The sequence below is a fragment of the Pleurodeles waltl genome, chromosome 7, assembly GCF_031143425.1.
Source record: "Pleurodeles waltl isolate 20211129_DDA chromosome 7, aPleWal1.hap1.20221129, whole genome shotgun sequence".
Lineage (NCBI taxonomy): Eukaryota > Metazoa > Chordata > Amphibia > Caudata > Salamandridae > Pleurodeles > Pleurodeles waltl.
The window spans coordinates 178,836,753-178,908,841 of NC_090446.1; the positions used below are offsets into that span (position 1 = coordinate 178,836,753).

The following is a 72,089-nucleotide window of genomic DNA, read 5'->3' on the forward strand; positions in this document are numbered from 1 at the left end:
CCAGAAGACGACAACTGCCTTGGCTCCAGAAACTCACCGGCCTGTCTCCTGCCTTCCAAAGATCCTGCTCCAGCGACGCCTTCCGAAGGGACCAGCGACCTCGACATCCTCTGAGGACTGCCCCTGCTTCGAAAAGACAAGAAACTCCCGAGGACAGCGGACCTGCTCCAAGAAAAGCTGCAACTTTGTTTCCAGCAGCTTTAAAGAACCCTGCAAGCTCCCCGCAAGAAGCGTGAGACTTGCAACACTGCACCCGGCGACCCCGACTCGGCTGGTGGAGATCCGACAACTCAGGAGGGACCCCAGGACTACTCTGATACCGTGAGTACCAAAACCTGTCCCCCCTGAGCCCCCACAGCGCCGCCTGCAGAGGGAATCCCGAGGCTTCCCCTGACCGCGACTCTTTGAATCTAAAGTCCCGACGCCTGGGAGAGACCCTGCACCCGCAGCCCCCAGGACCTGAAGGACCGGACTTTCACTGGAGAAGCGACCCCCAGGAGTCCCTCTCCCTTGCCCAAGTGGAGGTTTCCCCGAGGAACCCCCCCCTTGCCTGCCTGCAGCGCTGAAGAGATCCCGAGATCTCTCATAGACTAACATTGCGAACCCGACGCTTGTTTCTACACTGCACCCGGCCGCCCCCGCGCCGCTGAGGGTGAAATTTCTGTGTGGACTTGTGTTCCCCCCGGTGCCCTACAAAACCCCCCTGGTCTGCCCTCCGAAGACGCGGGTACTTACCTGCAAGCAGACCGGAACCGGGGCACCCCCTTCTCTCCATTCTAGCCTATGTGTTTTGGGCACCACTTTGAACTCTGCACCTGACCGGCCCTGAGCTGCTGGTGTGGTGACTTTGGGGTTGCTCTGAACCCCCAACGGTGGGCTACCTTGGACCAAGAACTGAACCCTGTAAGTGTCCTACTTACCTGGTAAAACTAACAAAAACTTACCTCCCCCAGGAACTGTGAAAATTGCACTAAGTGTCCACTTTTAAAACAGCTATTTGTCAATAACTTGAAAAGTATACATGCAATTTTGATGATTTGAAGTTCCTAAAGTACTTACCTGCAATACCTTTCGAATGAGATATTACATGTAGAATTTGAACCTGTGGTTCTTAAAATAAACTAAGAAAAGATATTTTTCTATATAAAAACCTATTGGCTGGATTTGTCTCTGAGTGTGTGTACCTCATTTATTGTCTTGTGTATGTACAACAAATGCTTAACACTACTCCTTGGATAAGCCTACTGCTCGACCACACTACCACAAAATAGAGCATTGGTATTATCTATTTTTACCACTATTTTACCTCTAAGGGGAACCCTTGGACTCTGTGCATGCTATTCCTTACTTTGAAATAGCACATACAGAGCCAACTTCCTACAATATCTATCTCACGGATGATGAATTGCTGCAACATTTAAGATGGGTAGCCTGCATTGTTGTGGGATTTGCTGAATTTGGCTACAAATTCAACTTTAAAAAAAACAAAAATAGCCTTCCTCAGCGTCTTGTTTCTGGGATATGAGCTATCGAGTGAAGGAAAGAGTCTAGCGCCACCATTCATAGAAAAATGCGCGCAATTACAACCTCCAAACACGATTAAAAAACTCCAATATCTATTGGGTTTTCCAAATTTTGGCAGAACTTATATTCCCGATTATGCAACACGCATAAGACCTTTATAACTTAATACGTCCTGATTTTTCAAGTAAGTTTTGGACAGTCGAACATTCATGCATTCTCAGAGACCTGCAGACAGACATGCTTGCAGCACAACGATTATCTACAAGGGACAACAAACACATTTGGTCATCAGAGTAATTGCTGGTGCCTTTGGTTTCACCTATGTAACCTTTAACAAGGGTGAGACCGTCCTGATTGCATACAAATCACCCTTGTACTCAGCAGCAGAACAATGCTTTGCTCCCACTGAGAAAATTCTCAATGCTGTACAGATGGCGGTCATTAAAGAAAAACCTCTAGCTCAGGGCAAATGCATTATTGTCGTCTCTCCAGTTCCAGCCCTTGAGGCTGTCACTAAAGCCAGCATTCCAAACGTTAAAGCATTATATCCACGTTGGATACATGGGCCACGTCTTTGACAGCCACTGTTGTAGACTACATTTTTGACCCAAAATTACACATACTTCTCTGAGGACATAGATTGCCTGAAGTCTTTCTCTTACTGGCATCATCAGATCGCTTCCTGCCCGCCCCTCCCCCCAATCCCTTATGTTAACTCCAGAAAGTGGCCCACCTGTTATGAATCCAGACATTTGATATGACTGGCTTGTATAACACCTGCACTGAAACTACTCTAATTACAGCCACCAATCTCCCAGCTAAGCAATACCTGCCTGGCACCCCACAACCACAGTGAGAATCCCCAACCCCATCGACTTTGTGCCACTGCATACCTCTCAGGCTGTGCTTCCTGGAATAACAAGGAGTCAAATATCTACCCCCCCCCAACCTATCCATGGCAGCGTCCACTTTGTAACTACCATTAAAAAGAGTTCCAAGACTCCTTGTCGCAGTGTCCACAGTATCTACACTATTAATAAAGAGAATACCATTCCCTGCTCAAGCTGGTGTGTTCCAACAGTACACCACTGCTGCATGCTTTCTTGCTCCGTGCACAAGGCATAGAAAGCAGATCGTGCATGTGTAGTGATTTCAAGCTCCTGTGGTTCAAGTGAAAAGACATTGGGGGTTATTACAACTTTGGAGGAGGTGTTAATCCGTCCCAAAAGTGACGGTAAAGTGACGGATATACCACCAGGCGTATTACGAGTTCCATAGGATATAATGGACTCGTAATACGGCTGGTGGTATATCCGTCACTTTACCGTCACTTTTGGGACGGATTAACACCTCCTCCAAAGTTGTAATAACCCCCATTATCCGTTACACGGTTTGCCTGTCATTGAGCCCCTAGAAAACTGGCCTGACTGCTTGCCAAGTAGTCAAGATGCTACGTTTAGTCTGCACTGCAATAACTGTGCAAAGTGATGCGTGCTGGTCAAGGGTCTGCAGACCCAGCAATTACTGTTCTTTAGTCACTGAGGGCATTAGTTCCAGCCATAACAGTACTTAAAGACTAGCAAGCCAGCTGGAGCACCTAGCTAACAAGGTAGATCTCAACTAGCAGCTGCATCTAAAGCACAGTTACATGGCAGTCTGAGATGTACACAAACGTCTGCCCTCAGGTCGTAAAAGCCAATTCACAAGACCTAACAGTCTTAACATAGAAACCTTTAGCAAAACCTCAGAACCCACATCTTTAACTGCACAACTATCTGCCACACAAGCAGCACCAAGGAAGACCTTGTGAACCATCTACTTCAAGCATCAATCTGGTGCACAAAACGATCCTTCACTTGGAATTTAGCACTCACCAGTCAGAACTAAGAAGTCTCCAGAAGGGCCTCAAAACCCACCAATGGGACGTAAGGAAAAACATAAGGGTCTTGGGACCTTTGCAGAAAGAACTTTGACCCAGGAAACTACTCTCTGGCTTTGCAGCTGCAAAGTATACAAAAAACATTTTGTGAACTGCACAAAACAGCTTTTGTGACCAAATTAGACACAGATATGAGGTTGTGTAACATCAACACCCTTCTTTTTAGGTGTGATTTGCAGTGTTGTGTATCATTGGTTTGTGACTGTATAGAGGACCACATACCGTTGAATGGTTAGAGAAGCCAGAGGTGGGGTCTGGGGAGGTAATCAATTTACAAAGTGGAATTTGTCAGAGTGGACTTAAGTGTGGATTCCTGGGGAGAAACCCGTGGTCTGAAGGACCACTACATGCTCCCACCAATGTCAAACTTTATATGTAACCATTTTCTTTAATGGCACAGGGTCTGGTTTATGTCAATAACATGCATGCAGTGAGAAAGAACTGCTGTCTTTTGTAGGACTACAGCCCAGTATCCATTTGGGGCTGCAAAATAACTCCTGCCTCATGAATAATATTGGGGCAGTGTGTTTTACGACCAATGAATGTACATTTTGCAGTGTATTGCAAAATTAAGTCCATGTCATAAATGTGCAAAAAATACAAACTTTTTTGTGACCTCAGCTTATCATATCTTGCCTCAAATATAGGGCCCGATTGACGGTGGTGAAAGAACGCTGCAGTCCTGGTGGTGCCACCAGGCAGCGCAGACCACCGCTGTGGTGAGATAGGCCAATGAGGTTGTCAGAGCCAGTGTTTCCACTGGACAGATTATGATACTGCCTTCCGCCAGTGTGACATCCCAGCTGGCGGAAACCAAGACATTAAAGGAAGGACCTCACCTACAGGCAGCATCACACGTCCTGTGCTGCCGTGGAGCTGATCACACACGTCCTGCCGCTGCTCAAAGATGGAGGACAAAATCCACGCAAAACACCTACCTGTGTTCTGAAACTCAACAACAAATCAACGCGCCACCATTCACCTGATATGTGGGTTATGCTCTGTAGACCAAGTACATATTTTTGTGTCCCGGGTCAAAGTTTTACACAAAGAATGACACATACACAGTTACACGACCCCCCGTTTGTGAAGGTCACTGACACTACACCAACACACTCCACAAAAACACACATCTGCTCATCCCAGTTTCAGGGACAGTGATGTGTACAGAACATTGTGTCACATAATAGCAACACCACATCAACATCACAGATAATTAAACAGACACCCTCACATTGCTGACATGCCATGGCCTGTCGTGATATTGAAGACACATACGTATGGATGTGTCATTTAACCCAAACACACCTTCCAAAAAACATCCCTGTGATGGACCCACACATATCACCCACATTGCAACACAATGGAAGGTCAATGGGATGCACAATATTTGGAGAGATAAATATCCAAAGCTCATAATGTAAACCATATCTGCACAAAAGGGATGGTGGCCTCAGGGAGATTCCAAGAAGGATGCTGCCCTGGAACACATTTCCCTTGGCACATGCCCCTAAAACACTATTTGCACAGGAACTGGTCCTTCATGTATCTCAGGGACAACCAATAGTACAGTCAAATGTATTAGAAGGTAGCACAATTGAACACCCTCCAATTCTGGACAAACAAAACTCTAGCTTGCACACATGAGACAAATGTCCAATCTACATCAGGGGGAATCATTTAACACAATTCATGTTGACATTGGCCAAGGCAAGATGAAATACCAGATCAAAAAACACAATGCAGTGACACTCCAATTGGATTACCACCCACATATCCATCCAGTGAATATCTACCCTTGTCCAGGATGACACCAGCACTGCCCCTAAAGTCAGATCTTGCCAACTAAAGCAAATGGATCACCAATCAGGGTGAATCACATACAACTGTAAGCATACAACAAACAATACGCAGGAACAACAAAAATGTAGAAGAATAATGGCAGGACTAATTTGTACCCCAAAAAACACCTTGGGTTTATTAACAAAATGATGATGATCAAAGGCCATTGGTCAGTCTATAGCAAAGTCCATGCACAGTTCTGTGCAGCAGCTTGACTGATCACTACCAAAGATCCTCCACAGAAAGGGCCATCAAGTCGGCATGCTGGCACCTCAGGGATCATTCTGGGGTTGTGCCCATTGTGCCATGTTACTGTGGTATAAGAGTACTTGACATGTGTGAAGCTTGCCTAAACTATTGGACTCAAGCAGCTCAGTGGATATGCTGATCGTTTGCAGTGGGGATAAGAGAATGTAAATGGCATCTTACCAACAGTGAAGCCAACACAGTGGAGAGGCAACATGTGCTTTTGACCTTTTGAAGGGGTAGTTGAGTGTGATACAGGCAAACACACAACTTTATTGTATCTGCAGTCATCATGTATGCAGTGGTGTGTCAATGTGTTTGCTGCTGTCACCAATCTGCTAATGCAGCGTAAGGCCTTAGGAATATTTGGTAAGGTGTCATTCCTGTCATCACTAGTTTAATTTTTGGATGCTAGGTGAAGAGGGAGCTAGTTAGACAGACATATCTCCGAGTTGTACATGATCTGTATATTGTTCACTCCCAGGTGAGTAAACTTCATTTAGAGGTTCACTAACAGATGCATTCGGGCTAGTCAGCACTGAGCTGGTGTTTGGAGTTAGGGAAACAGGGCATGCTGGGAAATGTAGTCCGGTCTCTCCCTCTCCTTCCCAACATGTGACTAATGGTATACTCCCAGATAAGTAAAACTCATTTGAGAGTTCATTAACAGATGTATTTGGGCAAGTGAACACTGGGCTGATTGTTAGAGTTAGAGAAATAGGGCCTATTGGGCTTTCCAGTCAAATTAAGCCCTCTACCTCCCAACACTTGACAAATGACATACTACCAGGTGAGTAACCTTCTTTGAGGGTATACACACACAGGTGTCTTTGGACAAGGGTACATAGGGCTGGTGTATGGAGTTGGAGAAACAGGGCCAATTGGGCTTAGCAGTCAGGCCAATCCCTCTACTTACCAACACTTGACAAATGGCATACTACCAGGTGAGTAGACTTCATTTGTGGATACACACATACAGGTGTCTTTGGGCAAGTGAATACTTGGCTGGTGTTTGGCGTTACAGAAACATGGCCTCCTGGGAGTTGTAATCAGGTCACTCCTGCAGCTTCCCACCACTTGACAATTGTTGGGTATTACATAGCTGCTGGAAGACTGCATTTAGTTTTGAGCATACATTCTCATGTTGAAACATTCCATGAGTCCTGGGATGAACTGTTGTTATTGAAACACAGGCACCATTCCAACATATGGCAGGTGATGGGCCTTTGCAGCTGTAATGTTAGGTCCAACAATACACATTGACAGTCTTACATCTCATATACTTTTGGTATTGAATGTTGTCAGAGTCAATGAACAACACAGTGGCAAAAGCGGAGCTGTGAGCAAGCATAACATTGCAGTTTATCCAGTTTTTGTCATGTAACTTACCAGACTCTGCTCCCCCATGTATTCCTGTCAAGCCATCAGGATGCAGGATGGCCAAGAACTTCTCCTCCCAAGGAAAGTGTTGTAGTGGGGCTCTGGGTGGGCCACCACCACTCCTGTTGGCCTCCATCTGTTGCCTGGAGGCCATGGAACGCACCTTTCCCCTCAGGTCATTCCACCGCTTCCTACTGTCTTCCTTTTTGCACAGAGTGGTGCCTACAGCATTCACTCTGTTGATGATCCTTTGCCACAGTTCCATTTTCCTACTGAGAGTAGTGTGCTGGACCTGAGCTCCAAACAATTGTGGCTCTACTCTTATGATTTCATCCACCATGACTCTCAACTCATTCTCTGAAAAACATGGATTTTTGTGATAGGACATGGTGGAAAATTAAAGTGAAAGGGGTATATTGGGGTAATGAAAAAGAAGTGCCTAATCAATCTGAACAAAATCAAATGTGGTCTCTTGGTTGCAGTGGCGATACAAAGGATCATGGTCTGTGAAGGGATGTGTTTTAGAACGTGATTTGCAGGTGTGTCCACTGGGCCCATAATTGTCAGCTGGTGTTGTTTTTTAATTCGTCAAATGTGCACTTATCTGTTACTTTGCTGAATGGTGACTGCGGTGGTCGACTGCCACTGGGTTACCGCCAAAAGGGAACCGCCACGGAGACTGTGTGTTTGTAATAGGCTCGGTGGTTGGCCACGTCGCTGGGGGTTCGACCTCCTAGATGGCAGACTGCTGCGCTACTGGCGGTCTGCCTTTTTGCTTGGCGAGCAGCGGCTCTGCCTATTTACATCGTAGTAGGTCAGGCTAGGGACCGCCCGCAAAGCAGTCTTTTTAGAATGCCAACATGGCGGTCTGGCGGACCAACCGCTAAAATCGTAATCAGGTCCATAGTCTCCAGAACCACACATAACTTCTAAGCCTAGCTTTCAGAACCTGATATTTCTGATGGATACAACTACCTGTGGATTCCTCACCTAATGAATACTCCCATGGCGCCAGCATTCGACGGAAATCTTCTTCCTAGTCTCTGCACGTCGACGAGGACGTCACTCTAGCCCACGCGACGCCATCTGACATCATACAGGCAATAAGAGGTCCTCGCCGACGTGCCGACGTCAGTTCCCTTTTTTCCGTGCACTCGAAACGGTTATCTTCGAGGGAGCTACTGTTACTTTAGTAGTTACAGTGTATTTTCTGCTGCGTAGTTCTTCTCTGCGGTAACAATGTCTCAGAGAAAGTCGGGTTTCAAGCCCTGTCGAGAGTGTGGGGGCAAGATGTCCGTTACAGATCCTCACTCCGACTGTCTCTGGTGTTTGAGCTCCGACCACGACGTCGTGACTTGCGATTCATGTCAGCACATGAATCCGAAGGCCCTCAAAGAACGTGAGGCTAAACTATTCCTGGCGAAGTCGAAGAGAAAGGAAAAACATCACAAAAAGTCTTCCTCGCCAAGGTCTCATCGGCGTCATCGAGACTCCCGTCGCCGTAGAGATTCACGGCGTCATTCCAGCAAGGAGACTCGTTCGAGGTCGCCTTCGGCTCGGCGTCGGAGGACTTGGGAGGTCAGTCCCACGGTCACGCCGCATCCATCGACGCCGTTGCCCTCTCCGGCGTCACCGACTTCGCCTGGACAGGCGTCTGTGGTTGAGGTGATGCAGCCTCTTGTGATGTCTCCGACGTCGAGGCCGGCGTCGGGGTCGCCTTCGATCCAGGCACCTCAGTATCCGGCTTTTCCCGCCCCTGGAGCTGATAGTACCGCATTTCTGAATGCGATGTATACCATCTTTCAGCAGATGGCTCCAGGAGGTGCTCCGGCTGGTCCTTCGGGGCCTTTGGCCTTTTCATTGGGTGATCCTGCGCCTCTTCGGCCGGCACCCTTTATGCCCTTTCTCCCTTTTGGGAATGTGGGCTTGGCGCCGGTGTCGGCGCCGGGGGCCGCTCCGGTGGCTTCAGAGGGATTGGCTCCGGAGGTTTCCATCCCGTCGACGTCGGGATTTCGTCCTGTGACTCCGGTGGGTCCATCGGCTCCAAGATCTCTTCGTCCTGCTCCTTCATCGGCGCCGAAGCTGCCTGTGGCGCCGGATGCGGCGTCGGATGCTTCTGGAGATCGGCGCCGATCTTCGACTTCGGCAGAGGCCATGTCGACTCCGCGTATTGAGCAGAGACTACATTCAGGGAGGCGTGCTCTCCGTCTTTTGGAAGAGCAGGAGTACCAGCGAGTCCTGGAGGAAGGAGAGGTTGAGGACTCTGGTGATGGACTGCATGGTCTGGATACGGCCAGTGGGCTGGATACTTCCCCTGAGTGGGACCTTTTATCTCCAGGGGAGTATACGGAGGAGGCTGCTACCTTTCACGCGGTGGTGAGGAAGGTGGCTAACTTTCTGGACCTGCCTTTGCCGGTGGCAGAGGCGAAGCAGAATTTATTGATGGAGGTGCTGCATCCGGCCTCTGCTGCAGCGGAGCCTCTCTTGCCGTTTAATGAGGCTTTGCTTGATCCGGTGTTGGAGGTGTGGAAGAAGCCTGTATCTTCCTCGGCAGTTCATAGGGCTGTGGCCAGAAGATATCGGGCAGCACCATCTGACCCTGGTTTTCTTTCAAGACACCCTACGCCGGAGAGCTTGGTGGTGCAAGCCTCCTGTTCATCGAAATCAGCGCCTGGATCTTTCCCGACGGTACCTGGAGACAGGGACTCCAAAAAACTGGATGCGCAATCCAAGAAAATATTTTCTTCTTGCAGTTTGGCGTTGAAGGCCACCAACGCAACTTGCATTCTGGGGAGATATATCCATGCTCTTATGGATGATATTTAATCTTCTTTTACGGAGCTTCCCCAGGGACTCTTGGATGTTGTCTCGGACGCCCAGGCTGCCGCAACCCAGATTATCCAGTCTGGGCTGGACACGACCGACTCGGTGGCTAGGGCGATGGGCACGGCTGTGGTGGCGAGGAGACAGGCCTGGCTCCGTAATTCAGGGTTTTCTGCGGACGTGCAGTCGACCCTATTAGACCTCCCGTTTGATGGGGACAAACTGTTTGGAGCAAAGGCCTTGGAGCGATTTAAAGAGAGCAGGGCCACAGCCAAATCGTTAGGGCTGCAAGCTCCTTCTTCCTCTGCCTCTTCCAGGTTTTTCAGGAGGTTTCGTGGATTTGGGCGTGGCTCTTCCTTTCGGGGGAGGTTCCAGCAACCTGCCTCTTCTCACCCCTATAGATCATTTAGAGAGAGAGGTAGGGCCCGCACCAGAGGAGCCTCTCAACAGCACTCTGCCTCTTCCTCGTCCTCTGGAGGGGTGCAGCAGGGAAAGCAGCCTTAGGCTTCCACCATTTCCCACTCACTCCTCTCCTGTAGGGGGAAGATTACGGCATTTTCTCCACAAGTGGGAGACTATTACAACGGACACTTGGGTTATCAGTATTGTGGAAAAAGGCTACACCCTTCCCTTTCGGGAGTTTCCGCCCCCCCTCCCGCCCCGCCCATCTTATTGTTTAGAAGAACACCTCCTGTTGCTAGAACAGGAGGTTCAAGTCCTCCTTTCAAAGGGCGCAGTGGAGTTGGTTCCAGAGCAGGAAAGGGGTCGAGGTTGTTACTCAAGGTACTTCCTGATTCCCAAGAAGGATGGTCGGTTGAGACCGATCCTGGATCTGAGGATCTTGAATTGGTTCCTCAATCAGGAAAAGTTCAAGATGCTGACCCTAGCACAGGTGCTTTTAGCGTTGAACAAAGAAGATTGGATGGTGTCTGTCGACTTGCAGGATGCTTATTTTCATATTCCGATACTCAAGTCACACAGGAAGTATCTCCGGTTTGTGGTAGGGTCACAGCACTATCAGTTTGCGGTCCTTCCGTTTGGTCTTACTTCAGCACCTCAAGTCTTCACGAAGGTGATGTCAGTGGTTGCGGCAGAGCTCAGAAGGAAGGGGATAGCAGTATTCCCTTACTTGGACGACTGGTTGATCAAAGCCAAGTCCCCGGAGCTTGTGTCGTATCATCTGCAGTCAACAACCCAGTTGTTGTTCGACCTGGGCTTTTCGGTGAACGTGCCCAAATCTCACCTGGAGCCCTCTCAGCGCCTGCTGTTCATAGGGGCAGTACTGGATACAACATTGAATCGAGCCTTTCCTCCGCCTCAGCGGGTTCAAGATATTCAGGAATTGGTTCCAATGTTTCAAAATGGAGCGGTAGTTCCAGTCCTCAAGGTCCTTCGTCTGCTCGGTCTGTTTGCCTCCTGCATACTGTTGGTCACGCATGCTCGCTGGCACATGAGGGCTCTTCAGTGGTGCCTCCGAAGGCAGTGGTCTCAACACAAGGGAGATCCAGAAGGTGCGGTCAAGAGCTCCAGAGATGCTGCTGTGGACTTGAAGTGGTGGATTGCGAGCAACAATCTTTCACAAGGAAAGCCGTTCTCGCAGTCGCCACCAGTGGCCACGGTCATAATGGATGCTTCCACTCTAGGGTGGGGAGCTCATCTGGGGGATCTGGAGATCAAAGGACTTTGGTCTCCAGAGGAACAGATGTTTCATATCAATCTGTTAGAGTTACGGGCTGTACGTCTGGCTCTCAAGGCCTTCCTCCCTTCCCTTCGTGGTCAGTCGGTACAGGTCCTGACGGACAATACTACCATGATGTGGTACATAAACAAACAGGGAGGAGTAGGGTCGTACCTTCTCTGCAGAGAAGCTCTTCGACTATGGTCCTGGGCAAAGGACCATCAGATTTGCTTGGTAGCAAATCATTTGGCCGGGTCTTGAATGTACGTGCGGACAGTCTCAGTCGCCAATTCTCGGCCGGCCACGAGTGGCATCTCCATCCAGATGTAGTCCGTTTAATCTTCCAGATGTGGGGGTTTCCTCGGATAGATCTGTTTGCCACTCGGGAGAACGCGCATTGTCCGATATTCTGCAGCCTCCAGTATCCGGTGCAGGGAGCATTGGGGGGACGCGTTTCTGATAACCTGGTGCGACCAGTTGCTTTACGCGTTTCCCCCCATACCCTTGATTCCTCGAGTGTTGAGGAAGATTCGCCAAGACCGGGCCCAAGTCATCTTAATAGCTCCGGATTGGCCAAGGAGGGTGTGGTACTCCGACCTTCTCCAACTCTCGCTGTGCCCTCCGCTCCGTCTCCCTCTCAGGGCAGACCTCCTCTCGCAGTCGCAGGGGCAGGTTTTACACCCCAACCTCCAGAGTCTACACCTACATGCCTGGAGATTGAACGGGGCAACCTGAGTTCCTTCTCTCTCCCGCCTGATGTAGTGGATGTTATATTAGCGGCCAGGCGACACTCCACTAAATCTATCTACACTAATAGGTGGTCTAAATTTGTTATGTGGTGTGGGGAGAGACAGATTGATCCCTTACATGCTCATCTGTCGGACGTTTTGTCTTTTGCTCTGTCTCTAGCGCAGAAGGGTTGTGCAGTGGCTACCATTAAGGGTTATTTGTCGGCTTTGTCAGCCTTCATTTGTCTTCCAGATCAACCATTGTTATTTAAATCCCCTATTGTTCTCAGATTCTTGAAAGGTCTTCTAAATAAATATCCTCCAAAACCATTCGTTATGCCTCAATGGGATTTGTCCTTGGTCCTCACTTTCCTTATGGGGTCCCCTTTTGAGCCTATGCATTCTTGCCCCTTAAGGTATTTGGTTATTAAAACAGTCTTCCTGGTGGCTATAACATCTGCAAGGAGAGTGAGTGAGTTGCAGGCCTTATCGGTAAAACCCCCTTATACAACTTTTTATGGGGATAAGGTGGTGTTGAGGACCAAGGCTGCTTTCCTCCCGAAGGTTGTTTCACCCTTCCATTTGGCCCAGACAATTACTTTGTACACGTTCTATCCTCCGCCTCATCCTTCAAAGGAGGAAGAGAGACTACATCGATTGGACCCAAAGAGGGCGTTAAGCTTCTACATTGATAGAACGAAGGACTTCAGGCTGGAGGATAAGCTGTTCATCGGATACGTGGGCAAGAGGAGAGGAGAGGAAAGGCAGTCCACAAGAGAACACTCTCCAGGTGGGTTGTTCTTTGCATTAAAATCTGTTACTCTTTGGTAAAGAAGGATCCTCCTGATGGCATTAGAGCTCATTCCACCAGAGCTAAGTCGGCCACTTCGGCCTTGGCCAGGGGTGTTCCTGTGGTCGACATCTGCAAGGCCGCAACTTGGTCGTCCCTTCACACTTTTGCGAAACATTACTGTTTGGACTCTGAGGTCAGAAGGGATGGCCATTTTGCACGGTCAGTGCTGCAGGATTTCTTGGTTTGACTATTTCGGCACCCACCACCGGGAGTGGTACTGCTTTGGGACTCTATTCATTAGGTGAGGAATCCACAGGTAGTGGTATCCATCAGAAGAACGAGTTACTTAACTTCGGTAACGACTTTTCTGGTGGATACATTAGCTACCTGTGGATTCCTCACGGTCCCACCCGCCTCCCCGTTGCCTTTCTGGTCTTACCAAGTAATCCTTGAGTGCGCTCCTCTTGGTCTTCAAGGTTGCAATAGATGTTGTATATATGGATACCTGTATATATTTATATGTATATATATATATATATGTATATATCTTGGTGTATATACATGATTTGCATATATTTGTTGGTTTAAAAAAAAAAAAAAAAAGAGAGTTATATTAAATCTACAGCCATTTTATTGCAATGTTGTGTATTTTACAATGTTATAGGATGTTGCCTTGCTCTTTCATTGCATTGGGTTGTTGTTCTTATGCACGTAAGAAATGTTGGTACTGATGTCGGCACGTCGGCGAGGACCTCTTATTGCATGTATGACGTCAGACGGCGTCGCATGGGCTAGAGTGACGTCCTCGTCGATGTGCAGAGACTAGGAAGAAGATTTCCGTCGAATGCTGGCGCCATGGGAGTATTCATTAGGTGAGGAATCCACAGGTAGCTAATGTATCCACCAGAAAAGTCGTTACCGAAGGTAAGTAACTAGTTCTTTCCACATGTTAGCCGGTATAGTAGCACCAGTAGTACAATAGAGACATTTAAGCTTTTTCTTATGTTTGTGGAGAAATCTGCAAACATTGGACTGTACTTCGGATAAGAAAATCAGAACTAAATGCAAAACTACATATACGGCCCAACTCTAGATAGAGAATGACATGTTTTTTTCCATTGGTAGTAGCAACACTCCAATGAGGCATCAAGACCTGGACAGAGTACTCCTGCTGTGACTTAGGCACCTGTGAAAGAACTCCAGATGTGGCCTCCAGAACTACACCTGATACTCTCTGAAAGATATGACCTCAAGAATTGGACACAAAATACCATAGGAGACCTTCAGAACTGGACCCAACACACCAGATTTTTAAAGGAACATAGGGCGCTCTATGAGACCTACAAATGTGGACACTATAAAAATTACGAATCTGCAACTGAAAGTATTTCAGATCTTCCTTAAAACAAATGACTGCAATACTATATGTGAAAATGTACTAGGGATTTGTAGAAGTTTGAGGAGTAACAACTTTCCACTCTGCATTTCATATGAGTATCACAAATGATAACATTAATTTTATTCTGTATTAGTTGCCCAATTTTCTTATCTGTTAGTCAAGGCGGATTACCTTTTGTAGTTTCACAGACCTTCAGTGTGTGTCTATACTGAGGGACAAAATTACATGACTTTCAGATTAAAGGTTGGCCACCTCGTTTTTTTTTTTATTCTTTCACAATGGGTAGGGACGAGGTGCTGTGTGGTCTAACTTATTAGATGTAGGTCTAGAAAGTCTTTGGAAACTGTGTTGTTGCCCGTTTTTTAATCTGTACTGTGGGTTTTTGATGCTAACTGGCTTTATGTGCCTTTCTTTTGTTAGCTCACTCAGAGAAATTGTCTGCATGGCGCAACAAGTATGCTATTTAATTTGAGCAAGGGAATTAGTTCTCAATTTAGCAGTGTTGGCAAAAGTTTAAAGGTAATTTTTAGTTTGCAGATTACTTCCTTATGGTCCTTGACAATGATAAATAGTTCCTGACATGCATGACAGTGAGCAATTTTGGAAATATAAGCATGTTGATATTGTAGGAGTAGTAAAACAATATTGGGCTTAAACCCTGTGAAGGGACTAACTTCAAAGGAATAACTTCCTTAGCCACAAGACCTACTTGCTATATAGGGACTCTTTCCTTGCCTTGGAGGCTAGTCACCAGGCACCCCAGATTTACAATCAAATATCAGAATTGAACAGGATATAGAGATGGTGTTAATGGAGCTGCAGCATTACGTGACAATACTTTTAAAAGAGTGGTCAATATCTTTCATTACCAGTGGCCCTTCGGTTCTTGCAGTTCAGTAAAAGTGTATTGTGAAGGTCTTGTCACTATTAATCTAGCACAATATGTGTGATAGAAGTTAGAACACAGCAACTACGGAAATTAGAATAGGGCTGCTTTGAAGTATAATAGTTTTACATATTAACTAAAATAGATCACCTAGATAAATTGTCACCAAACAAAATTCAGAATCTTAAAATTCCCTGAAGTATGCAGATTTCAATCACTAATAATGTTAATCAATAGGGAGAAATCTGCATGAGTTAACTTTTGAATTCTTAGAAACTGACAAGGGATATTGCATACATATTGACAAGACTCTTAGCAGCCATATTTTTAACACACCATCACCTTCAGACTAAAGAACTGTGGCTCTAGGAAAAGATGTATTATTTGTGTTCGGATGAATGAGTTTTAAATCTCACAATTTAAAATAAAAGAAATTACAGCAACACATAAGAACACAGTATTTATGAGCTTGGCATAGGGACGCACTGAAAATACATGCTGAATATATACATGGAGGCCATATTCAAATGGTACAAGGCAATGCATACTTTGCAAAAATATGATATTTGGACATAGAGTCTAGTTGTGTATGCTTAAATACGTCTATTTAAGGAACTCGCCATACAGATTAATTTCTAAATATGAATAGAATTAGTAATTTTAGCCTTTTGAGAGAAAATACAATCTGTTTGAATGTAAGAAAATGCAAGATAAAATTGGAAACGCGTTGAAGACACACATGGGAGTGACCTTTAAACCCTGAGATACATCTAACATACTGTGAAAAGAACATGTGCTCCACACCAAAAGTAACGTTAAATATACCACTGAGCGACAAATGTTTGAGACTATAAGTTTTGGAAAATGCTGATGGCACACATCGCCCATCGTTAAAGGTTGAAATACACTAAACCTATGCCCTGTATTGGGGTCACTGTGGGTATACCAGAGATTTTATCTGCATCTGAACTAGCAAAAATGAGTTTCAAGCCATTGAAATGTATGGCTGCCATATTTTTGATTTTGACACTTAACATGCAATGAATGAACATATGACAGCTGTTGCTATGGGCATTATTTTGAAGGGGGGGCAGCGTTTAAAAAATAATATATATATATATATATATATATATACACACACACACACATACATACATATATCAATTCACACCTTCGTTGGTATTGCAACGAAGCAACACGGGACGCGGATTGCTATTATGCGGACGTTACGAGGATTCAGGACCAACTATAAGCTGATGAACTAAAATTATATTATCAAAAAAATGAAAATCAGTTGCGGTTTATTTGTACAATGAACAAGCTTAGTGCGGAATATACCAAGCCTTGAAGAAGTCCAATGTGTGGACGAAACATGTGTCTGCTGATGTTACATGTGGATTCGACAAAATATCATCCGGTCCTTTGACTCATAGTTTATTTCTGTGTTAGATTATGGACTTTTATTGTATCTATTTACATTATGTCTTTTATGTTGATTGGTTGTCTACTGTAGGGGTTTAGTGTTGTATGTTATTTATTATTGTCACCAATTTTTGAAATAAATATTTTCATTATATAAAATTATGAGAACCTACATTGCTTGAGGTTAATAATATATGAATGTATATGGATTGTGCACAGTCTATCACAATTTACTAATTATATAGTCATATTTGACTTTTTGATTATCAATACTTTAGAAAAAAGAAAAAGAAAGAAAAAAAATTGTTGTGCTCCGCTAGTACTTTTTGTTTGGTTCTATTGTTACGGTCTTTTCTTTGAAAAAACGGAAAGCACATCAGGGCAACGATGTGCATTAGTGTATGAGCACTACCTAACAGCATTTATACTTGGGTAAATTAGGAAATGTGCATTGATACTGTTGCTTAGTGTTGCCAAATTTGCAATTCTAAAGTTATATTAGTTTAGAATTTTTTTAATATATATATATATATATATATATATATATATATATATATATAAATTCTAAACTACTAATAAACCATTAAAAGAAAGAAAATCTTACCTTAAAATTTGTTGTTCAGGCAATCGTTATTCAGGCTAAATCGTTGTTTAGACAGTAGTTGTTCGGTACTTCGTTGTAGAGACTTTCTAGTTGTTTAGGACCTAGTTGCTCAGGATGTTTCCCTCAAATATTACAAAAGCACCCTCTCAGATCATGTGTTCATCTCTCTTCTGTTTAGTAGTCTTATTTTTGTTTTTTTTTAAACTGCATTGGGGTAAGAAAAAAGTTGTGTCTGGGATGTTGAGCACAGCTCTTTCATTGGCCGTCTGTCCACATGGAACAAGGGACAAGCCTGAGGTCGGACATCTCGACCAGGCCTTCCTTGCCCACATCTACCGCCAGTCAGTAGTGGCTTTTTAGCCTGGAGCACTGGGATTTTCTAGGCCATTGTTTCCATGTTTAAAGAAAAACAAATCTTTGGTCCCTCAAGCAAAGCTCCGTGGGCTTAAAAAAAAAACACTGACAGCTGTGATGCTACTTAGGCACACATGTGCTGCTGTCCAAATAATGGAAGAAGATTATGCTGCTACTGCTCATTTTGTACCAGTCCAGTGACATCGTGAGACTTCCAAAACGTTTTAGTATTGACAAGCGAAATCGTTTTCTTTCTGGTCTTCTTTTGTGCTCTCTCCCCCATTCTCTCATTTCCAACGCTTATCTCCTTTTACACTCTTCTCTTTCTGGTGCGTTTAATTCTTCCCATTTCCTACATGTATTTTCTATCCCCATCGCTTTTGTAGTTTTCTTTTAATTTGTATGTTTATTTTAGGTTTCATTATCTATATTTAGGAGTATCTTGCTTGAGGTTGTCATGTGTGAAGGCAAAGTAAACAGGCTCAATTCTTTCAGCACTTTACTCACATTCTGGCTGAAGGACCTGAACAGGTGTATTTCGGTAGTGTCCTCTGCCGAGAAACACCCGCCAGAGGCTGACTATAGTTTAAGTCAATAAGCCCTGCTGGGTGGCTTACTGTATATTTCCTTATGACTAAACATCTCCCGGCACTACCAGGGCACAGCAAAAAGCTTCCAGGTCGTAGTATGAAATAAAGAAGAAGGTGTCAGACCACACGACAAGCCAGGAGTGGCAGAGACACTAGTGACTGAAAACCCTATTTATTAAATAGAGCCCTCCTTATGGCCCACATCTCACTGACGCATCATGCTTCTGAGAGGTAACAGAAGCAAGTCATGCTTGTTATGCTGCCTACTCTATCTAGTCATTTGAGATAGTCAGAGCACTGTTGTGTGTTTCTGCAAGATGGAGAATGTGGGTGACTCACTTTGAAAACTACCCCTCTCCACCACCAAAGAGGCCGACACAGTAGTGAAAGATCCACCCTTTTAAATTCGGTTGGTGAAGAAGTACATAAGTGCTCCTGACACTGCCCACACAGGCCACAACAGAGGATACAATGAGGCCTTAACAGCACTGAATGAACAATTCAGAACCCAAGCATACCCAGATTTTGAGCACTTTGTGCTATGCCAAGAAAAACAAAACCTGATTGACTCCATCAGCACATTTTTGTGTGGCCTGGCAAGCACATATGAATTGCCCAACATCTATCAAGATTTCAGAGCTCAAATAATTCTAGGACGACACTTAATGCACTAGAAGGAAGACATTTTACTAACTGCTAGATCCTATTGACAGACTCCCTTACCTTAGGGTGGTTGCTTTGTAAACCTATCTGTATTTAACTTCCGGCTCCGTCTTGACCAGACTCCATACTTGCTTAACTTAGCTTCAAACACGATAAATTGGTGGCACAGGTATTTTCCCATATACAGCTTGTTAACATGTTTTACGTTCTTTTCTCACCAAGGATGGGAACATAACATGGAGGAGTAGTAACAATAAGGATGTACCAGGCTGAGAATGTTATGGTAGAGCAGGGAACAGCTCGGTTTTGGAAGTATACCTTGGGATCCTGGCAGTCTCTAGCGTGTTCTTTCAACATTGACCTGATACGGCCAGCATATATATATATATATATAATTCATTGTTGGAATATTGCATTTTCTTTGTTTCGGTCTGTGGACATCCCTACTTTATATTCAGTTTAGAGACCCATCTAGCGCTGTTGATTTCAGTAGTGATATTAATTATGGTTGGTATACTCCACATTGATAGGCCAGCGTAACAAGATACTCCAAGACCTTAGTGAATGTATACATAGTGGGCTTATGTTCCAAAAGCAAAGTGTGAGTTCCTCACCGACACCATAGAATTTTTCAGGTATCAGTTCCTGGCAGAAGGAATCGCTCATAACCCCAAGAAAGTATTGAACATTCAGACAGCCCAGCCCCCCATAATCTGTCTGAAGTTTGCAGTTTTCTAGCTATGGTTACATACTGTGGCTGGTTCATCCTTAACCTAAAGGCCCTTACTAAACCACTTCACGACCTTTGAAAGTGAATTCTGCCTGGGAGGGGACTGAAGAACAAGAGAAGGCATTTGAAAACACAGAAGGAGCGATATCTGCAGAAACTGCAAAAAAAACTCTAATCCAACAAATCCCACGAATTTGGTAGTTGATGTTAGTCCAATGGCACAATGAGCAGTGTTATTACAGTGTCAAGAAAATAAACTGTGAGCACCAGTCCCTGTACCAATAGGGTGCTAACTGACATAACATTACTCTCAAATTGAAAGAGAAGTTATAAGTATGCTCTTGGGCTGTCCACACCTATCTGTACAGGAATCATTTTCATGTCTGCACAGATCACAGGCCGCTAGTTAACTCTTTCACAAGGTTCCAAGTCAAAGTCTCCTACAAAACGGATCCTGCATCTGAAAAAATGCTCTATTGAACTGATATATCATCCAAGACAAACGAGCCCTGCAGACTAACTTGCACAGCATCATCGGGCCACAGCACAAACGGAAGTTGCGCAGGCTCAAGACACAAAAGAATATGTCTTGCTAATAGTGATAAACACTAGGTCCAAACGGCTCACTATTGCCGAAACAGAGTGAACAACAACAAAAAAAACTGTCTCATTCATAGAAGCCCTTTAACACAACAACTGTTGGGCTGTACTCAAGGAGCAAGTGGACTGTGCACTTAAGGAGAAGTCTCTAATGTCTGCAATGAACTGACACTAGCTGAAGAGGGAGTCATGCTGAAAGTCAAGCCTCAGCTGCTGAAAACGGTACATCAGACAAGGAATTGTAAAAACAAAAAAGAGACAAGAAGAAAATAATCTAGTTCTAGAATCTTAATGTGCTACTAGAACAACGCATCAACATCTGGTTGCTTTGCTAGGCAGAAAGACAACCTGACCTGCCAGCAGCCACCCAATCAGAAGACCTCCTGACCTAGCCCCTAATCTTTTGTCTTCGTAACATTGCCAAACAACCGCACCTAATGGTTGTGGCTATTAGTTGTGGTATACTACAGCTGATCTCCAGAAGCGGAAATGGACACAACACTGGCGGAAAACGCCATCCCAAAACTGGAGAAAATATTTGCATCACATGGGTTCCCACAACAGATCTGGACAGGTTAAAAAAATGTCATTTCAAGGCTAAGTAATAGCTGGATACTTTGCAAACGACAAGATAAAGCACTGCAAAATAACACCAAGATGGGCACAATCCAACAGAGAAGCAGAAAGGTTCATGTTAGCCCTGAACAAAGTGCTTCACGTTGTAGATGCTGAAGGAGAACATGTAGTCATGGTCAAACTACAAGTCCCTCCGTGAGTACAAGAACACTGTACATGCATCAAAGAAGAATTTACCAGCAGTCCTGATGTTCAGGAGAGTTCCAGCTGATATCATCCCAGGTCATACCTCTCAGTTAGCTTAATTTGAACTAGGCAAATATATAGTGGAACTGATGAAGAAGAACAAGAGGAAGAGTCAAAAGCAGGACGCAAAACACTTGACGACTCCTTATTGCTGATGAAGCAGCAATTACAAATCAAAATGTAATCCCTATTGTTTGAAAACTGTATAAGAAGTATAACTGTCAAGAAGGCAAATGATGGACCGTGAGTACAAATAGAGGATAACAGGTCAAAATTAGGAACAAAAAAAATCTGCAGAAACATTCACTTTTTCTAATGGTCTGAAGAGGTTCCACAAATCTAAAACAGACGGTCCGCAGAAGTACAAGTCAAAATACATTTATATTCTTTGGTTTGTGTAACACATAGGAGTATTAAGCAAACATTTATATGTATAGCTGTGTAAATAACACCCCAAACAGAATTTGACAGCCAACATCAGGGACAGCTGTCACAATTCCAAACCATAAATAACAATGACAGAAGTAGTGCTCTGTTGCTGAAGGTAGATCTAGAGTCTAAAGGCTGTAGCACTACTTCAGTCTGTGAAACAGAGAGAGAAATGATGGCGGGAAAGGAGATATATCCACAATGAGGGAGAGACCGAAGGAGGGAACTAGAGAGTGAACACTGAAGAGGAAAGCAAGGGAGGGTAGGTCAGCTAAAACAGAGCGAGAGAGAACGGGTGGTGAAAAGTTCATCACAGAGGAATATAGGGCAGAGAACGGAGCAAAAAAGATACAGAAAGATTCCGAGGGTGACAGAGAAGGATAAAGAGAACAAGCATTTGCAATGCAATGGGTCTCTCGTTTGCTTGAGTTAGAGCTATTTCCGTTGAAAATTACTAACTGGACTTTTTTTGCCACACAAACTGAAACTAAAAAGTAAAACAGTTGACATGAGCAAGCCAATTCAAAGCGCCGCCGTGAGCGTGAAAGTGACACTCAAAAGGAAAAAGAAGTTCGCTTGCGGTCAAAGTTATCGGCAAAAGTGCAGTTATCCTTGTAACAGGGTCGATGGCCAAGGCAGTAACAAAACCGCCATAAAGAGGGACAAGCGTAAAGCAGTTATCAATGAAAAGAAGGGATTTTTAAAAGGCAAGCCCATGCACTAGTGATAGTGATGGGCATGGTTAAAAGCCCAGATACATACCAACACGTCAGAAAAGCAGCATTGTGCGCTGCTATGCTTGACCTAAAAACAGTTAGGAGGCATACAAAAATGAGTGGTTTAGTTAAGAGAGACGGTATGTGGGGAAGAGGCAGTGGTGAATGGAAAAAAAAGGAAAAAAGAAGCAAACACAGAAAAAGAGGAAAGGGAGCAAAAGAGGTTCAAAAGAGAGTGAACAGGGAAAATACGTATTTGTATGAATTATAACAAGCAATAGTGTACTTTAAGAGACCTGACTGGCATATACATGTTGTTGTTGTTGTTATCTGTGTAGAGCCCTTCTTGAGAGTCCTGCAGAGTGGTTTAAGTGATAGGATTTACAGGTTACTTGCACAAGATGATGATAGCAAGGGAGGCTAGGGGCTGGGCAAATAAGGGCAAACAGCCCGATCGAGGGAGCTTCCAGAATGGAAGGCAGGAGAAATCTAAGTCCTTTTACAAAAAACAGCAGTATACACAGTGGAAGGGGTCACAGACTGGGAAGAGAGCAACATCGGTTTGCTTCAAATACGACAAAGACGAGTGCACATGGGTAGCAGCGTACAAATTCAGACACGTGTGTTACACATGTGGGCGGGGGACATCCCGCAGTGAATGCAAAAGGGGAAGAGGAAGCAGCCACAAGAGGGACAAAGAGAGAAAGAAATAGGCATAGCAGCATGATACCCTGGTTGGGGAGAGAGGTGGAGTTGGCTAGATCCCCCATGAACACAGGCAGATTGATACAGCTAGCCAACGAATACGACAACAAAATAGTTGCAGACCTAATATGTGATAGATTTGAACAGGGCTTTAGAATCCCTTCCAAAAGTAGAGCAAACAAGATAGAGCCAAGAAACCTGCGCTCAGCAGGCGAACACCCAGCAATAGTAAGGGGAAAAAAATCAACAAGGAGAAGGAGCTTGGGAGGGTGGAAGGCCCATTACAAGGCACCATGCCCCCGGGTTTGATCATTTCACCCTTTGGAGTGGTCCCCAGAAAAGAGCAAGGTAAATTTAGGCTCATTCACCACCTGTCATACCCCGAGGGCAGTTCGGTGAACAACGGCATTGACCCAGACGACTGCGCAGTGGGGTACGCATCAGTAGATGATGCGGTTGCTATATTGCGCTCAAAAGGGGTGGGGCTTTGATGACGAAAGCTGACATAGAATCGGCTTTCAGACTATCTCCGTACATCCAGAAAGCTATCACCTCCTGGGTTTCAAGTTTGAAGGAGAAACATACTTTGACAAGGCGCTGCCTATGGGTTGCTCCATATCCTGCGCATACTTTTAAAAAATCAGCACATTCATTAAATGGGCACTACACAAGCAACACCCAGGTGGGGGGAAGCTTCACTACCTAGACGACTTTCTATTTGTGGGGCAGCCTAGAGGACCAGAATGTCAGGACTTACTGGAGGCTTTCCAAAACCTAACATCTAAGCTAGGGGTTCCGCTGGCGGAGGACAAAACCACAGGCCCCACCACCAAGTTAGTTTTCCTAGGCATGGAACTTGACTCAGTAGAAGGCACATCCCGCATCCCACAAGACAAGTTAGAGGACCTGGTAAAGGACATCAGGGGACTACTGGGCAAACAGAAGGCAACACTAGGTGAGCTACAGGAATTGATTGAAAAACTCAATTTCGTAGCAAGGGTCATCCCAGCAGGAAGGGTTTTCGCCAGGCAAATTACACACTCAACCAGGGGGGCTAGAGAAAAAACACCACCACGTCAGGTTAAACAGAGGGGTGAAACAGGATCAGTCTACTTGGCTTGAATTTTTGGTAGATTTTAATGGCACGTTAATATGGAGAGAGGGCTGGGTGTGCGCGAAGCAGATGGAGCTGTAAACCAACGCAGCAGGCAGACTAGGCTTTGGGGCCATATTAAAAGTCAAATGGTGTGCCAAAAAATGGCCACAGACGTGGGCAGCCTTGGGTCTCACAGGGAACATCACACTCTTGGAATTATTCCCCATCGTGGTGGCATTAACCATCTGGCAAGAGCAGCTGAAAGACATGAAGCTCACACTGTGGTCAGGTAACCAAGCAGTAGTACACATGATCAATAATGGGCATCACATTGCACTCTAGTGTTAAAACTACTGAGATACTTGGTAAAAATGCAACTGGCTGGCAACCTCGATATTAGTGCAAGGCACTATTAACAATAAAGCAGATGCACTCTCTCGATTCCAGATGGGGAGATTCAGGAGCCTAGCCGCGGGAGCAGAACGGGAGAGGACACCTTTCCCCCACCAGCCTGTGGGGACTGGTGGAGGGGACCTGTCAATACTAGTAGCTCACGCCCTAGCGCCAAGGACAGCAAGAAGGCATGCAGCACAAGCGTCAACAGTACAGGAGGTCACAGGCCTGAGGGATTACGAGTGCCAAGATAAGGCGCAATTAGCAGTGAAACAATGTGTACATTGGGCTTTTTCTCAGAAAAAATCAAATTCATGGGCACAGGTGCACCTGACCGCAGTGGTGCATTTTAGCAAGAAAACAACAGCCAGAGATCCCACCTAAGGGCAGCAATGAAGGGGTGGCGCAGGCTTGAAGGGCCCACGAAGGACCGGCGGCACCCAATCAATTTCAGCACACTCAAATAGCTTGTTGGGGTGCTCAACAACCTGTGCCAGAACAATTTTGAAAGCACCCTCTTCAAAGCAGCTTTCACGCTGGCATTTTCTGGGGCATTTAGGGTAAGCGAGCTAGTCGCCCCCCTCCAAAGCCAGGGACACCAACACATACATACAAAGACAAGACGTGCAGATTGGCCAAAGGCGCATGCAGATACTACTAAGGAAATCTAAAACCGACCAATTTGAGAAAGGGGCAAATGTGGAACTAAGATGTTTGGAAGACTGCGAGGTATGCCCAGTGTGCAGCGTGCAGAAGTTTTTAGAGCTGAGGCCAGAAGGGCAAGGGGGACCTTTTAACCTGATAATGGAGAATGCTTGAACACATTCTATTTCAAGGCAGTGCTCAAAGGGGCGCTGACCAAGGCAGGGCTCTCAGCAGGCGATTTTGGCACACACTCATTCCGGATAGGGGCGGCGAAATCTGCAGCTCAACACAGCATGTCAGTAGCAGGCATAAAGGCAATTGGTAGGTGGAGCTCAAACGCCTACAAAGGCTACATAAGGAAGCGACAGACAAGCAAACAAGAATAGCAACCCTCCTCACTCTCCCCTTCCACATACAGGTGCAGAAAATAGTATGGCATGGGTCATTGGACACTCCTTTGTGCAGAGAGCCCGAGATTGGTGGGTTTCAAGAGGTTCCACGCAGGAGCAACGCCCGAAACAGACAAGGGTAGAGTGGTTTGGTTTCCAGGGCATGAAATGGGAGCATCTTCAAGACAAACTAGGGAAGATGATAGCCACGCAACGCAAAGGGCCCGATGTGGTAATAATACATCTGGGGCGCAACGACCTAGCCCAGCTAGGGAAGAAAGGCCTATTAGAAAGCACAAGGGGGAACCTCACGACGGTTGTAAGGCAGCTGCACAACTCAATGCTGATCTGGTCAGAAATCATCCTCAGGCGGAAATGGAGGGGGGGCTAATTCAGGAGGGGCATTAGACAAATCAAGAAAAAAGCTAAATGTGTCAGTGAAATTTTTTTGCATACAGAATGGCTGGGAAAGCATCAGACACGGGCTAATCAACTTGCAGAGACCAGAAAACTTTGCAGAAGACGGGACACACCTGTCTTCCCTAGGGACAGAGGTGTTTTTGAACAACTTATGGGCAGCATTGCAGCTAGCAGCCTGCGAATAGCTGGATCATGATGGTAGAGCCGCCTATTGGGCGGTAACCCAAAGGCGATGTGGCGGAGAAGGAGAGCGAAAGAGCAACGAACGCCACACCTAACACAGCGGGGTGGCCGGGCTACTTACCTTGGGATGGCTCACGGCAGAGTAAGGCAGTCGGGGGGGGAGGTACTCAAAACCAGCACTCGCAGCCCTAGTCCGCCAGAGAGCAGGATACAAGGACTAAACAAGGTAGCGAGTTACGCCTAAAAGGAAATGTGAACCCTCCTATATAGAAAAGGAATGATGCCAACCGGCAAGATATACAAAGGACTAAACAGGAGAGTGATTTGTGGCAAATTATTGATGGACAGGTGGCATGCAGTTAAAAAACTTATGGGGGCTGTTAAGATGCAAAGTGTGTTATGACAAACTGTAACAATAACAATGTAACCATAAACCCAGGGGCTTGCAACTTCATGGACGATAAAGTGATATATGACAACTCATGACCCCATTTGCATGTACATCTAAAATGAGGGAATGATTTATGGCCATCATTAAAGCAGGGAAAACATGCTAAATCAAAACCGATAAACAGTCATGATTACTTTATATTTTACAGGAATGGGCCGTCTAGGGGGGTTTGAAACTGATCTTGAGTTGACTCAGGCTGAAAGGGAAAGAAAGTGTCTCCTTACTGTGCAGTGAGAAGGAGGAACAGAAAACTAAAGAAGAAACAATCCTTTTCTCCAGCGTGCTTCTTACTGGAAAGAAATGCAAATGAGTGCCATACGTTAAAATGCAAATCTAAAAGCTGTTGTGGGCGATACATTATCCTTTCTGCAACACATTTATAGGTCCAGTCTACCAGATATTTGTAAAGGTTGCAGGGGTTAACACACAACCTACTGCTTGCCACTGGCTGGCTTTATGTTCAGTCCCATTAGCTTGCTACTTATTTGATGGCTTTTCTTGTCCATATTTCGTTTCTCTTTCACACGGAGCAGAGCTTCTGTATTCTCTCTACCAATTACTGGCTTTTTTCGTGCTTGCTTGCTGTTTGTGTCTAAACATTGGGTGGTGTGTAGCGTATTCTGCTGGAGTGACGCCAAAAACGCATTCCACCTGTTTACAAGGAAGTTGGGGATATGCTGCCAACCCTGAGGGAGCCTCTTTGTCCACAATTCGCCGAAAGAAAATCCAGGCATCCCACAACATATTTATAAAGCAACAGTAACTGTAGTTGGGAGCGCTCGTTATTTTTTATACTCTGTCAGTACAGCGTAAAATTCTAAACAACAACAACCAAGCGCAGCCTGCTAGGTTGCGGTCGAAGAAGACGATCTCCTAGACGCAACTAACCTATCCACCTCACACCCTACCCTGGGCGGCAGTCGGCGAGATTGTTGCGCGTAGAAGCCTCACAACCAATCAGAATTTCGGAATTAAGTGCGCGCACTAGAATTGGCTGTGGTGCTCTCAATGCTCCAATCCTGGGTCACCTTACACATTAGCAGTCCCATCCACGCCCACGTGGTGGGAATTATGCGGCCCGGAAGTACTGAAATCACGGACGAGAAATATCCGTTAAAAGATCTGCAGCGTAAGGTGAATATTAGGCTGAATTTACCGTCTGAAGGTTCTCTGCAAGTGGTGGAGAGGTTGTCGCCTGATTCTAAGTATACATACTTGGTAAGGGCAGGTGTGGGACATTGTGTTTTGAAGTAGGACCCTTCTTGTGAGTTTTTTGGTTATCGCTTTATTTTTTCTGTCTACGTCTATGCACCTCACATGGAAGAACTCTATCCTACTTCAATAGGAATAATTTTAAGTCTTGTGCTGTCTTCAGGGGCCTCTTCACTAGAGTTTTTTTTGTCTAGACACAATATTAATTTTAAATATTTATTGTGCCATTGTCTGAATCCATAGTGGCAGTGTTGCTACTGATTTTAAAAGAAACTTATATAACTTTGCATTCAGATCTTTGAGCCTCCTATTCAATGCTGTGTTGAGTTACGAGGGGCGCCTATTGTATGTCCCATTCTGGATTTACTCTCGGTGGATAGGTCCGGTTCTGGTGGCTTCATTTGGTTTATGAGACCCAGTTGTGTGTGTTCATTGGCGTGATGGCATATCTTGTAGAGCTCATTCGGCCTCGTGAGGGTTGGGATACTGACCTCGGTTCTAGATGCGCTCTCTTCTACGCTGTGCCTTCTTTGAGCGGTAACATTTGAAGTACTGCATTCACTTCTGGGGCGTCTCTAGTGCATTGTGCCCTATTCCTTGGGCTGCCTCTGACATACCCTACCCTGTTTTGTAGGGCAAATCTGAAGTACTGTTTCCGTAAGAAATTGCGTTAGTAATCGAGGGCGATAAGTATCCACCTCAAGTATTAATCACGGTCTTTGTCATGGTGGACCACTGAAGGCACAAAATAAACCAGAGGGTTGCGAGTCAGATAAATGGCCAGGTTAATACTGGTCAAAGAGTTTACCTTGTGTCTTTAGTCCTTTAAGTCACAATCCACCACAGGAGTACACTTCTAAAGCCCCACCAGGACCTCATGGGAGGCACTTACAGACCCTCAGTGTGTTAGGCAAGGGCAACTGGATATTTCCATGAAAGGACCTCTTGTAGTGTCTCTGTAGCCTTAACAGGAGTTTGGCATTATGTACCCTGTAGTCCACTTTTATTTTATCCTTGGTAAAATAAGGAGCAGGGATCCTGTCTATGAATCTTTTCTCAGGTCCCTAACAGCAGGTTCAGTCCTCTCCTGATCTTCCATAGGTGGGGGAATGCTTTAAAGTGGGCACTCAGAGATTCCACATTTATGCTGGCATGAGCTAGTGGTTGGGAAAGACCACTGAGGATGCTCCAAACATTGAGTTGAGGTTCCTGGGGCTAATCATATCCACTTTGAGTATTTTCAGGATTGCTGAAGTCTTCTACCATGCTAAACTTTGGCTGTGTGTGTGTGTGGGGGGGTTACTTTGTTAATCCTAGTATCTTCCTACATCTAGGTTTAAAATCTAGTTTTAGGCAGTTCCTGTAACCCTAACAAACTCAGAGATAAGTCTGGTAGGAAAAAGGAAAACTTTCAGCAAGCAGGCAGTAGATACACACATTTTGTTTTGGCATTATGTTTTTGAAGTTCTCCCCCAGTGTCATATTAAAAACCCAAGATGACAAGTCAAGCAGAACTTGACACTCCAAAAGTATCTGACACTGTTGATGCCACCAAGAGGTACACTGTGATGGTGGCCTGCTAGGGTGTTGGGGAAGGGGGGCTGGGTTATTGGGAAGGGGATGGGCAACCAAGAGTTTTAGGGGTAGGTGTTAGTAGCATCTTTTAGGAACAGGCTAGGCCTTTTTGAAGTTCACCAAATCCATGGGCCCAGCCCACAGGCCATCCTGTCAAGGGCTCAACAATACCTCCACACACCCAAAGCCTTTTGTTCCTGTTCTCAAGTAGATTCACATACCATTTGTGCCCATTGAAATGCTAATTACTGGTTGGAAGACTTATCTTCCAGAAACTCCAGGTAGGGCAAAGGCGACTTTTTTAAAAGCCATCTTTCGGAAATATTTATTACAAATTCTACTTCAACAACTTTTATTGCCCTGTGAAAGTCGTCACCAGGTAATTGTCACATGGAGCAGTAGGCTGCAATCCTCCTCCACCTCTAGAGTCTCATGCTGTACCTCTTTCCTGTGATATCCATATAGCACAGCCATTGAGAAGCAGGTGTTCTATGATCTCCATACAGAGTGCTTTCTTAGGCATTATTTTGCTTGTAGAAAGGAGAAAGACTAAAATCCTGATTATGAGTTTGGCGGTCTGACGGTTGGACCACCAATACAGACGTCTGGAGGCCATCACCAAGCTGGCAACCTCTAGACTGCCATATTATGAAATTCCAGCGGGCTGTCAGAGCAGATAGTGTGGCTGCATTGACTTCGGCTCTAAAAGCGAACCAAGAGGTATGCCAGCTGCACTGTCTCTGCTGACAGAAGGTCCTCTGCACTGCCCCCATTTTTGCGTTTATGCCGACCTTTTAATGGTAGGGTCCCCACCATGAAAAAGGCCTGCAGAAAGACAAGTCGTGATCAGCACGGTGGTGCCAGTGTCAGGACAGCCGTGCTTGATCACAGCTTTCACCACTGCCAATGTGTCAAAATCCATGATCCTGGCGGTGGTCTTGTGGTGGTGTGACCGCCAGCATCGTAATCCGGCGATCGGACAGTCAAATTTGCGGTGGTCAGACCGCCACTGCCGGTATGGCGGTCTTAAGACCGCCGTACTCTTAATCAGGCCCTAACCTAATAATGTGCATTCATATAAAGACTACTCCCGTAAGACTAAAGGGGATGACATGTCTGATACCAAGTTTGGAACCGACTAGTGTAATAACTATGTGTTTCTGATGGATACAACTACCTGTGGATTCCTCACCTCATGAATACTCCCATGGCGCCAGCATTCGACGGAAATCTTCTTACTAGTCTCTGCACGTCGACGAGGACGTCACTGTCTCGCACGCGACGCCGTCTGACGTCATACAGGCAATAAGAGGTCCTCGACGACGTGCGGACGTCAGTTCCCTTTTTTCCGTGCATTCGAAACGGTTATCTTCGAGGGAGCAACTGTTACTCTTGCGGTTACAGTGTATATCTTGCTGCGTACTCTTTCTCTGTGGAAATAATGTCGCAGAGAAAGTCTGGATTTAAGCCTTGTCGTGAGTGTGGAGGCAAGATGTCGGTGACGGATCCTCATTCCGATTGCCTTTGGTGTTTGAGCTCCGACCACGACGTCTCGACTTGTGATTCGTGTCAGCACATGAATCCGAAGGCCATTAAAGAACGCGAGGCGAAGCTGTTTATGGCCAAGTCAAAGGAGAAGCATCACAAGAAAAAGTCTTCTCCAAGACATCGGCGTCATCGAGACTCCCGGCGCCGTAGAGAATCTCGGCGTCATTCAAGGGAGGCTCGTTCCAGGTCTCCGGATCGGCGCCGGAGTACATGGGAGGTCAGCCCCACGGTGACGCCGCATCCTTCGACGCCGTTGCTCTCTCCGACGTCTCCAACTTCGCCTGGACAGGCGTCGGTGATTGAGGTATTGGAGCCTCAGGTGTTTTCTCCGGCGCAGACGCCGAGGCCGGCGTCGGGGTCGCCTCCGAGTCAGGCACCCCAGTATCCGGCTTTTCCCACCCCTGGAGCCGATAGTTCCGCATTCTTGAATGCGATGTATGCCATCTTCCAACAGATGGCTCCAGGGGGTGCTCCGGCTGGGCCTTTGGCCTTTTCTTTGGGTGATCCTGCGCCTCTTCGGCCGGCACCCTTTATGCCCTTTCTCCCGTTTGGGAACGTGGGCTCGGCGCCAGTGTCGGCGCCGGTGGCCGCTCCGATGGCTTCGGAGGGATTGGCCCCAGGGATTTCCATCCCGTCGACGTCGAGATTTCGGCCTGTGACTCCGGTGGGTCCATCCGTTTCATCTGCTCTTCAGTCGGCGCCGAAGTTACCTGTGGCGCCGGATGCGGCGTCGGTGGCTTCGGAAGATCGGCGCCGATCTCCGACTTCGGCGGAGGTGTTGTCGACTCCGCGGATTGAGCAACGACTGCATTCAAGGAGGCGTGCTCTCCGGGTACTAGAGGAGCAGGAGTACCAACGAGCCCTAGAGGAAGGAGAGCTAGAGGACTCGGGTGATGGGCTGCGTGGACTGGAGTCGGCCAGTGGGCTGGACACTTCCCCTGAGTGGGACCTTTCGTCCCCGGGGGAATATACCGAGGAAGCTGCTTCCTTTCATACAGTGGTACGGAAGGCAGCTAGTTTTTTGGACCTGCCTTTGCCGGTGGTGGAGGCGAAACAAAACCTTTTGACAGAGGTTTTGCATCCGGCCTCAGCCGCGGCGGAGCCTCTATTACCTTTTAATGACGCTCTGCTGGATCCGGTCTTAGAGGTGTGGAAGAAGCCGGCATCTTCCCCAGCAGTTCACAGAGCCGTGGCCAGGAGGTATCGGACGGCTCCAACTGATCCTGGTTTCCTATCTAGGCACCCTACGCCGGAGAGCTTGGTTGTGCAGGCCTCCTGTTCGTCCAAGTCAGCGCCTGGTTCTTTCCCGACGGTGCCTGGGGACAGAGACTCAAAAAAGCTAGAGGCGCAGTCGAAGAAGATTTTTTCGTCCTGCAGTCTGGCGTTAAAAGCCACTAATGCGACCTGTATCCTGGGGAGGTATATTCATGCTCTGATGGATGACATCTCCTCTTCGTTTACAGAGCTTCCCCAGGGTCTTTTGGATCTTGTCTCTGATGCCCAGGCTGCTGCGACCCAAATTATCCAGACGGGACTGGATACCACCGACTCGGTAGCCAGAGCAATGGGCACAACTGTGGTGGAAAGGAGACAGGCCTGGCTCCGTAACTCGGGCTTTTCGGCGGATGTACAGTCCACATTGTTGGATCTCCCGTTTGATGGGGACAAACTGTTTGGGGCTAAGGCGGATTCGGCCTTGGAACGTTTTAAGGAGAGCAGGGCCACGGCTAAGTCGTTGGGACTCCAAGCTCCTTCTTCCACGGCCTCTTCCAGATTCTTCAGGAGGTTTCGTGGATTTGGGCGTGGCTCTTCCTCCTCTTCCTTTCGGGGAAGATATCAGCAACCTGCCTCTTCCCATCCCTATAGATCTTTTAGGGGGAGGGGTAGGGTCCGCACCAGGGGAGCCTCTCAGCAGCACTCTGCCTCTTCCTCATCCTCTGGCGGGGTGCAGCAGGGGAAGCAGCCTTAGGCTTCCACCATTTCCCACTCACTCCTCTCCTGTAGGGGGAAGATTACAGCATTTTCTCACCAAATGGGAGACTGTTACGTCGGACACTTGGGTTCTCAGTGTTGTGGGAAAAGGCTACACCCTTCCCTTTCGGGAGTTTCCGCCCCTCATCCCGCCCCGCCCTTCGTATTGTTCACAAGAACACCTCCTGTTGCTAGAACAGGAGGTAGAAGTCCTCCTTTTAAAGGGCGCGGTGGAGTTGGTCCCGGAGCAGGAAAGGGGTCAAGGAGTTTACTCAAGGTATTTCCTGATTCCCAAGAAGGATGGTCGTTTGAGACCAATTCTGGACCTGAGGATCTTGAATTGGTTCCTCAAGCAGGAAAAGTTCAAGATGCTGACCCTAGCACAGGTGCTTTTGGCGTTGAACATGGAAGACTGGATGGTGTCTGTCGACTTGCAGGATGCTTACTTTCATATCCCGATACTCAAGTCACACAGGAAGTATCTCCGGTTTGTGGTGGGATCGCAACACTACCAGTTTGCGGTCCTTCCGTTTGGTCTTACTTCAGCACCTCGAGTCTTCACGAAGGTGATGTCGGTGGTTGCGGCAGAGCTCAGAAGGAAGGGGATAGCAGTATTCCCTTACTTGGACGATTGGTTGATCAAAGCCAAGTCCCCGGAGCTTGTGTTGCGTCATCTGCAGTCAACAACCCAGTTGTTGTTCGACCTGGGCTTTTCGGTGAACGAGCCCAAATCTCACCTGGAGCCCTCTCAGCGCCTCCTGTTCATAGGGGCAGTACTGGATACGACATTGGGTCGGGCCTTTCCTCCGCCTCAGCGGATTCAAGATATTCAGGATTTGGTTCCAATGTTTCGAAATGGAGCGGTAGTTCCAGTCCTCAAGGTCCTTCGTCTGCTCGGTCTTTTTGCCTCCTGCATTCTGTTGGTCACGCATGCTCGCTGGCACATGAGGGCTCTTCAGTGGTGCCTCCGAAGGCAGTGGTCTCAACACAGAGGGGATCTAGAGGGTACTGTCAAGATCTCCAGAGATGCTGCTGTGGATTTGAAGTGGTGGATTGCAAGCAACAATCTTTCACAAGGAAAACCGTTCCAGCAGTCGCCACCAGTGGCCACAGTCATAACGGATGCTTCCACTCTAGGGTGGGGAGCTCATCTGGGGGATCTGGAGATCAAAGGTCTTTGGTCTCCAGAGGAACAGATTTTTCACATCAATCTGTTAGAGTTACGGGCTGTACGTCTGGCTCTCAAGGCCTTCCTCCCTTCCCTTCGTGGTCAGTCGGTACAGGTCCTAACGGACAATACTACCACGATGTGGTACATAAACAAGCAGGGAGGAGTGGGGTCGTACCTTCTCTGCAGAGAAGCTCTTCGACTATGGTCCTGGGCAAAGGACCATCGGATTTGCTTGATAGCAAACCATCTGGCCGGAGTCTTGAACGTGCGTGCGGACAGTCTCAGTCGCCACTTCTCGGCAGACCACGAGTGGCGTCTCCATCCAGATCAAGTCTGTTTAATCTTCCAGAAGTGGGGGTTTCCTCGGGTAGATCTGTTCGCCACTCGAGAGAACGCGCATTGTCCGTTGTTCTGCAGCCTTCAGTATCCGATGCAGGAAGCGTTGGGGGACGCGTTTCAAATGACCTGGTGCGGCCAGTTGCTTTACGCGTTTCCTCCCATACCCTTGATTCCTCGAGTATTGAGGAAGATTCGCCAAGACCGGGCTCTAGTAATCTTAATAGCTCCGGATTGGCCAAGGAGGGTGTGGTACTCCGACCTTCTCCAACTCTCAACGTGCCCGCCGCTCCGTCTCCCTTTCAGGGCAGACCTCCTCTCGCAGTCGCAGGGGCAGGTTCTACACCCCAACCTCCAGAGTCTGCACCTACATGCCTGTAGATTGAACGGGGCAACCTGAGTTCCTTCTCTCTCCCGCCTGAGGTAGTGGATGTTATATTAGCGGCCAGGCGACACTCCACTAAATCTATCTACGCTAATAGGTGGTCTAAATTTGTTGCGTGGTGTGGAGAGAGGCAGATTGATCCTTTACAAGCTCATCTATCGGACGTTTTGTCTTTTGCTCTATCTCTGGCGCAGAAAGGTTGTGCAGTGGCTACCATTAAAGGTTATTTATCGGCCTTGTCAGCCTTCATATGTCTTCCAGACCAACCATCTTTATTTAAATCCCCTATTGTTATCAGATTCTTGAAAGGTCTTCTAAATCAATATCCTCCAAAGCCATTCGTTATGCCGCAATGGGATTTGCCCTTAGTCCTGACTTTCCTTATGGGGTCCCCTTTTGAACCTATGCATTCTTGCCCCTTGAGGTATTTGTTTTTAAAAACAGTCTTCCTGATAGCTATAACATCAGCAAGGAGAGTGAGTGAGTTGCAGGCCTTATCAGTAAAACCCCCTTATACAACTTTTTATGGGGATAAGGTGGTGTTGAGGACCAAGGCTGCTTTCCTCCCGAAGGTTGTTTCACCCTTCCATTTGGCTCAGGCAATTACTTTGTCCACGTTCTATCCTCCGCCTCATCCTTCCAAAGAGGAAGAAAGACTGCACCGTTTGGACCCAAAGAGAGCGTTGAGCTTCTTTATCAATAGAACAAAGGATTTCAGGCTGGAGGATCAGCTGTTTATTGGATACGTGGGCAAGAGGAGAGGAAAGGCAGTCCACAAGAGAACACTATCCAGGTGGGTTGTTCTTTGCATTAAAATATGTTACTCTTTGGCAAAGAAGGATCCTCCTGAGGGCATTAGAGCTCATTCCACCAGAGCTAAGTCGGCCACTTCGGCCTTAGCCAGAGGTGTTCCTGTGGTCGACATCTGCAAGGCCGCAACTTGGTCGTCCCTTCACACTTTTGCAAAACATTACTGTTTAGATTCTGAGGTTAGAAGGGACGGCCATTTTGCACGGTCAGTGCTGCAGGATTTCTTGGTTTGACCATTTAGGCACCCACCGCCGGGCGTGGTACTGCTTTGGGACTCTATTCATGAGGTGAGGAATCCACAGGTAGTTGTATCCATCAGAAGAACGAGTTACTTACCTTCGGTAACGACTTTTCTGGTGGATACATTAGCTACCTGTGGATTCCTCACGGTCCCACCCGCCTCCCCGTTGCCTTTATGGTCTTGCCAAGTAATCCTTGAGTGCGCTCCTCTTGATCTTTGAGGGTGCAATAGATGTATATATATAATATATTTATATATATATAGGTATATGTGTATATATCTTTATGTATATACTTGGTGTGTGTATATATTTTAAAAGAGAGAGTTTTATATACATATATATGTACATAAAAAGATTTACAGTTATTCATACAATGTGGTGTATTTTTACAATATAATGGATGTTGCTTTGTTCTTTCATTGCATTGCCTGGTTGTTCTCATGCACGTAAAAAATGATTGGTACTGACGTCCGCACGTCGTCGAGGACCTCTTATTGCCTGTATGACGTCAGACGGCGTCGCGTGCGAGACAGTGACGTCCTCGTCGACGTGCAGAGACTAGTAAGAAGATTTCCGTCGAATGCTGGCGCCATGGGAGTATTCATGAGGTGAGGAATCCACAGGTAGCTAATGTATCCACCAGAAAAGTCGTTACCGAAGGTAAGTAACTCGTTCTTCTAGTAATTCCAAAAGCTTTCAGGCCTAAAACTGGGAAATAACGATTTGCGGAGGTCAACTCAAAACCTTTTAAAACCATAGCCATGCCACAAGCCTCTACTCCCAGAAGTTTTGTAAATTTGATGAGCTCAACAAAAGATTGGTATGTTGAAGAAATGTTCATATTTGGTCTTACCTATTATGACAAGCTTATTGGATATGGTTCCTAAACAGATAACGGTCATGGTAACCTTTATTTGTCTGGTTGGCACCAAAAGGCGCTGCCCACTTCATTGGACTCGGGAACCATGGGCAACATTCAATTTCTTTAGCCAAAACGTTATCTGTAACTGTGATAAAAAGTGAAATCTCAGAACCAGTAAGAGCTGAGGACAGCTCGGAGCTCTCCTCAGGACAAATCTCTTTTCAAACTGAGCCTTTAGTGATGTTATTGGATATATAGAACACACTGCATTTTATTTAGTAGGCACACACTTAGTTGCTGCAATTTTAATAGTTGATTGGAAAATGAGGAAATTCACTCTAGATTCAGTTACTTGTTTGTGTTCTCTTAAGTTGATCTTGCTCTTTACTTGTGTGTGCTTGCGAATATGCAGTGAAGGTCAGCTGCCAGATTGGTACAAAGACTTCAACGTTATTTTCGCTAAAGTATGAGTTTCGATCTTTAACACAACGCAGAAGATTTGACTGATAAATTTACAGCCAGAGGCAGTACACCTGTGTAGTGAGATTTATGCTCTTTTGGAGAAGAAAAACTAGCACCTTAAGCAATATGTAGATCAACTTTTGGATTTTTTTCAACCCTCAAATCCACCCGTTTCGACCCTGCTATACTTTATATTGACTACCACACACTGAACAAGGGAAAATGAAAAATGGGTTCCATTTACCCTCCATTTCAGTTCTTTTAGATCAGGTTCGCCATTCTGCCATCTGTGCATAATTGGATCGTCGCTGGGCATATAATGTAATAAGAGAAGAAGACAAACGAGGGAACCACATTTTGCTCGACGTGCAGTCTCTGAGTAATGCATAATGCCCTTTAGACTCTGTAATGCTCCAACGGCTCTTTTTTTTATTTTTTTTTTTTAAAATAAAGTAAGTCCTCGGGGAATTCCTGTGAATATCCATTGGAATCTATATAGACCACATACTAATGTACTCCCAAAAACTAACGAGAAGTTACCAAACATGTCTGAGCTATTTTGAAATGCTTGTGTGACAAATGTCAATGTGCCAAACTGGAACGTGTTTCTTCCACCATCACTTAGGTACAATTCTTTAGATTTTGTAATCTCCCCCAAAAAGAAATAAAGAAATGCGTATGAATGAATGAAAAAGTCAAAGCGATTTCAACTGACCACACTAACTAATGTTAGAGATTCAGAGAGGGGGGGGGGTCCTGTTTACGTAGGTGGTTCCTCTTCTGCCCCCCTTTTTTTTTCTTTTTTTTTTTTTTTTTTTATGTAATTCAAATCTTTTTATTGTGCTTTATGCATTGAACTTGAATACAGAAAGGAAAGTTGACCCTGGGATAACATGCACGTTTTGCATCAGTGAAATCAGAATGTTCAAGCTGGGCAGGCATCATGACACCTTAGGGTTTAATCTGAATCTCTGAAATTCTTTTCATTGACCACATACTTTGTAAAATGTTTGGGAACATCCTCAAGCCTTATATACCATGAGTTTGGCCTGCATTCACCAGTCTACACCAGCTCTCTTCTGTGGCATAGATGGAGACTTCCCACACCCTCACAGCCGGGCTGTATCTCTCCTGGCTACAATGAGAGCCACACTATAGAACAGTATTGTGAATTTAGGTAAGTTTGAATTTCCCTTACCGCCACATACCTGGTGTGGCTAATTTCTGTTTTATCACCATTAGTTTTTCTTTTACCATTGCGGAGCATTGGCCCATTTGTGTCCAGAATGTCTGTATCACGGGACGATTCCAACAACCCCTGCCAGCCACATCCCTGTCAAAACTATCATTCTCTACCCATACGGAACAACATATGGTTCTTGTGTAGTAAGTGTGATGCAGTATTTTGAGTTGCACCAGACTAATTCATGCATTGATGGCAGCCTCTTCTGGATGTCTGCACACCTTTCCTCAGTCATCCTCTGTCATTCCCACTTGCCTCTCAGTGCATCACAAATCAGCTAACTTGTTTAAAAATGTCCTTTCTATCTGTGAAATGGCATGTTTGTACAGTTCAACTGCTAGTAAACCGAACTCTAGTGGTGTTTCATCTGCTGTTTCTTGTGGTAAATCTCTATATATTGTGAGAGCCTGTTTGATTTGCATGTATCAGAAGAGCCAAATGACTGACAGTTCATTTCGTTCTTGCATCTCGACAAAGAGAAGGAGCTCTTGAGGGTCCCAAAAATCCCCTAGTTTTCATTATCTCCATCATGTCCCACTGTTTCTTGCACTTCAGTCCATGGCGATCTGCCAGAATGATGAATTTCCACAAAGGGGGTCTCAAGAGACGGCCTTCCCTTCCAGTCCATTTTCATAAAGTATCTCTTCCATATTTTGACAACCAGATCTGTCGGAGTGAGTGTCAGGCTGGTCGAGCTCTACTGTATAATTTCTTTATGTACCCGCTTGGGTCCTTTGACTGCCTATCCACCATCAGTGATGGGTCCTGTTGGGAAGTGAGTGCCCACTCATTGACCACTAGCAGCCGTGCCGCCAAGTAATATAATCTGAGGTCGGGGATGGCAATTCCACCCTGCTAAGTGTTTCTAGTCAGTTTGTAGCGCACCACCTTCCCACAGTACACCATTTACACTGCCTAAAAAAAATAAAAAATTGTCCGGTGCCACATATAATGTATTATGGAGCCTGTATAGAAACTTGGGCAGTGCAATAGTTTCAGGGATAATGAAAGGGTCCTCCAGTGCTCTAAATCCCACCTGTATTCGTCCAAGACTCAACCTAGATTAGGTCTCTGTAATTCACTGGGATTCCAAATTACATGGACCCCCCTTTCCCCAAGTGTTGGAATCCCTTGGGGGACCATCTCCAGAGCTACATCCAATCCATCAGTGGATGTCTGTGGAAACACCAGCCACTCATGCTGAGTACATTCTGAAAGTTTCTAGGATTTCGAACCTTGGGGATGAAGTGTAGTGGGCCTGGCAAATATAACACAATTTCATCAGTGTAGGTGATACCCTCCCACTCTGCACTGAATGTGGGTATTTTCAGGTGCCCAACAGGCCAGTGGCTACATGGCCAAGGCAAACAACAAAGGAGAGAATGGACATGCCTGTCTCTACCCCTCACCCCCCCCCCCCCCCCCCCCCAAGTAATCTTCCTTGGCAGCGTCCCATTTACTTGTACTCTAGCTACTGCACAGCTTACAGTAGGCATATCCAGGATTTTAACTCTTTCCTGAACCCCATCTTATCCAAGACCTCCAATTGAAAACTCCTGTAAACTGAATCGAATGCTTTTATAACATCCAGGGTGAGCAGTACTGCTGGTTCCCCCACGTTCTGTCTCTTTGTCAGGCAGCCAAAGAGCCACTGACGTTACGTCTGTGGTTCCCATAATCATAAATCCAGACTGATGGGAGTAATACATTTGTCTGTCACTTATATTACGCAGTGAACTAGAACTTTAACCAGGATCTTTACCTACATGTTTAGGAGGGTAATAGGCCTGTAGGGTATTCACTGATCTGAAGGCCCACCCTTCTTATGAATGAGGTGATATTAGGTGTAGTATGAACCTGGGGAAGGCATCCTCCCCCTTGCTTAATACAACATATTGCATATCTGCTCCCCCCAGTCTCCTCACATATAGCTGTTGGATTGCTTCTTGAATCTTCCCAACACTGGTCCTTCTGCGGGAAGCTATTGCATTGTCCGGGCTGAGCAATGGGGGTTTATATATCTTTGAAAGATTTCCAGAGTTCCTCCCTCTGCATTTTGATCCCAGGGCTATATCATTTGGCAAGGTGTGGCACAAAGACCTGGGCCATCCTTCTGCTGCACATATCCCCATCTCGTCGTAACTTACTGCGTGGTGTATCCAATGCCTCTCTTCCTCTCGCGTCGCCAACCATGCAGTAATATGTCAGCTTTGTCCCCATCCATGTACAGTTTGTGTTATTTAGACCTAAATTAAGCCCTCAACTCTTCAACCAGTTGCTCGTACTTATCCTTGGTCATGGCAATACCATATAGGAGTTTAGGACAAGGCTGTTGGGTGTACTACCCACCCATTCTATCAATTTGGTATCTAATTTATTTACCTCCCTCGTTTTCTTTTTCCTTTTCACCGGAAGTTTGCCATGAAGTATGATTCTGTACTCCTCATCAGTTACCTACTGGTGTTCCAGTCACCCAGCTCCCATAGGTCCAGTCTCCATTCTGCTTGCCCTTGGGGGAGGGGGGACTGCCCTCCCAGGCGGGTATAGTGCAGGGAATAGTCTGTTACCTAGGCAAGTAGCTAGTATCTCTGTACCACCCCCTTTGTGTTTGACCAGAAAGTAGTCCAGTCTGACCACAGAATCAGAGGACCCCCGAGGTGGACGAGGACTGTTGTTCTATGGGATGTGTATCTCTCCAAATATTGATTAGCCCCAGATCCTATGCTTTGTCTGCAAACAAGTCTCTCCTCCGGGTTGTAGACTTCCCTTTATAAGACTGCCCAGCTCCCAGTGATGCTATTAATTGTATTTGACCAATGACTGTGTTTCATCACTGCGCATATTAGTTGCTCAATGTTCACCAGTAGCACACTACATTCTGTATTCAGTTTAGGTGCCTATTGGCTTTGACATGACATTAGACATTACATTTGATATTTTGGTTAGCTGCCTATAGGCTTTAACATGGAGTTAGACATTTCATTCTGTGTTCAGTTTGGCTGCCTATTGGCTTTAACATGGCATTAGACATTACATTTGGTATTTAGGTTAGCTGCCTATTGGCTTTAACGTGGAGTTAGACATTGCAGATGAGCTATGTTTCTCCACATGATAGACCAAGCTGTGTTTTTCACACCAGATAAGAGCGCGTAGATTTTGTGTTTACCTCTCAATCCAGTCTGAGAACGAGTGAGGCTTGGAGAATTGGCCACTCTCCAGGTTTCTTCGGTTCTCACACTGCGTTTGCTTTTAAGGGGTGGCTCTGGACAACAGAGTTAGATTGAAACTATCTTGACTTCAGACAGGAACGGAGACGTCAGTTGCCTGTCTCCCGTTTGGGTAGAAAATCTCTCTCGCAGTTGAACGGAGTCATCAACTTGAAGCCCCAGAAAGATGAAACTGAGTATAGGCCCTACAGCCTTGCCCTACGGTGATGCAATTTTGACTTTTATGCTTTGCTTTGAAGTTATGCTATAATATAATCACATGTATTTGCTGTGTACATTGCAACTGAGAAGTACTTCGATATATTTTGCTTTCTTTGCTACAAATACTTTTGAACGTGTGCTTCCAACCTACTAATTTAGTCTCTCAAGAACCTCGTGAAGTAAAAATAACAATAAATGTCTTCTTTAAACTCAGAAGTGCATTCCAGAGAGGTTCTGTAAGCTCGGTCATGAGATAAGAGAAGGAAAGCAGAACACTCCCCTTTCAGGGTGAGGCTAAGGTCCTTGTATATTATCATGGTACCATTTGGGACCGCATCCAACCAGGCCCAATTTTGTGGAGCTTTCAGGATTGAAGCCCTGGTGGAAAATACCACGAGGCAATTATCATTAGTTTCCTATTCCACTCTCCCTGAAACACTGCATAACATCCCCAGGTCAAACCAAGTCCTAGAGACAGTAAGTTAATCTCTTAATCAGTATGCCCACTCCTTGGATTCCATTGTGAGTCTGGAGTGCACCAGAACTTTGTATAAGCTTCTTCAGAGGAAGACACAGTTGTTTCTCACCAAGTGGGTCTCCTGCAGCAGTAACAATGTCAGTGTCTTAGCAGAATATGGGATACCACCTCCTCTTCACTCTACTTCCAAGACCAGGAACGGAATGTGAGTCCCTGCTGCTAGGTATTACATCCCATTCCTATACTTATCCTTGAAGGTTGGTGTGTTGCCCTAGTCTGCGTCCCAAAATTTCTGTCTGCTGTAGTGTTAAACTCACCTTTTAAAACTCCTCTGTCCTACTGCCCCAGCCTGTACGTGAATCTACCTGCTACCCTAATGCCTGTGGTTTTGTGTCTTCTTCCCAAACCCAACATTAAACTTGATTAAGTACTTATGATCACCAGTCTTCCTTCCCTACTTTAGGAAGGGTGAGCTAACTTCTCTGATTCCTGACTGTGTGGCACCTAGTCACGGTACGTCTTTTGCCTCTCGCCCCTAACGCTTTTATCAGTGGCTCTTAAATTCCCCCCCTCCCCTCCCCCTAGCTATTGCCCAACCTTCTGCTGAGTGAGTACTGTGGTCTACTGCAGTTGGATACTTTCAAGGGTTTCCCTTTCCCTTATTCTAAGCTGGGCACAAGCACTCGTTGCATTCCAAAGCCTGGACCTCTTGCGTGAAATCTTGCAACACCATCCCTGTTTATTTTCACAATGTAGTGTGCCTTGTTGCCTTGCTGCTCTGAGAACCTCATCAGTCTTTGAAGGCTATTAGGCAGGTGTTATCGGTGTCTGTCTTGTGCCAGGCCTAGATGGTAACCTGGGCACCCGCTGTGCTTTTTCTACCACGGAGTGTTGGGACACTGGGATCCACTATGCCCATCGCAAAGTCCTCCATAAATATTTCCATTTCCATATCCATATACTCTGCTTGTTCAGGTATTTCACAAATCGCACATTGTTGTGACTGGATTTGCCTTCTATGCCCTCAGCCCTTGCATGCAGGTTTTGAGTGGTCTCCTTAAGCTGGTGGACTTCTGCATTGAGTTTCTTGGTCATGCAGGGATGTGTTGTCTGTAGTTACCCCTTGTGTGATCTTCGTTATATCGGCCTGGGTCAGGATGACTTTCACTGCCACTCTGTCTAGTTTTGTTTTGAGTGTGGCCCTCTATTCTATATTAGCCTGTATTGATTCCTTGAGCGTTGGGCCATGGTCATTGGCATCTGCACCCTCTTCCGCTGGGGAGAGATCATTGCCACTGACCAACAATGTTTTTGAAGGCGTATTTGTCAGCACCATTTGTGTGTGCCATTAATAACCCTTTTTCTTTGACTGTGGCAGCGCACTACACAAGAATTTGAATTGGTCATCAGATACAGTTATGGTAGGGCTATCTCTAAATTAAACAGGTTACCAGGTGGTCACAGTTACCAACTGGCCACAGTTACCAACTGGCCTTAGCTGACAGAATAGCTGTTATTAAAATGGTGGTCACGCCCAAGTGTCTATATCTTTTTATTAACATACTCGTAGTATTACTGCTCCATTTTGAAAAAAAAACCAAAAAAAAAAAAAACCTTGAGGCACATTTGTTAACATTAACATGGGCTGGCAAAAAGCTGAGAATCGGGTGGGATAACCTTACGCTAACGTAGTCAGGCGGATGTATTAATGATTGGTACTTAAATTTATATTTCTTGAGTGAAGAGGCTCACTTGTCACAATATTGGTATGTGCTACATGAGTATGTACCTCACCTTGCGGTGGAACAGGATGGTGCACATTCCATACAAGTCTAAGGTATCTTGCTGCAAAAAAAGACAGGGGATATCACGTATGGAAATCAGCACAGTACACCCTACCACGAAGGCTTGGCGCTTGAAGGGAGGGTGAGCAAGGAAACCCCTCTTAATATGCACCAGCGATACTGTTATGATACCACCCTGTAATCTCAATCTCTTGAGTGAGTACCCTGCTGCAATAACTTGACCAAGCTGGCCTACAAACTGTAGGGGTTGCCTTTTCCAATAGCACCTTTGTGGCACTCCATGTTATTATCCATACTCAATGACACTCCCATTATTGATATTTACATACTATTGCATCAGAGCTGCACTCGAGTTCTACCCACAATTTCCAAAGAGCCACCAACATTCAATGCACTGTAGATACCTCCCACTAGCGAAATGTGACAACACCTGATCACGAAATTATATAATTCAGCATGGACAGGCCACAGGCTCCCGACAAGGCACTGGAGAGTTAGAATGCTTTGCTTACAATTGGTAAGTCTGCTGTGCACATCTTCACACCCTCACATCTAATTATAATTTGATCATCACGCAAATTCAGATATTTGCACCAGATGTACTTCACACCAGCATAATCATGTACATTTGGTCTGAGAGAAGATGCAAATTGGGTGAGGTGTGCATCAGCAGATTTTCTGCACTTAGCCTGACAATGTGACTCTATTAGACGTTACTGGACTCAAATCACAGGTGCCCTTTCAGCCATGGTGCTCAAGCAAGTGGCTTGTGTTCTTGGAGTGTCTACTGGGCTTGGTCAAGGGCTTTCAACCAGTAAACCGTAAATTTGGGTCTGTGGCCTTACTGTTGGCAAAGAGGTGAGTACACTAGATTGTGGTAAACGTACTGTGCCCATCAAGAGGAGGTGGATGTTGGATTCGGCCTACTGTAGGTCCGATCCAGAACTGTATGCGGAAGAACTGCTGCTGGCCTCAAGACCTAAAGACATTTAGGGGCCTCTTACCACATACTTGTTAACTCTCCCAGATGCACCATAGGGGGAGACTCACCTTGGTTAATGGGTACATTATGTTGCCTGTTTAAGCCTGCATATGTACTACTCAAATTGCATTGTGTATCTGCTCATGTCATGTCTAAAGAGCACTGGTGTGCGTTATGTAACTGTATTACTTTGATTGTTACGTATCAATAAAATAGCCAAAAAAGGAATTTGGCTTGTTCCATGGAATTGGCCTAGAGCCCTCAAAAGCCTGCGGGTTCCAGGCGAGCATTCCCTTGTTGGAATATAAGGGGTGAGGCATTTGCAGCAAATGCTGTCTAACAAAAGTTTGTCCCTCTACAGCGCTGACAATACAGCCTCTGCTACTCTCCAATGTTGATGCTTGGATGGAGTAGTTGGTTGAGTGGTGGACATCTGCCCCATCCCACACAGAAGTATTGTGGCAGGTTCTCCTTCCTTGTGGCCTTAAGCCCCTCTCTGCCTGAGCTCTGCTCCAAAACCCTCCGGTGATGGTTTTGAAGGCAGCGGAGATTGGGGGAGGAAACAGCCCCCCCTTCCCTCCCCCCCCGGGTATTGCAGAGGGATTGCTGCCTCTCGACAGATGGCACCTTGGCGGAGTTACAGGCAGCATCCAGTCGCCATATTGGGCACTTGGCCTGCCAGGGCTCGCAGAGGAGCTGAAATGCTCCCTGGGCAGCTTGTCCCACCGATCGCCGTTCCTCCCCTTTCGCAACAGTATGTTGTCACCAATGGCTCCTGTATGCTGGATGAGTGCTACAAGCAGTATTAATTGGTGCAAGAATAAATGCCGTCTGCCTGCCATATTCCCTCTACATCCTGGCCATGCGCAATCATGTCTAGTTTCTGTGAAACAGTCACCTGAATTACTTGTCTTATACGAAAAGGATTTGCTTTCAAGTCCATAGAAACTGAAAAGGCATTTAGTGAACTTTAGAACAGGTTTTTCTTCAGCTCCTGTTTTTAAACATCTAGGCACTAGACCGCTATATCTGGTAGAAGCTGATGTGTCGCAGGACACTTCAAGGGTGGGGGGTATGGGTTCTCTCCCAACACAACCCCTACACTGCGCAGGACACCCCAATTAAATTCTTCTAAAATCCCTTTTTCTGCAGCGTAAAATCACACTGATGTAGAGACCGTGTTATTAACCATCAAATTAGAAATTCAAGAATGGAGACATTACTTATCAGGAGGAAGGTGTACCATAGACATTAATTCTGATCACAAGAATCTTCAGTTTCCCTTGGCAGCAAAAGCCCTAACCCCGAGACAAATGTGGTGGATGCTCTTCTCTAGTGAGTTAGATTTTTATCATTACACACCAACCAGGTAGTAAGAATGCTAAGGCGGATACCTTGTCTAGAATAGGGAATCCAGAAAGCAAGGAAGAAACATGAGAGAGAACCCTGCAATTATCTGAATAATAAATTATTGTTCCAACTGGGCTTTTTTTATTTTACTATATTTTTAATATACAAAAAGAAAGGTTTACTATATGTTCCCACTCCAGAGAATGGAGCCATTCCACACTCTTAACTGGCCACCCTGACAACAAGAAAACTATTATAAATTGTCAGCAATAGATCTAATGGGGAACCTATCCAAGGGACTTATATAACTTTGTTTCAAGGTACCGTGTGTGATACACAACTAGCGGAAATTGCAGCTCCTGCCAATTTCTCCATGACCTACTGGAAGTCTGGGTTTCTGGGAAATGTTATTTTCTTCCCTGGATGTTGATGCATGTTTGTCTGTGGCATATCCCCTGCGAACAGATGGACAAACAGAATGAGCAAATTAGTCTTTTGAGCAATACTTAAGGTGGTTATTGGATTCAGGTGTTAATGACTTAGTAGGAGCATTAGGACTAGCTCAGTTGGCCTACAACAACTCAAATGCTTCTCTTCAGGTGTCTCTATACCACTGTCTGACTGGTGTGCATCCAAAAACAATTGTATGGAGTTGCAGAAAACAAACAGACAAGGGTCCATCTTAAACAAGTTAAAATCCTAGAAGTGAATCTGAGTCATGCTACAGGGCATTTACCAAAAAATAAGAATTTTTCCAAGAAAGGTGCTGACAACCATCAATTGCAGGAACCAGAATATAAACCAGGAGACCAAGTTTCTTCATTCACAAAAAAAAGGAAAACTGGAAGGGCCTTGTACATTACAGTCCAGGTTACTGGGGCTAAATGTGTGAAATTCCTAGTTTGCATTTTCTAAATAGCAAATCCTTAGAAATTGCTGTTTAGGAAATGCAAAATAGAATGTACATAAATAGAGATTTCCTAATAACGAGTCCTACAGACTAGAAATCGCTATTTAAGAAATGCTACACCATCTTTACTGCTCAAAGGTGCGAATGGTTGTGTATTTCCAAATGTGTGATTTCCTAACCAGAAATTGCAACTTAGGAAATACAAACCCAAGGGTGCCTATGGCCCCCCCGGATGCACCCCCAAAAAGTAGCGTGTATGTTAAGCGCACAAATGCCATAAGGGTATTTGCATGCTATTCTGCACTTTCTAAAAAAAAAATTCATTTTTTAAAAATTGGCCATGGTTACCATGACTAGTAGTCGATGGAATAGCATTTCCTAAATGCCCATTTTACAGTGAGGAAATACTTTGTACATGTGCTTAGGAAATCCTAAATTTGCAATTTCCTGTTTAGGAATTGCAAGATGCAGTTTCTACTGGGTAGAAATTACATTGTGCGATTTTACCCATTGACCTTTGTACATCTGAAAAGGCAATTTAGCTTTTCTAAACTCACTGAAATTGTGATTCAATCTGTTAAAAAATGCTAAATCCTTTCGTACATCTGGCCCCTTGTACCCTTCTTGATCATACAAATGATTAATCCAGTGGCTGCGATATTAGTTACCCGAAGACTAAAACAAATCCACCCAGTCTTTAATGTTTCGCTTCTAAAATAATGTCACTTAAATACCTGCCCAGAATCGCTTCCAGCATGCGTTGTTTTTTTGGGACCATCTTGAATATGAAGTGCAAAACGTCAAGGATGCTAAGAGAATTAATCGCATGCTCTTTATTTCATCTACTGGAAGGATTATGAGTTAGAAGAACAGTCTTGGGAGCCAGAAAAGTATGTGCATGCTCGTTGATTAGACATGCAAAACACCCAGAAGAATTTTGCCCTGTAAGAGACCTTTTAGGTGGGGAGAGTACTGTCAGGTTTAGCAGTTATTGTGCCTCTTCTCATCTGCCTCCACGCAGTCATTTAGTTGTCCTTTATAATAGTTTAAAAAAAAAAAAAAAAAAATACACAGAATTTGTTCATTACAGGTGATAGTCTCACCCGAAGGTAGTCTCACTGACTAAACAACAGGTCGAGGTTGCATTTTATTATCCATGACATGGTTTTATTAGGCCTGAAACCCTCACCATAAACATTTGCACTTGCATCTTTACAAATGTATGCAGTCTCATGCTCCACAGTCTCCAGAAACAGCAAGCAACGATCCCTGAGCTTCTTCAGCACAGAAGGGGTACACCCTGTTTCACTCTTTACCTCGGCAGCCCCCAAGGCTCTTTCATGCTTGTTTGGGAGTGTGCGTATGGACTTGACGACCCCGGCCTTGCTTCCCCATTCTGATACTGCAGATAAAGACCTTGACATCCTTCCATACAGCAGAAAAGATAGAAAATTACTTGATGTTAATTAAAAAAAAAAAAAAAAATCAGTGATTGCTGCAGCAATATCAGAGTGGAAAGCCGAGTCCCGAAGGGTTTTCGATGGGGAGCACCATAGTTTTTCAGACAAGAATGAGGTGGGTAGTTTGATGCTCAGAGGTACAGAAGAGTAATCTGAGAGGGTATGTATGGCGTAAGCATTTTATAGATTACACCCAAAGCAATATTTCCCTTGATGTGAGCCAGAGATGAGTGCACAGTATGAAATCTCTCACCTCCCACCATACAACCCACTGCCCATTTTCCTCTGTGATTTGTCGAATTGGCTTGACATGTTTAGGTTTCTTGCCTTCAAGAAATTTGAATTGTCTACAGCAGGGTCTGGTGTTGGGTTGAAATTGCACCCTAGATTATGTTGGTACTTCTGTGTGACCTACACGTCTGCACTATATTGTCAGAGGACTAAGGAATTAGTATTTCAGGTGTCTTTATGAATGAGATTGGGCAGTCATGGACACAATCCAGCTACATATATAGATCTCCCCATGGAGATTAGCATTGAAACCAAGCATTTTTCATACCAAGAGCTCCACTCACCTAGCATAAGAGCTATAAATGGCAAATAATTCTGTTGTCCACCATATCTGTAAAATTGAAGCACGCTGGTGTCCAAATGGGTCTCTCATAACAGAGCAATTTCAATCCCTGTGGTGCTTCATGTATGCTGGATGAGTCTTTTCTTCCTGAAGTTGCTCAACTATATTACACTCCAAATATTCATCTTAATGACCAGTGTTATGCAAGTTGGCTTGCGTAGACAAGTAGGAGGAAATGTGACCATCTGGGTATTCTAGAGCGCAAAACGTGAATGCTTTGGGATCGCCTTATGTAAAATCAGTCAGGCTAGTAACCATAGATCCAGGAAGACGGTTCTAAAAAATGCACTCCCACACCAGCACTGAATCCTGCAAATCTTAGTGAATGGAAACCTGTAAGAAATTGGATTGTTATCGGGGAGGGTGATTGCCCACTTCATGGAATGATCACAACCCCAGTCGGGGTGAACCCTCAATGTTAACCTGAGCTCAGTCCCCTGGTACGTATGGCACCGAGCAGACAGCTTTTAGTTAAAGCAATGTGTAAAGTGTATATGCAGTACTAAGACAGTATTAACGCTGAAATACCAAAAATATGTAAAATCCCTAAACAAATTAGAAAAATAGCTTAGAATGTACTAAGCAGAATCCAGTAAGGGGAAGGCGAGATTTGATTTTGAAAATTGTTTTAAGTAGAAATGGTGCCGAAAAGCACAAAATGCTAATGATAGACCATAGTCGCAAAAGAATGGGGTCTAGGTGCAGTTTGGGGGTGACCACTATGTAACACTGTCAGGTACACCAACGAGATTTGTCCCGGTCAAAGATTTTACCTTAGAACTGCAATCCTTTAATTCTTAATACACCACAGGTGGACCTTTCGAAATCCCTCTAGGATTTCATAGGAGGCACTTTGAAACGTACACAGTGTTAAGCAGAGGCCAGCAGCAGGGTCCAATTTGGTATTTGGTCCAGATGCCATTGGTTAGCTGGGTATTTCCAGGCAGAGATCTATAGCAGCTTATTGTCCCCTTCTAGTCACACAGGAGGTTAGCCAGCTGCCACTAGGACTCTGTAGGAAGCTGGCCCTTTATGTGGTATGTCAATACTGTGTAAAGGATCCAGGGGATCCCCAGTGAGAGGAAAGGGCTTCCTACGCAATCCTAAAGTGCTCTATTTGGAGGCAGTGTGGTCGAGCAGCCTTTGTCTTAACACAGAGGAGTGCAAGACATCCACAGATACACACAAAAGTCAATAAATGAGACCCGATTAAAAAAAGATCAAGGGTGTGGAATTTGTATAGCCCGACGCCCAGGACATATTATTTGGGGTCATGGGAAACAAGTTTTCATATTTTATTCTGACCTTGGAACAAGCAGGCCTAATCCCCTGCAGCACAAACCCTTTGTCTGTCAGTTTACAGTACCATTTTATGGATCAGGGAAGGGCATTGCCTACAGTAAAGGTAAAATTTGTGTCCATATCTAATATGTTGTTCGAAGTTGTATTTGTGGTTTATTAATGGAAAGCCTTTTGTTACAAGGGTGAGTGGGTTAAGATAAAGCTGTAAGCTCGGACTGCAGTACTGATAGTTCCTTTAAAAAAAATGTGTATACATGTTTGCAAAGTTCAACAGTATGATGCAATGGGTAATGCTCCCAGAATGCTCTCTAATTAACTGCAAACATTTCCAAAACTTTAAAGGCAATATTGAAGATTCTTTGCTTTCAAAATCAAAACGTTGATTAAAAAAAAAATGCAACTTGGAAATAAATGTTTTGCTAAACTACTGTGAAATTGTAGGGATCACTTCTTTGGAGTATCATTTAGTAAAATGTGTTGAGGCATGCTGGTATTTCCCAAAAACTCAGCCTAACAAATTTCAACAAGATTATGGGAAACATGAAAATAAACAAGCACTGGCAAAGCCAGTGGGTTCGACCTTGGTTGTCAGCCTTTTGGTTTTGACAATGCATGTCTTGTTTTGACATTGTTTTTGTAAAACGTTATTGTTTTGGGATCTGTTGGGCCCTCACTATTATAACCAACACTAGCAAAAGCAAGCATATTTTAGTCTCTCAAAAAGCACACATTGCCACAGAAGGTCCTGCCATTGATCAAACCTACTTTGTGTGCCACTGTCCTCCTTGTGAAACGGCACAATGCTGTCACTCATAGTGAAGTCAGCCTGTAGACAGAGACATCATTTTAATAAAATCAAAGTTCTTGGTTAATACCAGACCTAATTATAGTGGCCCAATTCTTAAAGGAAGTCACATAAGTGCACACATAGATTATATACTTGCATTCATGCAGGTTTACACCTCATGAATTAACAAGAATTTCCAGAAGTAGGCCAGGAAATGGTACTTCTAGAAAATATTTGTGAATTGCATTTTAGCTCGGGCAAATATGTATTTGTAGTTTTGCACATGCAAAAATCTGAGCATGTACAAGTTCCTCAACTGTTAGGAATACATGTTCAAGCTTTCTCAGTATGGAAAAAGTTAGGAAAGAGCTGGCAAAAACCCCTAAACATGCAAGTTTGCAGAGACTCAGAAAAGCATTCCAACCCTTGAACTGTTGCTTATTGCTACCTACATCCCCAGAAGGTAGATCTGTGGAAAGGTGGCAGAATAAGGGATTTGCTAGTATTCATACCCTACTTTAGTATGAGCACTGGAGTAATCAGAGAGGCTATTATCAGAGCCCTTTATATAATGAGATTTCTGCCATAATTTGTCGCGCACTACATGTCACCAAAGGGACGAGTGGATTTTGTTACAGGACAAGTAGATTTATGAAGCAACCTGTTCCATGTACAAGTCAATATTTTATTAAATTCCACACCCCTGGGAGATCGCACCCATTTATAAAAATAACAAGTACCTTTTATATACCTTTAGGCATCAGAAGAAAAATCTTTCAGGTAAGTATGGTTTTAAATAGAATTCTTTTCACTTTAAAAAGTGGATATGGTACAATTTCCGAGCTCTGCAGTGTTTTCAAATCGGAGGAAAAACAAGTTCTGCAGAAAGGTAGAGTACATAGATTTACAAGACCAATCTCCAGTAGTTAAGGTGAGTAGTGGGCAAGGTCCAAGGCAACACCAGCATTAAGCCATCAGCGGCACAGGGGCGTCCAGGTGCAGGGTGCAAAATAGCATCGGGTGGCCAGTGCATTTTAATGGAGATCTGTCTCTGCAAAAAAAGGCTGCAGGCTCTGGCTGGGAGGCCAGTTGTATTGAATCAACAGCAGGCTCGAGCCTCATGATGCTCGGACACAGGTAGGCACCTTTGGTCCTCTTCAGAGTCGACTGGTGCAGAGGTGTCTTCAGATGTCGGGATTTCCTTACTGGAGTGGCCACGTTAGAGGAGGGCTGCTTGCAGAGACTGCAGGTGTTGTTGGGGAGTCCAGGAGGGGTAAAACCACGAATGACCCAGACTCTGGAGGTCTGAGAAACCTTTCTGGCACTGATGGTCCCCTTCAACTCTAGTCCGAGACGGCGATTGCAGTGGTGTCTTCAGGTGTCTGGTTTTGACGGGTTCACGGGCCTCAGAGTTCCTTCTTTGGAGTTTGCTGGGGCACAGGCCCGCTGTTCTTGGGAGGTCTTGAGTCTTTACAGAAACCCAGGAGGACTGCCTGCCTTCAATAGTCACAGCTGTAAGACAAGTCAACTTTTGAGCTGATGTTTTGATGAGGAATACAGACTGGCCCAGTGGTTTGTACCAAGTGAGCTGCTTCTTTTCTCCTCTTCAGTTTCCTTGGTCTTTTTTTAGGTCCTCAGGATCTTCTTTTCTGGTGCCTGGGGCTCCCCTAAATACTGAATTTATGGGCGTTAGGGGTGTGCACGGTAGCAGCCAATGTGCTACTGACTCTTAGGGTCCCTATGTCCCCTATATGACCACTTCCTCTGGTAAGTGGTCATAACCCTGTCAAGAATTCCTTGGTATTCAATCTCAAAGACGACTACTACCTCTGAGAATTAGCAGGGGCATATCTGCTAATCCAGATATGCCCTCATTTGTAATTTCGTTTTTTTTATAACCAATTTTATTGTTTTTAATATGTGTGAAAACAGAGCAGAAAAACACTTACATACCAGTTAACCATATGATAACCCTGTTGTGTAAAGCAAATTGGTATTGTCCGCAGTCGGACACCCTCCCCAGCAGAACATAACGTAGTTCACACAGGCAGCCCCTGTACGCCCGCCACCTCCCCCCTCCCCCCCCCCCCCCCCACCCCCAGATCTTCTCATATATGTGGGGACAGGCCAGTGCTTCGTATATTGACTTTTCTAATTGAGAGCACCAGTCCACTCCAGATCGCCACTTCGCGAGTAACGGTACTGTCGGGCCCCTCCAGAGCTGTGCAATATCTCTCTTGGCTACCAGACACATGACCCCTATGAATATTTGGTCAGCCCTCAGTCCCCCCCCCCCCCCCCAAGCTCCTCCAGAAGGCCCAGCAGTGCCACCCTCTCATTCAGTTCGGTGGGACAGCCCAGGACCGCTGACATATCTCGTTTCACCCCTGCCCAAAAGGGTCGTATCTCCAGACACTCCCATGCCACATGCAGCATGTGCACTCCTAGTTGACCACATATCACACAGACGGGGTGGGGGGGCGTCCCTGGGCGAATATGTCGGAGTCTCCGTGGGGACAGATACAACATATGGAAGTAGTTTATCTGAATCATTCTAACCTGGCGGAAATGGCCAGCTCCCTTGGTGCCAGAGCCCTCGCTTGTCACTTAATGCATACTGCCTCAGGCCTGCTGTGAGGGTGACCTACATATATTGAATGCAGTGTTGGGGGACATGGCACACAGAGATGTGTAACATATTGTGTTTTCATTTTGGTCTGCACCAAGACACTCAGCCTGTCATGCTTGGTGAGGGGTCCCTTAGGGTGGCACAATTTGTGCTGCATCCTTTAGGAACCTTCTTTAGCAGCTCAGGCCCTAGGTACCAGGTATACCATTTACAAAGGACTTACATAGGGTGCTACAGGTTTTGCCAATTGGGGAAACAATTGTACAGCTTAGGGAAAGAGATCTGGCACTGGAGACCTTGTTAGCAGGAACCCAGTGCCCTTTCAGTCCAAATCACATTAAGTAACAGGCAAACCGTGTGTGTGTGTGTGTGTGGGAGGGGGGGGAGGGGGGGTAACCATGTAAAAAAGAGACACTTCATAATAGAGTACACCTCTCAGCCCTGGGTATAACAGGGAGTAGGTCCATTTCTTCAGGGCTCCTCTCAGGTTACAAACAACATGTCCAGTTCTCTTCTGATATTCTGCAGGTCCAGGAAGTGTTCTGAAGTGGGTGCCTGGAGATCCACATTACGCTTGGTACAAATTAATTGGTTGGGATGACTCCTTTCACCTCCCAAGCCAATGGGATAAAATATATTTGACCCTTTCCTGCCTACCTTTATAGCAATGTCTGTTTTCTGCAAATAGGCTCAAAATGTAATGTGTCGGGGCAAAACCAAGATGACAAAAGCCTTCAGTGACACTAACTTTGGACTTTGGGTGCTGGGGGTGTGGTGCAGGGACTGTACCTTCGACAAACCTAGGGACCAAAGTCTGTTAGGACAAACGTGGAGCCCTCCAGCAACTGGGTAATGGATGCGCAGGAATTTTCTTGGCATCATGTTCTCTCCATTTCAAGTGTTCATAGGAGGACACAAGTGGCTCAACAGAATGATCAAGCAGGATTTGAATTTGTGCTAATAAAAGAAGGCTCACAGCTCCCACCTCACATATTCTGTGGAGTTCAGAGGCGTCATCTATGCCCATTCAGTCAGTGTATTGTTGCTCCCTGGAGTCATTTCACACCTATTCAAGGCTTGAGCACAGGGTTAGAGCTGGCAGAGATGTATGCTAATTAGCATTCTGACAGTTCAGGCAGATAAAAGGTAATGTTCTAAAAGTTTTGTTTCCTTAATGTTTATTAAAAAAAAAAAATCTGACTCCACATTTGAATTGGGTTTTTAATACCAATCATTGTCCCATTCCATGGATAAAGTATTGGTAATTGCATTTGCTATGCTTTTTACATGTAGGACTGCCTTTCTTAGTTAAAATAGCTTTTAGTGCCTTGTAACTGTAGAGACATGGTAACATCAACTTTAAACATATCCCAGGTTTAAATGTCATGCACCCTAGCTTATGGGATACAAGACTTACAGAGGGGTGGCTTGATAATATTTAAAAGGGAGTTTTTTACCAGTCAAAAAAGGTTTATTTTGACAGGTTGCAGTACATATCTTGAGCTGTTACAGTCAGGCCAAAGTGGTAGGCATGAAATAATGCTTGCACTGCCAGTAGGTATTTCAGTCCACCAGTGGCACTTCCAGGCCCTTGGGTATAGTGAGTTTGGAAGGCCTTGAAAGTCAAGGCACCTCTCTAGCACGTTTCATTGCCACATCCTGATTCTGTAGTTTAGGAAACGTGCAATAAACGAATGTATCGGGGTTGCAGGTGGAGGCCTACGGCCTATGGATCTATAGGCATTTTCAGCCACCAACGGGTCAGAAGTTGGGCCTGCCAAGTTTGTCACCTGGTAACTTCTCAACAAAGATTTTGTCTTTATTGGGTCTGTGGTTCCTAGCAGGCAAGTATGCAAACGTTGTTGGGCCACAACACAACGAAAAATCTTTGTTGGTGGATATTCTGAGTGTCCTTAGTGAGGTATGCTACTGCTTTTTTTAAGGTTTACATTGTCATCCTCTATTGTGAAAATTCAATGTTCAGTCTCACCTAGTCTGTTCTCATGCTTAAGTCTTTCCTTCATTGATCTTCCTCTTTATTGTTTAGAGGCTTGTTTGCATTTCCATCAGGATTCCACAAAACTCTTCCCCATCCGTTTCTTTTTGGCAGGGCTGTTGGCAAGTGTGTCTGCTATCAAAGCCAATTTTAGACTGCTTTGGATTGGTTTTACACCATGTGGGGTTCAGAGTGACCCAAAATAGATGGGGGTAAGAGGCTCCAGTGTGTAGGCCCAGCTTCAGAAGGCCAAGAGGTGCCACAGCAGAGGGAGCACTCGGAGAGGGAATAAACATTTATGAGAAACAGACTGCCTCTTCAGTGCCGCTGATCCCTTTACAGATCACCTTCAATTGTGTAGCATCTGGCTAAACATGTTAGAAAAGGGCCACCAAGCGCATGATCATAAGTGGCTAGGGCCAAAGGGGTTACAAGGCTGCACGGCTGGCAGCACTTCGCCTGAACACATCTACTCATTGCAGCAACTAGCTCAGCCAGCCTGACACTTTCTGATCAAGTCTGCTATTCGAGTCTGGCCTCTTCGTAAGGAGTTCCTCCGTGTCACTCGCAGCTCAATCTTGCTGGCCTGCAGCTGCCGCAGAGGGAGTCCCAGCCTAGAGCAGCTGCACCAAGCTCTGGTCTGTCTCACCTGCAGTGTGGCCTGCAGGCCATTCTCCAGTGTTTATCGCCAGGCTTCAATAAGTCCCCACTTTTCAGACGTTCAGATTCGGCACAATAGGTGCATCAAGCACAATCCACTTTACATACACTGACAAAAATGCACATTAAAATGGATAACTATGAATATTTGTCAGCTGTGGATCGGAGCTCCCAAATTAGGCAGCCATCTTGGTCAGTGGTGAACCACATCCCCCATCTCACCTGCTCCATATGTATGTGCACAGTATCTACCTCGCGCTTCCTTGTGTGGGACATGTGCTTCATATCTTGTAGGATTGAATGTTAACACCCACATCGAGTACAGTAAAAATCAGCATCTGTCCCACAACCAACAGATGCAGCACAGATGGTAATAATGCAAGCTTTCCACATATGTGCATACAGAGAAGTAGGATAACTGCCATATGTTCCACATCCCGCATGCAGAACTTCATGCTTCCTTCGCAATCAGTAAATGCAATACTAACAGTCTCGTTAATTTCCTCTCACATAGAACAGGTACACCACAGCCAGCACCAGTGCAAGCTTCCAGCACACATAGATTTGGAGCAGGCAGTACCACAAGCTTTCAACACACACCTATGTTCTATGGAGCACATATCTACTCAGTGAGTTGTTTAACATACCAATTAACCGGCTGAGGTATTTTGCAAGTTGTACAAGAAAACCTGCTGCTGAAATTTACACTGAATGTGTGATCTGTATATTTTGTTGTAACAATACTGCTGAGCATATTGAGAGTTGTACTTTTTGATTATTTCCACATTAACATTAAAACCAGGTGTTGTCATTGGGTGCTGTTGTGTTTCACTGCAGCCATTTGGCATGTTTTGCAGTGAAAGATGGAGCTCTCCCTGATTGGTCTTTTAAAATTCATTATTATGTAATATCTGCAAATTCCTAAAGTTCCGTAGAGACCTGAGCTTAACACCCCACCTAAGAAATGTTGCCCTATTGTTGTATGTGTTTAGAAAGTTAAAGTTGTTTTATTTTTCCTCCCCACACAGATACACCCTTGGAAATGACCTATCACTGTCCATGCTGAAAATGAGAAGAATGCTAATGTGTCCTTTAGAATCTGTAGAAAAATTGCTAAGAGCACCACCGCCGAGGGGAAACAGCTTACTTTAAGGCTCGGCCAGTGAGACATCACCTGGTAGTGAAGCTAATTTTACCTGAGTGATCAACCTTTGGAACTTACGCTAGTAGTCTCTTAAACGGGCGTGTTTCTCATCTTCCTTTGGTCATGGAGCAAGTGGTGGTTAAAAACCTGTCTGGCTTCGAGCCTGGATCCCTCGTGGTTTTTGGGTTGAATGAGAAATCTGAGCTTGACTCCTTGTATTTTCAAAGCAATCACATGAGGAAGACATTCAGTCAATTTCCAAGTATCTTACTTTTTTGTAGAACTCACAATGACAATGGCAAAGCCCTGTACACATTTTTTGTTGATGGTCCAGATGTGCAGTTGGATGCAGATCTTATGAAAGTGATCCATTTTGCAGTGCCCAAAAATGAATTTGATGATGGACTGAGCCATATGTATACAGCTTTTAAAAAGTTCAATCCCGACTGGTGCAAGATCAAAGCTATTCTAGTAGACCCCCTTTTCACAGGGACTGCCTCCCTCATGCAGGCATTCCCATCAATTGATGTTGTGCCATCTGCCTTTCACATTTTCAAGTACATGCAACAGAAGATTAACCAAATGGATTTGAATACCCTAGATAAATCAAGGCTGCTTGAGTTCTTAAAATGTACCATGTACTCGCCAACAGCAAGCAACCTCAAAAATACGTATGATGAGCTGAAACAGTTTCTTTCACCAGAACTGTTTCTTCAACTGAATCCTCACTGGCTGTTGACTGATGGAATATGGGATGTGCATTGTTGGAAGAATGCGTCAGAGAATACACGTTACTTTCAGGGCCTGGAAATTGCATGCCAAGATGTCTACCAGATTTTCACCAGTAATGCCACTTTGGAATCTAGTATCACCTCATTGGCTAAGCATATGAGGGATTGTCGACTAAATGTGAACTCTTGTAATCTTGTCAAATCCTTTGCTCAAAATGGTCTGGGAAGCGCTGACACCCCTTCGAGTAGTGAAGACATTGCAGTCCAGAAAACACCAGCAGTTAAAAACAGCTCAGGCTCTGTTCCTCAAATAGGATATGGGTTTACAAAACAAAATGTTCTACCTAAAGTGGACAGTCCTCTAGTAGAAGGCCAAGAGCCCGAGGACCAAGTTCTACACTCCTTGCAGAATTTGTGCACTTTGCCAGCAGCCAAACTAATCATGAAGGAACTGGCAGTAGCCCTAAACAAAGGGCAAATAGTGGGCTCCTCAGGTGAAAAGATAAATGTTCAGGTTGTAGATATCGGTTGCGTTGCCCCAAAAAACAACCTTCTGCTCTGCACCTGCCTTTTCAGTAGGAATTTCCAGCTGCCCTGCCGTCATGTAATGGCTGCACTTAAACAGAATAACAAGGTCTTGCAGAAAGAAATGGTAAATGAGATGTGGTACAAAGAAGCTCCAGTGCATTGTGACCCAAACTCTCTTGAAAGTGACTTGCATGACATACTACAGAGTTCTTGGCATGCATCAGATGACAAGTTTCTCACAGTGAAGTTTCTTACTGACGAACTTACTCGACTGATGACGGAGTGCGCTGATGAGGAGTTTGAATGCAGATATCACACTTTGCGGGAACTTGCTGACTACTGGATTGGTCCCTATGAGCAGGTTAAATTATAATTCAAAATTCTGTGACTCTCGTGAGCCTAGCAGGTAGTACAGTGTATCTTTCATTCGTATGCCTTTCTTTAGTAGAAATTATCGGAAATGTTTCTAATGTATTTGTCTGAGCAAACAAGAAACTACGTGGACTGTGCAGTGAGCATTCAACTGGTTATATACTGTAGTGCAACTACCAAAGAAGCTTGGGAGCCAATTTATCTGAGATTATGTGAATGAGTGTTGTACAATAGTCCGCTGTTATTAGAGTTCTGTCCGAGCATTGCTTACAACACGCCATATTTCAGAATATTTTATGACTACTTGAAGCACATGCAAGGAAATCCTCAGTGTTCACATAATTGTGATGCTACTGCTTTATTTTCTTTGCTGCAACATCTGGAGGATATGTGTTTGCCCCAGAATTGAAGGGCCTTTATTCACATGTGCCTCTGTTAATTCAAACATTTCTTAGACAAATGGAACGTTTCTCCAGAATGCTGTGAAATAAAGTTCAGTTTTGAGGATTAAAAAAGGTGCCACTTGAGTATGTACCTGGTAGTGATCAATCTTGAGATGCATTCTGCCTAGTTCAGGCAATCTCTTTGTTCTAGGAGCACTGCACTGATTGCAAACAATTACCAGTTGTGTGCCTCGAAAATGTTTTCATAGGCACATCTTAGAGCAGGATTAGGTGATGGTGTAATGATATGCCCAGCAACTGATCGTCATTATGTAGGTATCAAAGAGACAAGAGAAGTTGTGGACTATCTGTTCGCTGTCTCTGGATCTTGTGGCATTTGGAACAAAGTGAGAAACGTGACTTGATGCTCTTCTGCATCCATTGGTGTACTTGGAGGTACTGGAAAGGATCTGGAGAGGGAAGGGCTCCAGGTTAATGGCATTTCTAACCAAAAGGGAGCAATGTTGAGCAGTGGAAGTGACGTGGATCAGAAGGGCATGGTAGTGTTCCTTAGTAGTCCATCATACACAGTGGGAGCTCCAGCTGTGTTGAAACTGTGGGAGCAGGAAAGGGAGGTCTAAATTACTATGTGTCCCAGTCTGTGAAAGTTCTGGAATGATATGTTTTAGCCTGCAGTTATTTGGAGATATAGAGGGATATTGCAGCATAATACTGACGACCTCTTCATTTGGCAGGATTGGATCTCTCTGCCATCAACTGTGAATATGTCGCCACCTGCTTCCTCCCATGAAGCATTGCCCCCGTTTATGTGTTCAAGGGGCGAAACCCTTTTACGTGCTCAGACAAATTCTTACCTGTGTTGCATTGCCAAGGTGAGCTAAACTTTGGGGCGTGCTATAAATAACTAGTTTTGTTTGCAGGCCAGCACCCGTGGACCTGCATAAACACACAAGCAGAGAGGCCGGGCCCCTGTGAGTAGGGGAACATGGGTATCTGACATGGCTTCATTCGGGTCCTTGGGGCATTTCAGTACACAATACACCTTAATGCCGAATGATCTTGCTGCTAGTAAAGAGGGAGACTAAGAGGGAAAGATTGCGGGTGACCGGCTGCTGTAATGGGCCATTGTCTTGCTTCTACATTGGTTTTGACAAAGTTCTTCTAGCATCCATTGAACTGCTGCCGATGAAACCTATGCAGTATGGACTATTAGCAGGCAGTCAAAATCAACCACAACAAAATGTTCAAACCAGCTTCACACTGGAGTTGACATCGACTAGAATAAGGCAGTGGAGACTTCCATGTTTGGATCATGGTAAATCATGCAGCCCTAGAAGCAGCCTTTGCAGTATCTGGGTGGTGGGGTAACTATACCATAGTTGGCCAGTCCAGCCATGGCAGAGAGAAACTGAAGAAGGGTCCCAGGGGTTTAATGTAGACATCTGATTTCTTGAAAAGAAAAAACAGAAACAAAGGCAATAAAAAGCCCTTAAGAGATGCTTACAGTAAAATGAATATGTATATGGGATTCTGAGAACTGGAAGTTAGTATAAGTGGGTTGGGGACCAGAGGAGATCCCTCTATTTGTAGGACATAACCATAAGTCAGTGCAAAGGTTGGAAAGTAGTGAGATGTTGCCCTTGGCAAGTGAAAAGTACATTTGAGTCGCCATCATGGGAAAGCACCTGTTCCACACTATCCAGAACAAGAACACAAAAGAACCACCCTGATGCCACATATAATTCTTCAGTGATGGGTATAAATGAGAGCCAGAGTATAGCAGATAAAGGGGCTGGTGGGAAGTAAGGTCTTGCAGAAGAGATGAGTGGGCAGCTGCCTGAAGGAAGGATGCTGCATGGGAAAATGGAATGAGACACAATCAGACAGCTGAAGGCTCTATGATACTATAGTAGGCGGTATGTATCTTGTTAGACCTGTCGGTTTTTGGTTTGATTTATCCTACCTATTTGGCTTCTTACCTCCTGTTTTGATACTGTGCTGAACTTTGTTTTTTGCTGGCTTTAGACTCTGGGCACTTCACCACTGCTGACCGTGCTGAAGTGCAAGTGCTGTCTGTTTAAATCGGATTGATAATTGGTTTATCCATGATAGGCATATTTGATTTACTAGTAAGTCCCTAGTGAGGTGCCCAGGGCCTGTAAATCAAATGCTGTTAGTGGTCCCGCATCGCTGATTGTGCCACCCACATGAGAAGCCCTGTAAACATGCCACTGCAGTGTCTGTGTGGGCAGTTTAAAACTGCCAGTTCGACCAGGCAAGTGCACCCACTTGCCAGACCCAATCCCTCCCTTTTACTACAGGTAAATAACCTCTAAGGTATGCCCAGGACAGCCCCATGAGCAGGGTGCAGTGTATGTCAAAGGTAGGACATGTTCTGGTGTGTTGTACATGTCCTGATGGTGAAATACTGCTGAATTTGGTTTTCACTATTGCAAGGCCTATCTTTCATGGGGATTGCCTTGAAATATCTTAAGTGCAATTTCAAATTAGGAGCAGATGGAGATATGGACTTTGGGCCTCTGAACTCACAATTTAAAAATACAACTTTTGGTGAAGTTGGTTTTTGAATTGTGAGTTTGAAAATGCCAGTTTTAGAAAGTGGACATTTTCTTGCTTAACCCTTCTGTCCCTCTGCCTGGCTGTAGAATACACATCTGGGGTCAGGATGACAGTTGGGCTGTTTGTGAATTCACTGTAAGGGAGGAGCTGACACTTGCACCCGTATGGGGCTGTGCCTGTCCTTACACAAAGCAGTCTCAAACACTCTGGGGTGTATCTGGGGCCAACTCAGGAAAGACAGGGTCTTGTGCTTTACAAAGACTTTTCTTGGAAGTTTGCCTACTTCAGAGGCAGAAATGAGTACAGGTGTTGGGCCTCTGAGACCACAACTTCATAACACTTCTGGACTGAGGACAATCTGCCAGGAAGAGGAACTGGATGCTGTAGTAGGATCTACCATTTTGCCTGTTGCTTTGTGCTGGGCTGCTGCTTGCAGCTTTAGTCCTGGGAGTGAAAGGACTGGACTTCATCCTGCTTTCCAAGGTTATGCAAGGGCTTGAACTGAGATTGACTCCTGCTACGAGGTCTCAGGGACATCAAAGACTTCATCTGCCAGTGCCTGGACTCTTCTGCTGAGTCCTGCCTTGCCAAGTGGTGCCACATCCACCCCCTGGGCCCTTGGAAGTGGAACATGGTGTCCTGAGGAAGAAAATCCACACATCAGATTGCTGTAGCTAAAATTCAGCACATTGCTGAGCTTGCATGGAAGGATCCATGCAGCACCTGTAGGACTGTTGTGGCACCTGCTGCACCACGGTTCTATCATCACTGTGCGTCTGGATTTTCCCCGCTCATCGTCCCTGGGCGTCATTTTCACATCAACCCCACAGCGCAGCAAGGTACTGAGGCTGCATGACTGTAAACCGACGCATCATCTCTCCTGCGGGGAGAGAACCAACGCATCACCTTCCTTGCCAGTAAGGAACTGATGCCTTGCCGCTCCTGCGAGGAGAGAATCAACGCCTCACCTCCCCCGTTAGTAAGGAATCAACAGATCGCCTCTCCTGCACCGTACGGAACCAACGGATTGCTTTGTTTTCTGGCGCTTCCCCTCCTGCACCCTGCATCGTGTTCAGATTTGACAGATCCCTGGTACTGTGTGTTAAAAAGAGGCAACCAATGATTCCTGTGGATTAATATTTTTTGCAATTTTTAAAAAGTGATATCTTTGCCTTTTGTATGTTGGGTTTTTGTCGTTTTGGTGGTGTGTAACTCCGCTAAATATAGACAATTTTTTTAAAATTATTTTTATTTTTTAACTACTGTTTAGTGTTTGGTGTGTGTATGTATGTATGTATATATATATATATATATATATATATTATACACACACAACTACTTTACACATTGTCTCTGAGATGAGCCAGACTGCTGGAGCCAAGCTATCAAGGGGGTGAGCAGGTGTTGCCTTAGGTGTGTGACTCCTTTACTCTGACTAGAGTCCCTACTTGGACAGTGTGTAAACTAACTGACAACTAGAGACCCCATTTTTAACATATATGAAAGGGGTGCAGGAGGGGAAGTTAGGCGGTACCTCTGTCATTTCTTCATTTGGAAGAAAGTAGTAAGCCTCTGTTGTGGATATCTTCATTGATAGGGAGCTTGTGGTGTTCACAATTGGCATACTGAGTTTTTACTTTTTAGTAACTAATTTACAAGCATTTTTTTTCCCCATTTTTTGTTAATTTAAGTTAAGGCAGCAAATTGTGCATGGAATCAATCACGATTTCTTAAGAGTGTGAACGGCGTCTCACTCTACTTAATCCGGAGTATCAGAAGATTGTGTCCTATAGTACAGGTTGCAAACTTTTCAGCATGCAGGGGCATGATTCGTATGTTCCCACAACTCATGTGGACTGGAGAAGTCCACTGTTTTTTTCAAATTTGAATTCCTGGTGGCGTTCTTTTTAGCACCGTATTTTGTTGCTTCAGAGTGCTGTAAATAATAAACATTGCATTTCAACATAGTTAGAAGATTTTGTAGCCTCACAAATGTCTTCTATTACCTGCTTGTGGCTTAGCTTCTTGGGATATAGAAATCTATGGTGAGTGAAACATGACTTGTGCGATATAGATAATGCGGCTTGCATCCAGGATACAACAATGGCCTAGAAAGAGCAATAGTATGTTCATGAGAGACAGAACAAGAGCTAAAAGTAAATACAAAGCTATGGGTTTCATTGACAGGAAGCTGTGATTGCGTTTCGGTTAGAGGCACCTGGTTGTGACTTCCACAGTCTTGCACACAGTTGCAGAACATAACTGCCTTTTTTATGGTTATGATACTACATCTCTGCATACATTGACTCATGAAAACTCCAGTGTTGGTGAAGGGACATAACTCCATGGCCCCTCATCAGTGTCCTATTTGTTGTTTTGGGCATAGGTATAGTAAAAGATTTAAATTCACAAAATGTAAATGTCTCTCCTTTAACCATGTCTACGTTCTGTTAAAAGAATGAGGACCCTGACTCCTCTGACCTATTGCTTGAGATTATCCATGGGTGCTCTTGAACTTGTCAGTGAGTGTCAGAAAAACCCCACATGGTTGAGTTGCGGGCTGCGCACCAATGCAAGAGTCCTGACTCTTTCACAGCGGATAGCCTCTTCTTTGTTTTCAAATATGTATGGGGCTGGGGCCAGCAACCCTTCTGTTCAGCTGACAAGGCACAGCACATGAGTACCCTTACAGGTTTCCAGCAAATTACCTGCACACTACAGACCATCACTCTTTCCCAGACGTTCAGCATGCCCAAAGTGTGGCACTGTGCAAAGCCTCTTATGGGATGTCCCTTATCCTTTAGTGGTACTAGTGCCTCTGTTCCATGTGGGCTATCCAGGAAAGCCGATCTACCTTTTAATCTGTTAATAAATCCTAGTAAGTCTATTACACTTTGTGGTCTATAATTTGCACCACCATCTGCCTCCTACCACTCAGCACCTGTGCTGGACCACGTTTACACCAAGGAGCCCCACAAAAATTGAAATTCCTAATGGAGCAGACTTGTAAATGGTGAAGAACCACATGAGTAGAGGAACTAGGTTGCAGATAGATCCTGCAATGAAGACAAAAGTACACTCGTCAATTAACTTCAAATATTACAAATCTTGAAGGTCTGTGTTCATACAATACTACTTTTCTTCTCATAGTTTTATACCCATTATTATATTCCTTGGACATTTAGTCCTTCACTATGTATTTACATATCTATTTAATACTCTAGTCCTACTGTACTAGAGGAAAATGAAATAAAAATGAAATAAAATCTATAAATTTCAAATTCTAAATAAGTAAATTCAATAAATATTAAATAATGATTTAAAAAGTGTTTATATATAATTATAAATAATATAAATGTACTCTCTTCTAATCTTTACTTTGTTTACCTCTCACCATATGTCATGTCTATAAATCTATCCTCCATCCCCCACGCTGACTCATCCCAAACCCATTCTACTACTTTCATCCCCAAAATAACCTTGCCTAAGTTCTTCCCTCCTCTTCCACATCTAGCTCACCCAAACCTCAGTTTACTACCATGATCTCCCAAACAACCTTACTACATTCTCCCCTATTTATCTCACCTTTGACTCTTCCAAAACCCCTCCTGCTCTTATGATCTCCCTAACCCTTTACACAGACTCTTCTCTCCCCCCCCATCTCTCCTTTACTTATCCCATGCTTCATCCTATTACTATAAACTCTGAATTAACACTTCTGGATTCTTCCCTCCTCTATCACTCCATTACGCTAGTCAATCCAACTAACAAACTTGCATATCCTCTGCTCAAATTAACTCATAATAATACTAAAACTGTACTCATAGTTCCCCATACTAATCCACCACTAATTCATCTTGGGTTCTGGAGTATCGTGCTACTCGGCAAAAAGTGCTTCGACACCTCATCAGGGGTAGTAAGCGCTATATAAATATTAATACGATACAATATGTGAAAATGTTCTTGCATAGCTCTAACTGAACGTATTGTCAATGCAGCCACATTTTGGAAAAAAGGGAACTAAGGGGTGTGATACTTGGTGCAGTCACACCATATGATTACGTTGAAAAGCAGGTTTTGGCAATGCTTCCTTTCTGCAGGGTCACTCTGCATTTTTATGCCTTTTTGCTGAACACTATTTTTGTTGCCTGGAACTCTCTCCACTTTACCTCTGCTAACCAGTGGTAAAGTTCTTGTGCTCCTGTTTTCAAAATAGTAAAATTGGAATTATGCTGATTGTTATATTTAACTTACCTTAAAGTCCTTGGTATACAGGGAGTGCAGAATTATTAGGCAAGTTGTATTTTTGAGGATTAATTGTATTATTGAACACCAACCATGTTCTCAATGAACCCAAAAAACTCATTAATATCAAAACTGAATATTTTTGGAAGTAGTTTTTAGTTTGTTTTTAGTTTTAGCTATGTTAGGGGGATATCTGTGTGTGCAGGTGACTATCACTGTGCATAATTATTAGGCAACTTAACAAAAAAATATATATACCCATTTCAATTATTTATCATTACCAGTGAAACCAATATAACATCTCAACATTCACAAATATACATTTCTGACATTCAAAAACAAAACAAAAACAAATCAGTGACCAATATAGCCACCTTTCTTTGCAAGGACACTCAAAAGCCTGCCATCCATGGATTCTGTCAGTGTTTTGATCTGTTCACCATCAACATTGCGTGCAGCAGCAACCACAGCCTCCCAGACACTGTTCAGAGAGGTGTACTGTTTTCCCTCCTTGTAAATCTCACATTTGATGATGGACCACAGGTTCTCAATGGGGTTCAGATCAGGTGAACAAGGAGGCCATGTCATTAGATTTCCTTCTTTTATACCCTTTCTTGCCAGCCACGCTGTGGAGTACTTGGACGCGTGTGATGGAGCATTGTCCTGCATGAAAATCATGTTTTTCTTGAAGGATGCAGACTTCTTCCTGTACCACTGCTTGAAGAAGGTGTCTTCCAGGAACTGGCAGTAGGACTGGGAGTTGAGCTTGACTCCATCCTCAACCCGAAAAGGCCCCACAAGCTCATCTTTGATGATACCAGCCCAAACCAGTACTCCACCTCCACCTTGCTGGCGTCTGAGTCGGACTGGAGCTCTCTGCCCTTTACCAATCCAGCCACGGGCCCATCCATCTGGCCCATCAAGACTCACTCTCATTTCATCAGTCCATAAAACCTTAGAAAAATCAGTCTTGAGATATTTCTTGGCCCAGTCTTGACGTTTCAGCTTGTGTGTCTTGTTCAGTGGTGGTCGTCTTTCAGCCTTTCTTACCTTGGCCATGTCTCTGAGTATTGCAACCCTTGTGCTTTTGGGCACTCCAGTGATGTTGCAGCTCTGAAATATGGCCAAACTGGTGGCAAGTGGCATCGTGGCAGCTGCACGCTTGACTTTTCTCAGTTCATAGGCAGTTATTTTGCGCCTTGGTTTTTCCACACGCTTCTTGCGACCCTGTTCACTATTTTGAATGAAACGCTTGATTGTTCGATGATCACGCTTCAGAAGCTTTGCAATTTTAAGAGTGCTGCATCCCTCTGCAAGATATCTCACTATTTTTGACTTTTCTGAGCCTGTCAAGTCCTTCTTTTGACCCATTTTGCCAAAGGAAAGGAAGTTGCCTAATAATTATGCACACCTGATATAGGGTGTTGATGTCATTAGACCACACCCCTTCTCATTACAGAGATGCACATCACCTAATATGCTTAATTGGTAGTAGGCTTTCGAGCCTATACAGCTTGGAGTAAGACAACATGCATAAAGAGGATGATGTGGTCAAAATACTCATTTGCCTAATAATTCTGCACTCCCTGTACGGTACCAAGGTGTACTGAGGACCTGTAAGTTACAAAGTGGACTGCAGCACCCATTTTGCCATCCACGTCATTGGCCATGTACACATAACTACAGACCTGCCACCAGTAGCCTGTAAGTGCTGGTTTTAGTTGCAAATTCGACCTGTCTAAATAAACCGTTCCCACAGTCCAAAATCTTCCTTTAAAATATATATGTCACCCCTAAATAGGTCTTACCATCCATTAAGGCAGAGTGCACGGTATTTAAAAGTAGGACAGTAAAAGTGTAATGTCATGTGTGTCCTTACAATAAAAATGCCCTCAAAGCCCATTGTCGCTGTAGGTTTGTCAGCTCCATAGGAAAACACTGGGATCAATATTTCTTACATTTCTTTATTAATTATTTACAGAAACGACAGAACAGTTTGCCATGTTCAGTAGCCACTTTCCACCATCCCTCCCCATCCCAGCCCCCCCTTATGCAATAGTCAGACCAGTGACCAGTCTCCTCATAAATCCCCACAGTGTTACGGAGACTTTTCAATTTGTGCTTTCCCAGTGCCTCATAGTCTTGCAGCCCTAGTTCCCTCTCCGTTTTCCCTGCCAAGGGGGGAAGTTAGTCCAGGTCACTGTATTCCTGCCCCAGTCCTCCTAGTTTTCCAAATTTCTTTGGGCAGCTGCTGTTTTGTAAACCAGCTACTGGGCCTGCATACACCAGGTCCAGATTTGCCACCCATTGCTCTATAGTGGGAATGTTCTAGCTGCCCCATAGCTGCACTCTCTTTCCTGGTCACCATGAGGGCTGTGTGGCAAAGCAACATAGTGTATTTGGGTAATGTCTGTTCTCCCTATATCGCTAATGATGCCAGTGCTGGTCCTAGAGTAATCTTCTCCCAAGGTGACCTCCGAGAACTGGATCCCCACTTGGTCGCAATAGTGTCTTACCCTCTGACATCCCCACAGTATGTGCAATAGTGTACCAGAATGTATGCACCCTTTCAGGCAATTATTTATGTCAGACTTCCTTATGCAGAACAATCTGAGTCTTGTGTAATATACCTTGTGTAGGATCTTCAACTGCACTAGTTGGAACCCTTCTTTTATTGCCACCTGTCTTGGATGTAAACACGCCTCTCCCCAATCCTCATCTTCTAGTGTGCCCAGTTCCGTTTTCTACCATTTTTTTCGGGGATGCGAATGGGAAGTGGTTGTTCAGTAGGCTTCAGTATATCTGGGACACAGCATGCCTGCACATCGGACGGCCAGTACTCTGTTTTTTTTGGGGGGGGTGGGAGGGGGAGGAATGGGGTGGTTCATCTGCCACTTCCTGACGTTCATCTCCATTTCCTAGCAGGATGTGTTGCAGGTTTCTACAGCGTTGTGTGTTGGTCAACTCATACTGTGTCTAAGGTTCTTCAAACTGGAGGAGCCCCTCGTTCCCCCACTCATCCCCAGGTTTCTGTCTCTCTAGATGTCCCAGGTCAGCCAGCATCCCCGATTACCAGAGGGGCATCTTTAGGGTTAGGTTTCCCACCTGTCCCAGCCTTTTAGTGACCTTCTTACAAAGTCAGTCACCCCTTATGTGAGTTGCTGCTGGGCGTGGCTGGCTAGTTTTAAACAGGTGGCGTAGATAGCACCCAGACCCCGACCATTATGATGTCTGTTTGCCTGTACGGGTGCTGCTTCTCAGGATTCAAAGGCCCACCCACTTACAACCAGCAGTTGAGTTGCACAGTAGTACAGTTGTAGGTTCAAGAATGCAATTCCTCCCTCATAGGAGCTTCTGGTGAGCGTTGACACTGCTATTTCAAAGAAGCAGTCTGGTTGTTATGTCCGCCTCATGGAAGAATGTCTCTGGAACCACATTTAGAGTGTTTTGGGGCATATACAGTAGTTTGTGTAGAATAATCATTTTGTACAGGGCAGCTATGTCCTTCAGCAAAAGTCGAAGCTTCCGCCAGTGACTCGAGTCCTTTTTTTATAGTCCTGAAGGACATTTATTATTCTCCTCTTGTAGAAGGACGATGGCAGGGGTATGCCTATATATTTATTGAGATAATGCCCACCTCTTTACCGTGTGCCCTAGCCCATTGACATTCCATGAGAGCATGGTATATCCACCCTGTGCCATTCAACTTGTGGCTGTGTTGCCTTGTATAGTGCTTGGTGTGAACATGTCTGTGGGTCTCCCTGGTGTGTGCGCATATAGGTGTCCCTGCCATAGGTCTGTGTCCCAACAGAAACTCCCCCGCTCCATTCCCTACTTCCTAAAATTGCAGGTTTAGAACTACCTGCTTCCCCAATGCTAAATACTAAGCCTTAACTTGAACTTTTACGTTCCAGGTCTCCTTCCGTTGCCTGAGTAAAGGAGCATCCCTGAGATGGTAGGTGCTGTGTATCTTTTGTCGTTCCGTGCTCCGCTGGCAGTGCCATTTATATTTTGGCAGTTTACTTCCAGAGCTATCCCAGTGTTCCATCAGGGAGACCATGGGTCATTTGTTGTGTGTTCGGTTGTGTATGATAGCGGCATCCACTCCTCATTTGCCGGCAGCTCTGAAATGGGCAACCTCCTTGGTGATGCGTATTCCCTGCTCCGTTGTTTGTTCTCTACCAGTCACAAGCCTTTGAGCCACTCCCAGGCTGTCTCTGGGACCCCGAAGAACAGGAGTTCCCTGCTCCCAAGACTTTCAGATGTGCCGGTAATATCATTTATTGCAGGTTCAGTCGCCAAGGTTCACCCCTCACTTAATCAAAGCATCTTGCCGTGTCTGGACTTCCTGCATATAGTCCAGAAGAGATCTCAGCCTGGCCCCGGGCTCTGGTGGGATCCTAGGGACCCAGTGTGCTCATTAAACCACGAAGTGAGAGGATAAGTCCTTCAGTTTCGTCATGCGATGCACCAGACCTTCCATGAAGCACTCCGCCATCCACAGTCTGTCTTTTCAGGTACTCCTATGAGGCAAGTGTTGGTGCGCCTGGATCAGCCCCTGATGTCTAATGCCCATGCATGCAGGCTTGTGGCTTTCTTTTTCAGCTGGCACACCTCGGCCTACAGAGTAAGGATGACCTCTGTGTGATCCCAGAGGGTGACCTCCAATGCACGTCCCCATTCAGAAATCTTCCCCATGTCTGTGAATCGGTGTTAGTTGTGTGGTCCTGGATGGCAAGGAGCAGCTCTCTCAGGGGCTGGGGGGAGAGGAGATGCGGGGTGTTCCTCTCTTCCCCAACGCTAACACTCCGGGACCTGCCGTGCATCCCATGACTCTGCCATTCCGACACTTTGAAATGCATATTTATACATTTTGTTTGCTTGTGGCGGCTTCGCAGATGCATCCTACACCATCTCCATTTCGTCCCCGAGCTCCTTTGTTTCACTCCCATGGAGTTCTGTGGTGGCCTCCAAACACTGTTCGACCACCTACAATTTCCTGGCCAGCTCTCATGTGTGTTTGTGCTGTCTTTCCATCTGCTGAATGCCGGTGTTGTCAAACTCTGTCCCGGAGGTCAGCTGCGGGCATTGGATGATGTAACCAATAGGAGCAACCCCTGGGGCGTCTCATGCGCCATTTGCGGTCCTAATGTTACTGTGGGTCCCCCTGCATTCCTTGTCATGGTCACTGCCTTAGACAGCAGCAGGGTACCACTGTGGGTGACCTTGGCGGCACTCCAGATCGAACCCCACAGTGCATCACTCTAGGCTTTCTCTAAAGGGGTGGGGGGAGTCTACCTGCAGCCCTTTGGGTGTCTTGCCAACCAATTTGGCTCCCACTGTGAGTTGCAGGTGGCCCAGTCGTGCTTGCTGGACCTGTGCAGTGTATTGGCCCTA

The 72,089-nt window shown here is 45.2% G+C and overlaps 1 protein-coding gene across 2 annotated transcripts; it reads left to right on the plus strand.

Moving 5' to 3' along the window:
- The first annotated feature begins 27,478 nt into the window (after positions 1-27,478).
- ZSWIM1 (zinc finger SWIM-type containing 1) lies at positions 27,479-59,978 on the plus strand. Of its 2 annotated transcripts, none has more exons than XM_069243509.1 (2): positions 27,479-27,584; positions 57,717-59,978. In XM_069243509.1, the coding sequence occupies exon 2, from the start codon at positions 57,956-57,958 to the stop codon at positions 59,462-59,464; it is 1,509 nt and encodes a 502-aa protein (XP_069099610.1). In that variant the 5' UTR covers positions 27,479-27,584; positions 57,717-57,955; the 3' UTR covers positions 59,465-59,978. The 2 variants fall into 2 exon arrangements, with proteins under 2 accessions (XP_069099610.1, XP_069099609.1); XM_069243508.1 differs by having other exon boundaries at positions 27,532-27,668.
- The last annotated feature ends 12,111 nt before the right edge of the window (positions 59,979-72,089 follow it).

Bases quoted from the DNA above. Each gene is read 5' to 3' on its own strand.
- ZSWIM1 (XM_069243509.1), top strand. From the start codon at position 57,956: ATGGAGCAAGTGGTGGTTAAAAACCTGTCTGGCTTCGAGCCTGGATCC.